This window comes from Melitaea cinxia, chromosome 12, assembly GCF_905220565.1.
Source record: "Melitaea cinxia chromosome 12, ilMelCinx1.1, whole genome shotgun sequence".
Lineage (NCBI taxonomy): Eukaryota > Metazoa > Arthropoda > Insecta > Lepidoptera > Nymphalidae > Melitaea > Melitaea cinxia.
In genome coordinates, this window is record NC_059405.1 from 195,770 (window position 1) to 256,717 (window position 60,948).

The window sequence follows — 60,948 nt, forward strand, 5'->3', positions numbered from 1 at the left end:
GGATAACGCTATTTGACGGACAGTATTTGACATTAAAAAGTATTTGATTCATTATATCTTTTACCATCGAATTCTACTATATTTAAGAACAGAGGTGGCTTGAGACATTTTTTGATGGGGGTTCACAAAAAAAATGACAAAAAACTAGAACTTACTATTGATTTATTTGCATAGAAAATCTATTCCGTCCATGCAGATTTACCACCACTGCAGGCGCCAGCTCTAAACACCAGACACGGAAAACAAAACCATTTATTGTGTTCTTCACATCCACACAACCAAAGGGTTTTGAAATATTCTTCAGATTTAAAAACATGCGTTGTTGCGCCATTTTTCGACGTCGAAGTCGACGAGTTTATATATCGATACCTTTGGGTAGAAAGGTCGTATAAACCAAAACCCGACTTTTCAGGAGAGCAGAAAAACGATTTTTTTTTTACATAAAAATTCATACTTTTTTTGTTTTTGAACTTATAAAAAAATGATATATGAGAAAGGTTCTTACAATTCTCGAATGAAAACGGTTAAATAATCAAAACCTATCTATCTTCTATAGTTTCAAAGTTAGCTTGGATTTACGTCTAAGAAAAAATCAATTCTTGGTTAATACACCCCATGAAAATGTACTTAAAAAAAACTATATAGGTCGTATATCCATTTTTGCTAAGCTTATGGTCACATTTACTGTCGTAAAAACCCATAGATGTAGTTTTTTTTTGTATTAAAAACCATTTATAATCATAGATCAATTGAATTCTGACTAATAAACAATCATGTTACTCCCAGAATTAGTAATAACTCAATTATTATTATTCTAATACCCAATAATGGTCGATTCAAATAAAATAAAACTACCTGAAATACGAAATCAACATTTATTAGGTATTATAATACCTTCTAAGCAACATTTACTATTAATTCAATAATGGTACAACATATCTAACAGGTTTAACATTTTTAAATTAAAAAAACAACTATAACAACACACTGAAAAGTGAAATAAAAAAATCTACTTAGCCATAAAAAAACAAAAAATATTCAAACTTCTTCTAAATTAAAGTAATCAGGCATTTTAATCATTTATAAAATTATGACTTGATAGTTTTTTTTTTTTAATTTTTGTACATAATTAACTGTAATTCAATAAATTATTGTATTAAGCCTTTGTTCTAAGGCTTACTTACTAAGTAATTTATTAAATTACAATTAATAAAAATAATTAAAAAACGATCAAGCACTAAACGTGACCAACTTATGTACTAAAATATTATGATTAGTGTGGCTTAAAACGGGACTGCCCAGGAGGGTGACGGAATTACGACTGAAAAAAAATAGTTAAAAAAAATGTATAAAAACACGCTTTTATAAGTAAACCAAACTAAAAACCTTATAAAATTAGTGTATTGTCATCGATCCTCGATAAGTTTACTAAGTTGAAATGAAATCTGAACGTTTGTAGTGGGTCAAAACGAAGTCTAAAGGAGTCGGTTACACACACAAACATAAAGGTGAAGCTGAAAAGCGTGTAACGTCTCACAAGACTGCGGTTTTCGACCCAGAGCCGAAGTTTGCACTATTAACAAAACACTTCTCAAAATAATACAAACATGGCTGTATGTTTATTTATTTTTACCACAAAAACTCGTATGTCATATGTATGTCGTATCGTTTTTAAGCTTTATTTGTTAAATTCAAATTTAGATATGACTTCATCATATGTTTTAAAAAATTGATTTACAAAAGCCTTTTTTTGCAACGAGTACCTGCGGAGTTTATTGTCGATTCATTGTTTTTTTTTTTCGATTCGTCTCTGCAGAGTCTACAATCAGAATCGACGCTTCACTACCTATGTTTTTTTTTACGTTATTTGAATGTAATGTCAATTGAAGTCGCTTTTTGTTTGCGAGTAAACACAATTGTTAATTTTTAAATACTTAATTGGTTTGAATTTTGAATATAATTGTTTGAAATTCTGATCTTAATTTATCGTTATGTTACTTTTTACCTCTTGCTTGTATTACTTGCTCGTGATTTTTGTGTTGATAGTTGCTTTTGATTCATTATTCTTTTTATATCATCGAATTCTACTATATTTATGAGATATTTGTATTCGAATATATTAATCTTAAAGGTGCAGTTATTCGATTGAGGAGAAACAGGTTCTACTGGTAACTCTTTCTACCACCTGCTCTCAAAATCTATTTGTGCCGTCATCCGTCAAATAGCGTTATCAAAATAGAATTTTCTACGAATTGTGTCGTTCGCGGATCCCATAAAACAGGTTTGACGTCAATTTATATGACGTCAACTGTTCGTTAATGGCGATTCCTATTCTCTACAGCAACCGCTCTGTCGTAGAGGTGCCTGTGACACGTACGCGCCTAAATACCGGTGCTTTGCGAGTCCGATTTTCGTACAAATATTTCTTTCCGGTTTGTATATCTTTCCTTGTGGGTCTCCCAATCGTATCTCGTAGGACACATTACTCGTCGGTTCCGGTTGTTATCATAGACACACGATAGCGATCGTTACTCATAGTTATAATCTATCCGCCAACCCGTGTTGGAGCAGCGTGGTGAATTAAGCTCCGATCTTTCACATAGATGCAGAAAGAGGCCCATGCCCAATAGTCGGATGCTACAAGCTGAATAGTACATTCTCTACGCACCTTGTTGAAGGTACGAAAGATTTATGGGATGTGATAGAATAAACTTACACATAACTATCATATTTTTTTCTCACTCCATTGACCAATTCTTTTTACTAGTGGTTGCCCAGTGGTCGAAATTCGACCAAAATAAAAAAAAATGATAGTAAAAACCAAAAATGATTAAAGTAAAGGATATCTCATTTTTAATTTCTTAATTTGACCACAGACTTTAACAATAAACAAGAGTGTATATGCGTATGTGTGTCAAATACATGGTGGTGTGTGTAATATTGCTTTTTATTGATTTAATGTATTTTTTTTTGCATAATTAAAAAAAAATTAGCATTCTGCACTCCTTCTCTATATAAACTATAAGTGTGCGAAATTCCATACTCCTCCGTCCGCGCAATTTCTGTAAAAAGGTGTACAAAGTTTTTGCTTCACGTATTAGTATATAGATATTTTACTATTATAATACTCCGTACAATTGATGTAAATTCTTTCTTCTTTATTTTTTCTCATGTATGTGTCATGTATGTGTCATGCCTGAACTTTGTCTGGAAGAAATCGCACGCTTAGAGATTTGTACATTTATTTTTGTTTAAATATCATTTGTTTCCACCAAGCATATCTGTTACTTGCGGACAAGCTTATGGGCTTTTGCAAGTAAATATAATTTGATGTATGCTTTTTTTTTATGTTACAAATAAATAAATAAAAAAAAAAAAAAAAAATATAAATCATCGTTTTTTTTTTACAGCCAAGAGAATTGTTATAAAGTTCACAATCATGCGGTTAAAATTCACATCGCTTCATCAATCTAACAAGCATTTTCTTAGCAATCTTTACACTGAGAAATTTAAAAATGGAACACAATTTTAAATTTTCTTTAGTGTTTATCCCCATTTAAAGTACATATTGGTAAAAATTTATCGTTATCGAAAAAATCTTTTCCTCAGTTTTAAAAAGCACTTCCATTACTGACACGTTAACTGGGCCTAATCTTCTGTCTCCTAAGGATCCATATTGCCATGTTTTGTCAAGGAATCTTCTGGCTCTAATAACGAGAAGCTCAAATTTGTCCAACATACGAACTCGACCCTTAAGACTTACAGAGCCACACATCCATGATCTAATCATATGGTCTCGAATGGATACAAGAAACATTAGATAACCGCTGGGAGTCTTCTAAAATAAGCTTATCATCTGATTTTATGAATCCGTTAGTTGTTTACAAAATTAAATCGTGTTTAAGTTAGACTGCCTTCTAGCACTCAATCATCAACTATTCATTGTGAATGCAATGGACAGCCCTCTTTATAGGGGATGTCTGGCTGCTGAAGAAACCACCACGTGATCCTGGAATGCGAGGGAGTGGCCGCACACCGGGCAACCATCCTTAGGGAAATAATGACGTACCGAGAAGCCTGTGAAAGCCCCAGGAGGCTTCGAGCTTCTTGAAGGAGCTGGGCTGGCTGAACTAGTCAGCCCTCTTTTCACGCATAAAGGACTAGCTTTGAGTCTAAATGCGGAAAATCGAGCCTACAACTAACTAACTAGACTGCCTTCTACGGTTTTTTAAATTATAGTATTTGACCTCAACCTCCTCAACGGGGAGTGCTGTTGCAGTACACATCGTTTACGCCATTATGTCATTTAACTCTTCAAATCCTAGGTATAAGGACAACTTCTTGACTTAGGATTACTGATTATCTTACCAACTACAGAGAAATTTTCTCGCAACTTCTTCCAGCTCCTTCGGCTCTTTACCCCCTGTGATGATAATACTGAAGTTGACAACTTGTCATGTACAGTCATCTTAATTGACAGAAAAGAATTGAAGCTACTCCTTCCTCTATCTACCAGTAAAAGTCCCGTCAGGTCCAGCCGTTTCAGAGATTAGGCGAAACAAACAGACAGACAGACAGACAAAAATGATAAAAAATGTTATTTTGGTATATTATGTTATTTTAATATTACAAACCGACAACCCAATTTTATTTATTTGTATAGATATGTATATATTTTAACGTATTTCGTCTTGTTTATGATTGATGGCTACAAACATTTAGTTCGTTCATCTCGATCGAGTCACATAAATAAATAAATAATTTGACATTAATGAAGATGTACAGACAATACGAGTACGGGTCAAGTTTATTTATGAAAACTAATAGATATTTTAGTGTTGGCTATTAAATTTAATAAAAAATTATATACTAAGACACGTTTTTCCTGTTTGGAGGCGGTTATCTAATAACCATATATATAGTAACCAGTTATACAAGTAAAACGACTTTTTATATGTATATATAATAAATATATGTACTTATGTATGTACTATGTTACATAGCTTCAGGACGATTGACTTGCATAATTATTTTTGTGTTTGTCAAGGTAAGGTTTGTAAAAAAAAGTGTGTGTTGTATTTATGTACGCAGGTAAGAAGTTATACTGCATTTGCTAGCTAACTTCCCGTTGCTAACTTCTTCGTTGACTAACTAAGTTCAGGGTGTCGGTTTTTTGTGGTGTGCGCTCATAGTAAAAATTTACTTTCATCATCTTTCCCTAAGAAGTATAATAATCGATATAAAAATCGATATTATCATGAAAGAAAGAAAAAAAACGGATATTAGTTGCCCTGGTCGCCTAGTTTATTATAAAAAGATAATTAATAATATTAATAATAACAAAAAAATATTATTATTAATAATAATACAGAACTATATAGAATTTTTAATATAAATTTTATAACGAAATATCAACATATCTTGCAAGGGTTGAAACTTAGCGCGAACGAAGTAACAAGGACATTATTGCATAAGATAAAAGGGCAGTGTAACAGCCAAGGCTTCAACCTCTTGCCTCCACAGGAACACGACACTGCTGGAGAACAGTTTTATTTAGCTTTATACCTTGGGGAGGCCTATGTCCAGCAATGGACTGCAATAGGCTGAACTGACTGACTGACTGACTTATAAACCAATAATTTTTTTTTTGCCCAGGGAATCGGCATAGCGATTCAACGGGGAAATGCTGCCATCATTCTCGGCACCATTTCACGCGGACATGATTTATACCATAACTATCTGTGACTATTTAGTTCTTGTTGTGAATATGAAATATGTTTATTATTGTAAAATTACAAAATAAAAAAAATTAACACAACAAAATAAGATAAAAAAAAAACAATTTAATTTAGTTACTTCAATTTAATTACTAATACTATTACACTTTAATTTTATTACTTGCAAGATTGCAATCTTAATATATGTATATATACTACGCGTCACGTTGTTTGTCCGCTATGGACTCCTAAACTACTTAACCGAATTTAACTTTGCACAGATATGTACGTTTGTCCAACTTAAAATACAGACTATATTTTATTTCGATATCTATATATATACTAGCTGTGCCCGCGGCTTCGCCCGCGTTGAAATCAGTGTGTCACAAAGTTTCCCGGCAAACTTCTAGTGAAACTCTCATCATACAAACTTCTTTCATACAAACTTCCAACCCCCGTTTTAGCCCCTTAGGGGTCGAATTTCGTAAAATCCGTTCTTAACGGATGTCTACGCCTTATGAGGAACCTACCTGACAAATTTCAAGTTTGTAGCTGTTATAGTTTCGGAGATTTCGTGATGAGTGAGTCAATCTACCATCCCCCGTTTTAACTCCAAAGAGAGTTGATTTCTAAAGATACATTATTTGGACACCTTCTCACCATCTATAGCGCATACATTTTAAATTTCAAGTCTCTTACTTCAAAAACATAGGACATTCATACAAACTCCCAACCCCCGTTTTTAAAAAATAAGGCGCTACGGAGTTCGCGGTCGGCTAGTTATCATATATGTACACGTAATACCTAAGCATATAACTCTTTGTAATTTTTTTAACATGTAATTTTGTTGATGGTTTTATCTAAGATTATCCATACAAATAAATAAAATTGGAGTGTCTGTATGTAATATTAAAATAACCGCTTTTTACTAAATGCATATGGATATATACACGGTACATATACCAAAATAACATTTTTTACAATTTTTGTCTGTTTGTCTGTCTGTCTGTTTGTTCCGACTAATCTCTGAAACGGCGGGACCGATTTTGACGGGACTTTCATTGGCAGATAGCTGATGTAAACAGGACTAATTTAGGCTACTTTTATTTTAGAAATTTATTTATTTTGTAATTCTGCGAATTGAAAAAAAAATGTTTTTGTTAAATTCCACGCGGACGAAGTCGCGGGCACAGCTACATAGTATCTAATAAATTTTATCGTAACTAAGACCCTAAACTTGACACTAAGAATTTAATTAAACAATTTGTTTTTTACTTTTTTCATAAAAATAAATCCGTCACTAGTCATTACTCGCAACTGGCTAATTCTGGCATCTTGACATTTAATGCTAATAATTAATTAAGATCGAAATCTTCCTAATTATGTTTCGCGTAGCTCGTTCCCTTGAAATATTTTCCTGTTCGCTAGTCAAGAGGCATCCAATTAATGAAGTTTATTTTACTTACCTGTGCTAAAAAAACTGTTAATTTTTTTTTTTCGTATTACCGCAGAAGTAACGTTTCCCGTCTTGAATATAATATAATTAGATCAATCCACAAATCCAATTATGTCTAAATAATTTAAAAATTCATCATTGTTCATTCGTTAAATATTCATTAGGACATCCATATTGGTTGCCGTTTATTGTAGTGGCGCGAAACTTACATCTGTACATACTACTATAAAACAGAATTTGCTTGTTTGTTAGAACGTGTCAGTTTCAGGAATAGCTGGTTCGAATTGATAAATTCTTCTTGTGTTAGATAGTCCATTTTCCGAGGGAAGTTATGGGTTATATAATATTTAAGTATGTTTTTTCCTCAATTTATCGTGGGTATGTGTATACCGCGAGGTACAGCTCGCTAATGGTAACTGTCCACCGATTTAATGAAGAGCATGTAAAGCCATCTGGATGTTAATCTGGATTACCATAGTACTTGAAAACGATTGTTTCCCTACTAGGATCAGTAGGAAAAAATCAGATTACTTCCAGTAGTCTAACGTAGCCAATTACGCTCCAGCCCGTCTCCTATACTGGAAAATCCGTTGCGTTTAGCCAATCGTCAGCAATATGGCATTTACGGTTCTAGTTCAAAGATATTCGCATTCGGTACTCGACCTAAAGCTAGCAATTATTTTCTATTAGAGACAGCATTTTTTTCACTTCCTGCCTATTTAATTTGTACATTACTTACATACAAATTATTCGACCAAAATAATGGATAATTACCTAGCGTTAGAAGAACCACCATGGAACGGTCAGCCTTGAGTCTGTGTCGTTGGTTTAATATAATCTATTGCTTTTTTAGTATTTCCTTAACGACATAATATGGAATACCAAAAACCAATATCACAAAAAATTCGGACAGGAAAATATAGCACGAGTATGTGATTATAAAAAAATTGGAAATATCCCATACTTGACCGATTATTAATTATTAATTTATGTAAAATAACTATATATATAATAAAAATTTCGTGTCACGATGTATGTCCCAGATAAAATTCGAAACTACCGAACCAATTTTTATCAAATTTTATCAAATTTGGAAGCATATGTAATTTGGTCCAACTTGGGAGATCGGGTAGTTTTTATCTCAATTGGACCCAATAGGTGGCGCTGCTATCAGTATGTAATTCCGAAACTACTGAACCAATTTTTATCAAATTTTGTAAGCATGTGTAATTTGGTCCAACTTGGGAGATAAGGTATTTTTTTAATTTAATTTACTCTTTATTATACACATAAAAAGAAGTTTACAATTTATAAAACAATTCACAAAAAGAAATGTACAACAGGCGGTCTTATCGCTAAACAGCGATTTCTTCGAGACAACCAGCTTGGAGGAGATAATTTGAAAAAAGCGGAAAGGGTGTACAGAATTAAAATGAAAGAAAACAGTAATAAAACCAAATATACATACATGCATACAAACATATAATTTTTTTACAAATACAACAATATATATTTATACAAACATACATTTTTTTTGTTATTTCTTGACGTCTCACGCTAAATGTACTGAATAAACTTGAATTAAACTAGGCACTAGAGTGCACACTACGAGCTACGAACCTGTATAACTCACATTAGACACTGGATTTTCCCGATATTCCATATACCTTGAAAGTACGGTTTCTTGGGGGCCAAAATTTCATTCCTGCCCCCGTTCGACTTGGTGATTATAATTATGTACAATAATTATTTGCAAAATAAATTTGTGCTGTGTGGCTACGGCACTAAAGAATTTAGCCACCCCCTCTCTTCCAGTGGGTGTCGTAAGAGGCGACTAAGGGATAAAAAGGTTCCACAACCACCTTGGAACTTAAGAAGCCGACCGATGGCGGGATAACCATCCAACTGCTGGCTTTGAAATACACAGGCCGAAGACGGGCAGCAGCGTCGTCGGTGCGACAAAGCCAGTACTGCGGTCACCAACCCGCCTGCCCAGCGTGGTGACTATGGGCAAAACACATGAGTTCACGTTATTTTTGGCGTAAACTTGTGGAGGCCTATGTCCAGCAGTGGACTGTATAGGCTGTAATGATGAAAATAAATTTATTAATTCCAAATTAAACATTTTTTTGAATTATAAAATCCGTCATAGTACCGTCGTAAATTGACGTTCGTTTTGTCTGATGGTAAGTTATAACCAAGGCCTATGTTCGCCAGCAACTACAGGAGCATCTCAAACGTGTTTCCGATGCTTCCTCAGCTGTCAGCATAACGCATCCACAACAGCTATTTGACAGCAGAATCTACTCGACACTGACAGCAGTAATCTGTAATTGGCTGTGGCCTTCCCCTTATTTAAGTTTTGTGTAGTAAAATTGTTTAAAACCCTCACATTTATCCTGGGGGAATTGGTTTTGGTAGGGTCGGCAAAACGCTTGTAATGCTTCTGGTGTTGCAAGCGTCTATAAGCTACGGTAATCGCTTACCATCAGGTGAGCCGTACGCTTGTTTGCCGACCTAGTTGTGGAAAAAAAATTGAAATAGAGCAATTTTTTTCTTGTCTTTTATATATTAGGGATTAAAATTTAAAATATTTGGTCGTCAAGTGAGTAAATTATTTTTAGAAGATCGCAAATTAGCAAAAAATTTCACGGTCGCTCCACACGCGGCACGTGTAGCCATGTCACGTGAATACAATTTGAAATAACGACCCACGCAATTATTGTATTATATCAAATCTGTTAAATTACATTGTTTAGGTAATATTCTGAGCAAAAAACTTATTAATCATGAAACAATCGGAAATGTAATATAATTGATAATTACATATTTTAGATCGAATAACTTGTGACACTAGCTTCCATCACTGGCTTCGCTTGCACGAAACCGATAAAAACATTGTTTATATTTCTGTTATGCTGCCGACCAGCTTCGGTTTTCCAAAAATGTTCAACAATACTCCACGTATTTCGATCATAGGGTGATGCTATATAGCCTATAGATTAACTCGATGAAAGGGGTATTAAACACAAACAAAAATCCAATTTGACTCAGCTGCTCCCCAGATTAGCGCCTGAGAAACTTTTGAAAAGTAGGTGTTTGAATAAAATGTTCCTGTCTCGCTGTATGACGCCGCCGCGCCCCGAGACAAGAAAGGGACAACTGCAGCTCAGACCGCTTTATGTATAAATTATTGACAAAAACTGCATTTCGTAGTCGACTATTTTCTCCCCAAAACATGCCAATTTCTTTTTAATTTTTGTCTTATGTAACTAAAAAACCCTTTAGCTATGTTCATATGTTTATGTATGTTTTTTATGTTTTTTAATAAGTGTCTAAAAAGGTATGAAAAATTAGGCAATATTTCTAGTTTCCTACCCCCTATGATAATAAGAATATGAAAAAAAAACCAAGACTTACGGGCAAGGTCATAGCAGTTCAAGGTTTAATGTTACAAAAATATTTGATCTTATTTCATTACCCAGAGAGAAAAACACTCGACTACGTTTGTATGGAGAGAGAGCCGGTAGCCTTTCCTCTTACTCGTAAGTCCTATAATGTTAGTACAGATGAAGATAAGCCGTGCGATATTTCAAACAAAAAATAATATAAATTTCAACATTTTTAACTTGTGTCTGAGTTATTCTTTGTTAATAGTTATTAACTAAATTACTACTAGTCCTTTTTTCTACCAAATTTACGAAGTTTTTTATTTTATATAGGTATATGTCGGTTAACAAGCGTATGGCTCACCTGATGGTAAGCGATTACCGTAGCTTATTGACGTCTGCAACACCAGAAGCATCGAAAGCGCGTTGCCGACCCTACGCCCCAATTTCCCCCCAGGAGCTCTGGTCACCTTACTCACTAGCAGGAGCACAACACTGCTTGAAAGCAGTATTATTTAGCTGTGGTCTTCTGTAAGGTCGAGGTACTACCCCAGTCGGGCTGCTCCATTTTTTAACAGGATATTTTTTGCTGTGCCCTGCCCCAGTTAAAGTTTGTAATCTATACTGCACCGATTAATCTTATCCACGTATTCTCCATCCTATATGAGATTGGCGAAATCATTTGCGCTGTCTGGTAAAAGCCATAGAGTAAAATTAAAGAAAATAGGAATTTTCATGTCAGATTGACAAAGTTACTCTTTTCTTATTCAATGTAAAGTAAGAATTTCACAAAACTCCTTATCATTAGGAACTTAATTGCCAATTAATATTATTTTATCTGTATCAGACAATTTATTTTAAAATAGAATACTGAAAAATATTAACTGTCACGTGACCGCTGGCAGATGTGAAACATTTAATAAGCATTTATTTTCCTTATATACAAACATATTGAATTTAAAATTTTCTTTAAAATCGCGACAACTTAATTATTATATAGTATAGTATAGTCCATATATTCCATCATACCTATAGCGTGGCGATGCGTCGCCAACGGCCTTTATCGCCGCGCTAGCAATCAGGTTTACCCTCGGCTATAGATGTTTCACATAAAAAAATTCCTTAAAACGAATTATGTTGAACATTTTGATCTCACGACGCTAAAACACGATAAGACGCGAAGCAATGCGATCAAACACGGAAATCAACGTCAGAGTCACCGTGACAGCATTCGACGTGACAGGCCAGAGCTTTGAATTGCGTACGTGACAACTGTCACACACACATAATTCGTACAACGACTTTTTTCTACAAAGTGGACCGCCTAATGGTAAGCGGTTACCGTAGCTTGTGTACGCCTCACCTGCGCTTTGCAACGTTTCCCATCAGGAGCTCGGGCTAATGTACTCGCCATAGGAACACAACACTACTTGACAGAATTATCTGCCAGAGATCTTCTGTATGGGTGAGATTATTCCTCAATCGGGCTGTTTCATATTTCGTGTTTCTACGTCTTGCTGTCAAAATCTATTCGTAAGTTATGTGCAGGATAAACTCTATCCACGACAGGTGAAACCGGCCCTGTATCTCACAATATAGTCAAGTAGACTTAGTTCCGATAGGTACAGTTTTATGGTTCAACGTGACGCGCCAGAGGCAATGACACAAGAATTTAGAAAAATATTTAAATAAATTACCATATATCTTACTATTTACATATAAGTTTGACATGTACCTGTCAGATTATTTTGAGAAATGAGTGTTTTTGTCCGAACAATGCAATTTTTTCATTCATATTGTTTATTTTAAATTTCTATTCACATTATTCAATGCATGCTTGGTTGATAAACAATTTATGGAAAATTAAATAACTTTATGAATTAATCTCATATAGGAAGATTATATATGTCGTGGAAAGCGATATCATTCAAATAGTACGATGCTAATACCGCACACCGCTGTTACTGTGATGTGTCGGCGCGTTGAGAATTAGGTATATTTCAAGATTATTATTGTAGGTAAGGCCTGTGATATTGTTAGGGCCTGGTTCACCAGTTATGGGTAACGCTATTTGACGGATGACGATACAAATGGACTTTGACAGCGGGAGGTAGAATAGGCCAGTAGGAACTGTTTCTCCTCAATCGATAAACTGCAACTTGATATAATATAGCCGAATAGAAATATTGCATAAATATATATATAGTAGAAATCATTGGTAACAAAGAATAATGAATGAAAAACTTTTAACTGTCGGATATTGTTATCCGTCAAATAGCATTATTCACAACTGGTGAAACAAGGCCCTTAGTGTAATAAGTTATCGATTGGATTACTGTTATACGAAGTTAATGTTGACGTGACGTCATTAACGTCAGAGTATCCTATAAATACAAATATGTAATTTTATTCGTATTTAACTATCGTAATTAATTTAGACAGATTAAAAGTTGAGTGTCTATATTGGTCACAAAACTGAAACTACTAAGCAAATTTGAATGAAACTATGATTGATAAACTACGAGATAAGACACCAGATACCTGTGTTCCTACACGGAACACCCAATTCCCTTATTTTTAACCGACTTCCAAAAAATGAGGAGGTTCTCAATTCGACTGTATTTTTTTTTTATGTATGTTACATCAGAACTTTTGACCGTGTGGACCGATTTCGACAATTTTTTTTTTTAATCGAAAGGTGGTGTGTGCCAATTGGTCCCATTTAAATTTATTTGAGATCTAACAACTACTTTTCGAGTTACGTATATCTAATAATGCGTTTATACTTGACGCTTTTTTCGTCGACCTACGTTGTATTATACCGCATAACTTTCTACTGGATGTACCGATGTTGATAATTCTTTTTTTTGTTGGAAAGGAGATATCCCAAGTTTAGTACCATGATAAGGAAACCAGGATCTGATGATGGAATCCTAGAGAAATCGAGGGAAACTCTCGAAAATCCGTAATAACTTTTTACTGGGTGTACCGATTTTGATAATTTTTTATTTAATCGAAAGCTGATGTTTGTCATATGGTCACACATAAATTTTATCGAGATCTGATAACTACTTTTTGAGTAATCTTTGATAACGCGTAGTTACTTGACTATTTTTTCGTCGATCTACGTTGTATTACTCGTCGATGTAATTGAAGTCGGTTTTTTTTTCGTTTGCGAGCAAACACAATTATGTCCATCCTACGTGACATTGACGACATCATACGTGCTATTTTGGCACTATTGAGATGTTAACTGTCATCGAACGAATAAATTTCGCAAACACGCACGCATGCACACACACACAACCGTACGTTTCCACAAACAAGTGAATGGATGATAACCGGGAGCTCACTACAATGGGCCTACAGAGGAGTAGTACAAGAAACCGTCAGACCCTTGCTTGTAGTGTAATAGATCTATTTATGTAAAAATGAATGTTTGTCTGTATGTCCTTTATAGAAACATTTGATCATGTCATGATCTTCAGCAAAGTGTTGTGCATGAGCCCACAGGTTTCTGAGATTGTACGCCCAAAAAAATAAAATAAAAAAAGCGTAGCAACGCGCGCAGGGTACAGTTAGTATTAAATAAATAAAAAAGCATACGCGCTACGCTATGCAAAACACAAAGTATAATATTATTTATTTACCCATTTTATATTAGACTTAGTAAAACTATATTAAGTTTTTTTTACGTGATGACGTCTTCCATGAACACCAGCTGCACGCACGAAAAAGTGTTACGTTCCGCATGAGCCTGAGCGTGCAAGCGAAAGCGCGGAACAAGCTATAGAGAGGCACGATCGGCCTAAGCGTTGGCCTGTGTACATATTTTATCTATCTCTCTTCTCGCGTTACGTCAAAGCTAGACCTACCCCACCCCAGCCTGAAAAATAATGATACTTGTAATAAAAAAAATACTATAATTCAACTTGAGCAGTTTGTTAACACTTTGAGCAATTAAAAATATTGTATACATCAAAAGATATAGGAGTTTGAAATTATTGATAAATGAATATTTTTCAACGACTTTTTGATTTTTAATTAAATAATTTAAGGTGAGCAATTTAAAAGGACAACGTAGTTGAATTGAGCTATTGAAAATCTATCGATTAGTATTTTTTTTATTACATCATTACAGCCTTTACAGTCCACTACTGGACATAGGCCTCCACAAGTTTACGCCAAAAATAACGTGAACTCATATGTTTTGCCCATAGTCACAACGCTGGGCAGGCGGGTTGGTGACCGCAGGGCTGGCTTTGTCGCACCGAAGACGCTGCTGCCCGTCTTCGGCCTGTATATTTCAAAGGCAGCAGTTGGATGGTTATCCCGCCATCGGTCGGCTTTTCAAGTTCCAAGGTGGTAGCGGAACTATGTTATCCCTTAGTCGCCTCGTACGACACCCACGGGAAGAGAGGGGGTGGCTATATTCTTTAGTACTGTAGCCACACATTTTTTTTTAATTACAATTATCATTATTTTGCAGGCTGGGGTGGGGTAGGTCAAAGCTAGCAGTTCGAAATGATTCAGTGACAATAATTCAATTCAATTCATAAAAGTATGCAATTCGTCATCAATGTTTCTTTATGACGATATTTGTTTATTTATCGCGTAAAATTATCGTCCGTAAACTGATTTTACAGACAAACAATTTTTTTTTTGTACTAACATTTCAACGCGGGGTTCTCAGAAAGTCAGGTTTACTTGTTTTTCCTTATTTTGCCCAAAATTTTCCGTTTTCAAATGTGGCAGTTGACATCACGTTGCCCGAGCCTGATTGTTGAGGAAGGTAGGGACGGAACAGACATTTGAACATTTTAGTGTTATTAAGCTGCAAAGCAGGAAAAATGTTGTAATATATCATATTTAGTTCATAAAAAGTTTCCCAAGTGAGGTTCAGTTTTTATATACTATTTTAATTTTTTTATCAAACAAAAATAAATCAATCTCTTCAACGTGACTAAAATCTTCAAAAGTATATGTTAAAATAATAATTTTATTGTAATAGTGTGTTCTTACGACAAATATTTTTCATCGATAAAAAAAACAAACACCTCTTGTTAGTTTTTAAGTTTTTACTTACAAACACCACTCCCCACTCCATTATAATATCACAAAATACTTTACAATGTATTGGCGCGAAAATGAGAAAACATAATAAAATAAAAATGACAGATTCCAAATTCAAAAGTAATATTATGTTTATTTTTATTTATATAACAGTATTTATGGCCAGACTATGTATATATACATCACGCTACGACCAATCAATGGAGTATTATTGAATAATGTTACGAAAGAGAGCTAGGCCAGTACTATTACTAGATATATTATCTTATATATAAAATTCTCGTGTCACAATGTTAGTTACAATACTCCTCCGAAACGGCTGAACCGATTTTTATGAAATTTTGTGTGCATATCGGGCAGGTCTGAGAATCGGCCAACATCTATTTTTCATACCCCTAAGTTATAAGGGGGGGAGATTAAGGGGTTTATACCATATATGGCAAAACAACGTTTGTGGGGTCACCTAGAAATATATAAAACAGTTAGCAGTCACAGTGTTAGGGTCCAAACTCCTCCGAAACAGCTTGACCGATTCTTATGTAATTTTTTGTGCATATTTGATACGTTTGAGAATCGGTCGTAATATCCCTATCTATCTAATCGTCTATTTTTTAAACCCCTAACAAACTTTTGCGAACCCCAAATTTTTTTTTTTTTTTTATTATAATTTTGCATAAAAAATGCCTCTAAATTTTCATAATAGATATGGCAATGCAGATGCCAATAACTTGCGTTTTTTTTTTTAATATACAACTCCGCTTATGTTTTGGAATGAAAATCTATTTGAAAATCACATCAACTTTATATAAAGTAAATACGGCATGTTGAGCGGGTTAGGTACAGACATAAAATCGTTAAAAAGTGTATTATTTGTAAAATTTTTGGTTTTTCACAATTTTTTTTTGAATATTTTCTATATACGGAATTGAACACATTACGCATTGAGATGCAATGAGAGAATGACATTATTACTGTGTACTTTGTTATTTTTTTCTTTAGTATTAATTATTCCCTTGCGTAACATATATAAGTAGAATTTGACGGACAGGGCTTCAGTCGTTTGACGTCCACGCACAGAGAAACATTCAATTTATTGTATATTATTTTTAAGATTTATATCAAAATGCGTGTGTCGTTGTGCGTATTATCGGTAGCCTGTTTTATAGCTGGTGCTTGCGCAGGAAAGCTACGTGAGTATAATTATTTATGTATAACATAGTTTTTTGTATTAAATAATAAAAAAAATAATATTTATATATGAGATAAAATACTTATTTATTAAATTATAATAAATAGTGGTAGTTATATTTGAATATACAGAAAAAGACAGAATAGAGAAGAAGCAGTAATTCACGTTAATTAATTGTAAATACTTTCTCTTTTTTTTTGTTTTTGGTTTAAAACAGAATACTAAAATAAAACATTTATTGATTTTTTTTTTCTAATTCAAATAAGTGTTTTTTTAATATTAAAAAATTTTTATTATTATTTTTTTTTACTTTTAAATAATAATTGTTATAATAATTATTGTTTTTTTATTTTTTTATTACTCACATATTATAAAGTAAGCTGAAGTTAAGAGGTTAGGAAAAGTACTTCACTTGTCCTTAGTTAACTTATATTGGACTGACATTTATAATTACTTTACAATATGGCTACAACTTAATAACTTTTTCATTTTAATATATTCAATGATATTAAGGAACTGAAATATGAAATCTTTTTCAACAGTTAACCCCTTTATAAATAACTAGCCAAGCCCCGCGCGTAATATACACGCGTTAATTTGAGGTAAAAACTAGCCTATGGCCTTCCTCGGTGAATGGGCTACCCAGCACAAAAGTAATTTTAGGCTGTCCAGCACAAAAGCTATTTTTTTTTAATTCGAACCGGTATTTCTTGAGATTAGCGCGTTTAAGCAAACAAACAAAATTAGGTAAAGGAATATTAGGCTAATTGACATTTAGTAGAAATATTAAATCTAAAGTGTGATTAAATTTATTACAATTATTTTTTTTCTTCTGATACCAAAGATATCTAAACCCTAAATACCTTTATGAAAAAATTGAATGTTTCGTAACTTCTCGTAATGGTCATATATACACACTAGTTGTCGCCTAGTGGTCGAAATTCGACCATAATTAAAAAATGTAATTGAAAAAAAAATAATAAAAATAAAGAACCTTTTTTAAAAAAATTCAATTTGACATCAGACTTTAACAATAAACAATTATGGAGAATTAAGGAGTATGTACATGCGTGTGTGTGTCAAATACGTGGTAATGTGTGTAATGTTTTTTTTTTAATTAATTTAATGTATAATTTATAAATAAATATTATTATTCTGCAATCCTCTATATAAACTATAAGTGTGCGAAATTTCATACTCCTCCGTCCGCACAATTTCCATAAAAAGGGGTACAAAGTTTTTGCTTCACATATTAATATATAGATATATATTAGAAGAAATACTTGCATTATACGCTGCTATCCATACGCATTCCTTAACTTTGTTTTAAAACAAGTAATTTAAATGTTTCATGAATACCTAAACTTTATTCATTATTTTATTTGAAAGTGAAAGTACGAAGTTTCTTACTGATTCTTCATCGCAGAATCTACATTTCTGAATCGAAGTTAGCTTCACATCAAACACAATTAAATTAACAAACACTAATCATTACATAGTATAAGACAAAGTCACTTCCCGCTGTCTGTATGTATATTTAAAACTACGCAACGGATTTTGATGCGGTATTCTTTAATAAATATGCTGAGATATTTAAAACTACGCAACGGGTTTTGATGCGGATTTCTTTAGTAAATAGAGTGATTCCAGAGGAAGGTTTATATGTGTAATATATGCATAATGTAGTTTAGGAACACTGATAGTTTTAGAGGTTTCTAATGTGATGTCGTAAATAAACACATTGTTTTACGTTTACTTTACTAATATTTATTTTATATTTTATAATTATAATTTGTAAAATGACAATTCAAAAGTGCTTGTCTACGTGGATATAAAGGTTACTGATTTTATATGATATTGACTCCGAAGCTTACACAAATATATATAAGTAGGAGGTTCAATGTCAGCCCTTGGTACTCACGAAGGTTTACACCGCTACATCCGTGTTTAATTTAATTCTGACAAAGATCACGGCTTCTGAGATTTTCAACAGTTGCGCTACTTTTGGACGTGGAAATATATTAAACCGACTCCAAGGAATATTAGGCTAATTGACTTTTAGTTATTTTCTGTTATTGCGTTACTTCTACTATTCTTACTACTACTATTATATATTTTTCTGGATTTTTTTTCAAAATTACTGTATTAATTTGAATTTCTTATTCTAATTGCCGGCGAGGAAATCGTTAATTATAATTTTTAAATATCATCTGTACATTTTTTACTGACATAATTTTCATCATCGTCGGTAAATTAATATTTAAAAAATATAAAATATATGTGAAATGTATTATAAATACTCACGTATATTTATATCATCTCGAAGGGATTCACAAGCTCCAAACTTATACGTAAAAACTATCAAACTAAGGTAATTAAACAGTAATAGGATAGGTACTCAAAATATATATGAAGTTTTCATGAAAAGAATCCAAAGACAACTTTTCCTGTTTTTTATTAACATTAACGATAAGATACAATCGTGTTTAAAACATATATTTATACTAGCTGTGCCCGCGGCTTCGCCCGCGTTGAAATCAGTATGACACAAAGTTTTTCCGGCAAACTTCCAGTGAAACTCTCATCATAATCGGCTTAGCCGTTCCATAAGCCTTCCTCTTGAAGCCCTCTCTCCATTGATGAAACCGCATGAAAATCCGTTCCGTAGATTTTGAGGGAATCGATCACATACACTTTTGGGGACTTTGTTTTATAATACACTAACTGTTGCCCGCGACTACGTGCGCGTGAAGCGCGCGTCGCGTTTAACAAAATGGTTCGTTGAATTCGTCAGAATTGTGGTATGAAATAATGTAGTAATAATGTAGTATTGTAGTGTAAATATGTTTAACTATACTGCATGCAATTCAGTTTTTAATATGGTTCTACGTAACTATATGTCACAGAGTAGCGTAACGCACGCTCCTCCGTGACTCCGTGAAGACAGGGTTAAATAAAAAGTATTCTAGTAACGTAAAGGTTGGATATTGTAAAAATATATATATTTTTTTTTGTACTACTTATAAGTGATCAATATAAATGTTTCTTGAACACATAGGGTTGCAACGCGGTTATTTTGCTTTAAACCGACCCTGCTGTATAAGTTTCATACAAACTATCAACCCCAATTAAACCCCCATAGCGGTGGAATATCGCAAAATCCGTTCTTAGCGGACGTCTATTAATTATAATCTACCTCCCTGCCAAATTTCATCTTTGTCCATCCTGGATGAATGGACCATCCAGCAGTTTTTGAGTTCTCGTGATGAGTGAGTCAGTGATCTTTCTCTTTTATATATATAGATTACAATGCATTATTTGAACACCTTCTCACCATGTATAGAGCATACATTTTAAATTTCAAGTCTCTTACTTCAAAAACATAGGACTTTTATATAAACTTCCAAGCCCCGTTTTACCCTTTTAAGGGTTGAGTTTCGTAAAATTGGTTCTTAGCAGATGTCTACGCTTTATAAGAAACCTACCTGACAAATTTTAAGTTTATAACTGTTATAGTTTCGGAGATTTCGTGATGAGTGAGTCAACCTACCATCCCCCGTTTTAACCCCAAAAAGGAGTTGATTTCTAAAGATACATTATTTGGATACCTTTTTACTATCTATACATACATTTTAAATTTCAAATCTCTTACTTCAAAAACATAGGACTTTCATACAAAGTTCCAACCCCCGTTTTACCCTTTTAAGGGTCGAATTACGTTAAATCAGTTCTTAGAATATGACTACGCTTTATATGGAACCTACCTGCCGAATGTCAAATTTGTAGCTGTTATAGTTTCGGAGATTTCGTGATAAGTGGGTCAACGTAACATCCCCCGTTTTAACCCCAAAAGGGAGTTGATTTCTAAGAAACATTATTTGGGCACCTTGTTACCATCTATAGAGCATACATTTTAAATTTCAAGTCTCTTACTTCAAAAACATGGGACTTTCATACAAACTTCCAACCCCCGTTTTACCCTCTTAGGGGTCGAGTTTCGTCAAATCCATTCTTAACAATAGATTACGCCCTATAAGGAGCCTACCTGCTAAATTTCAAGTTTGTAAGCATTATAGTTTCGGAGATTTCGTGATTAGTGAATCAACGTAACATCCCCCGTTTTAACCCCAAAATGGAGTTGATTTCTAAAGATACATTATTTGAACACCTTGTTACCATCTATAGAGCATACATTTTAAATTTCAAATCTCTTACTTCAAAAACATAGGACTTTCATACAAAGTTCCAACCCCCATTTTACCCCTTTAAGGGTCGAATTACGTTAAATCAGTTCTTAGAATATGACTACGCTTTATATGGAACCTACCTGCCAAATGTCAAATTTGTAGCTGTTATAGTTTCGGAGATTTCGTGATGAGTGGGTCAACGTAACATCCCCCGTTTTAACCCCAAAAGGGAGTTGATTTCTAAGAAACATTATTTGGGCACCTTGTTACCATCTATAGAGCATACATTTTAAATTTCAAGTCTCTTACTTCAAAAACATGGGACTTTCATACAAACTTCCAACCCCCGTTTTACCCTCTTAGGGGTCGAGTTTCGTCAAATCCATTCTTAGCAATAGATTACGCCCTATAAGGAGCCTACCTGCTAAATTTCAAGTTTGTAAGCATTATAGTTTCGGAGATTTCGTGATTAGTGAGTCAACGTAACATCCCCCGTTTTAACCCCAAAAGGGAGTTGATTTCTAAAGATACATTATTTGAACACCTTGTTACCATCCATAGAGCATACATTTAAATTTCAAGTCTCTTACGTCAAAAACATGGGACTCTCATACAAACTTCCAACCCCCATTTTACCCCCTTAGGGGTTGAGTTTCGTAAAATCCGTTCTTAGCGGATGTCTACTTCCTATAAGGAGCCTACCTGCCAAATTTCAAGTTTGTCGGTGTTATAGTTTCGGAGATTTCGTGATGAATGACCTTTCGCGTTTATATATATTATAGATTTAGCTCCAAAAGCATAACCTCGTGAAAACAAAATATCAGAATCAGCTAAAAATCAACAGCAATGAACAGCATTACCTCAATCATCCTAGATGATAAGACCTATTTTCAGCAGTTGAATGTTTGTACCTCTTACATTATTAAAACATAAAAAAAATCACTTTCTACTCAACTAAAAATAAACCGAGCTAAAATTTCGTGTTCTAATAATTAAAATTACAAAAAAAAAAAAACGAAACAAAAACTTGCTTCTCTTTCGCTTTCTACGCATCTTACGATTACTAGCAGGAGAGGTAATAAAACAGTTATTACGTTAAGAAAATATAAAGAATTCAATTTAAACATCCGGTTCGGTGCTAATAAAAAGAACTAAAACGTTTATTACGACAGCAGCAATCACAGTCATCATCATCTCATCTTTATTACGTATAATTAGATAGTGTAAATGACCTCTTAGATACTAGAACACATGCAAAAGTTTGGACTAATGTTTGTCACTTAATCTTGATAGAACGGGTGATTTGATGTTGATGTAAGGCACAGAGATAGGTGAAAGAAAGAAAGAGGAAAGAAAAAAAATATTTTTATTTAGGACATCACAAATATTGCAGACTTAATGACTAAAATATTAATACAAAAGAAATTATAAAATAAAAAGATGAATACAGATCATAAAAAAATTATATAAATCTAAATTACAAAGAGATCAAAACGTAAAAAACTAAAAAGAAGAAAAAAAGATAATCCAATTCAAAATTAAATAATTAAAAAAATGTTTAAAATGTCTGCAACTGTGTGTTGTGCCCCAAAAAGGTGTATCGTTTAGGTGGTAGGTATTTAGTCTGGAATAGAACCAAACATAGTTAATCGTGTTTGCTCGTGGATGAAAAAAAAAGTATGTGTGTGTAACTCCCACACATGGACACAGTGACACTTCTGAAAAGTAGCCTACGGGTGAATTTTTTAACCGAGAATATAAAATACGGTGTAATGTATTCTATCTCAATTTACATTAACAAGTAATACGACGTTGGTAGTCGAAAAATAGTCAATTAAATTCGCATTATCAGGGATAACTCAAAAAGTACTCGTCAGATCTTGATTAGGTTTAAATGGTTACTACACGACACACACCAGCTATTGGTTAAAAGTACAGATGAATTGATAACCTTTTTTTTGGAAGTCAGTGAAAATATACTACTTCCGTGGGGTAGTTCGTTTTTATTCCAAAGTAAGGTAACAACAACATTTTCTGTGGTATAATGATAATAATTTATTTTAAGGTTCGGGCGGTTTATAATAAATTATAAGTGATTATTTCGCGCCCCCTGTTTAATATTATAATTTTTAATTTATTCATTTAAGTTTACCAGCACTTTTACAAATAGTTAATACTACGACAAATATAACAGGTAATGTTGGAAAATTGTAAATCTATAAACAGACTGCTGTGTGGTTACGGCAGTAAAGAATATAACCACCCCCTCTTTTCCCGTGGATGTCGTAACGATGGTGACTAAGGGACTACCACCTTGGAATTTAAAAAGCCAACTGATGGTGGGATAACCATCCAACTACTGGCTTTGAAATACACAGGCAGAAGACGGGCAGCAGAGTCTTCGGTGCGACAAAGCCAGCCCTGCGGTCACCAACCCGTCAGCCCAGCGTGGTGACTATGGGCAAAACACCCGAGTTCACGCCATTTTTGCACGAAATTGGAGAGGCCTATGTCCAGCAGTGGACTGCGATAGGCTGAAGTGTGATACATCTTTTAACTTCATTTTAATTCACTTGAAACTTAATATAGTTATTGAAATATCTACGTTAATAATTAGTCTAATTATTTTCTTGTTAGACAAGTCTAAGCGGGAGGGGTGGCTAAGCAATGAAATTGTTTTATAATTCATACAAGTGAAAACGCGTGAGGTCCATTACTTATAAAAATGTTGAATTTATTTATTTAAAAGAAGGCTCCTAACAGAGCATAGAATAAAAACAATGATCAATAATATACAGTTGTGTCATTAATAATTGCTGCTCTAATTAGGTACTTGCAAAGTTGCATTCATACTTTTAATTCTTTTTTAGTTTAGTTACAGGTATTTTGTTCAAATTGATGATGTCAACCCGTTATTCTTTACACATATCTACTTGAATCTAATCTTGAGGCTAATTTCGTTTTGAAAAAATTCGCAATAGTACAAGAAAGGCTTAAAATATGTGTGCGGGGTAAGAAAATATGAAGAAATTGCAGGGAAAGTAGTCAAAGTATCAATTTTATATACCCATACAAACTGTTCGTACATGTCAAATGTCAACGCAGAGTGCATTGACATTTGCGTGCAAAAAATTGTAAATTGGCATGTACGGTTCCGATAAAGGACCTTTTAAACAACGCCATCTATCGGAACACAATAGGGTTCCCATAGGCTTTATTTTATCCGTTTATTTACCATTTGATATGGTATTGATCTTTTTTAGACTAGTAAGCCTTATTTGAACCTATTAAGATAGTCGATCTGAAGGAGTGAACTACAGTCGTGCTTCGGAGCTGTTTAATTAAATACGAAGTTCGCCGAGTCAGCTAGCCAATAATAAAACTTTATGTATCGTAAATCAAAACGAACAATAACAGTATATATGCATTTGATGTGTTATACGTAGGTTTATGTTTACTATTGTTACGTTAGTGACCATTATTTCTGCTAACAAGTAATTCTTTGCTCAAACTCAACATAGTTTTAACAACTATGTATTCATCTATTAAAACCTTCATAATATAGACATTCCGAGTCGTGCTTGTATGGCGATGAGTTAATATTTACAATTTATACGTTAGAACAAACAAAATATAATAGTAAAATCTTGTACATTTTTGCGTATAACTAAGTCACTGGAAATAGCGAACAAACGATCTTCAAGTCCTTTTAGGATTTGTTGTAATGTAGGTTAGTTTCTCTTTCTATTCAACTTTCTATCTCTACCCTCCTCTCTGATGTTCCTCAGGGCGCGTTTCATCTCTACTACTCCTCGCGTTATTGATCAATTCTGACTCATATAATCTTATTTCGTCCTACCTCATCAGTAGATTATGCAAATGATTTACAAATTTATTTTCAAGCTGTTGTCCCTGAGGTGACTGAAGCTATAGCTGTAATTATTGCTGATCTTGCTCGTATGATTGATTGGAGCCGTATAATCGGACTGGCAGTTAATCACGATAAAACTCAATTCTCAATAATAGGCAGCATTAGGAGGATAGCGGGGCTTGATGGGTCTACACTTCTCAGTATATATTTTGATGGTACATTTATTCTTTTTAGTAAAACTGTTAAGAACTTAAGAATATATATAGAGAGCGACGTTTTTTTGGACCAGTAAGAAGTCGCAAACTCTTTGCATCTGCTGCGTGCTTATAAAGACTACGATACCTTTCGTTTGTTTCTAAAAAGTTATAAATATCTAATCGAACGCCTGCGTAACTTTTGCGTCCGATTTTTTTTTTTGGCCTCCGTAAATTTTATGATATCTCAGAATTTCCTAATAACCTCAGATGGCTGGTTAATCTTCGCAGGAATACTCACATCCTTTCACATCTTTGTAAAGTTTTATTTAACCCCTCAACGCCATTCTATCTTCAAAACCATTTCTTGATTCTAGGTGAGCCACGAGGGATCCCTCAGATCAGATCATCAGAGAATTTAACGCTTAAAATTCGACAACGCCTTGGCACAGCGGTCATAGAACTGGGTCAAGTTGCGCTTGCGGTCGCGTGTTCGATCCCCGTTCATGACGTACATTTTGTATTGGCCACGTTTGTTTGTATGACCATGTGTAAGCAAGTGTTTGTCGTGGTCGGGACGTTTGTGATTGTGTCTTGTGTATGTTTCCGGACCTCAGACACAGGAGAAAACCCTACAGGGAACCGTTGGATTTGAAGCGTTATTTATTTATTATAATTATAGTTCGTAGTTGAGCTTGTTTACATGTGCGGTTGATATTGTATAATGCGGTTTCTAAAAGTCTTAAGTGACGCTTTATAGTCCATAAAATATTAAAAAATGCTTGTTTGCCGTAATAGTAAAGGAATTACTACAAACAGTTGTGGCACGCCACTGGAACACTGACGGCAATTCGAATTTTAATATACAATTCTTTTATGTATAATTTTATATTCTGTTTTGTTTCATTCAGTAACCTACTAAATTCATATTTTTCAATTTCCTTCCAAATGTTGCCTGTAAGCAAAGCGATAGGGCGGCCTTTTGTACTTTTTCTTGTTTTGTAAAAGCTATGGCTAAATACATTTAATAAAACTAAACGAAAACGTCAATAATAGCAAATAATAGCATTTTTTTTAAAAATAAGTGTAATTGCCTGCATATTTATTCCGACGGCATACGAAACCCGTAGTATGAAATTGTATCCGTTCATCACATTTGTGATTCTGTAGATCTTACTTAAAAATCTCATAAGATACCTACGTTTTAAACTGACACACCGACCACCGTCCAGAACTAGAGTTATTACTATATAAGCAATTATAGAGACATCGTAACGAAGTCGTTTTGTCTAAACAGTGAAGTCTGACTTGTAGTCAAAAGTTAATATGTAATTACTTATGATAAACACACAAGCATCTGACACGTAAAGTAACTTATCGTTGATATTAGCAATTTTTTTACTTATGCTTGCGATGTTTCCTTTATTGCGAAGTTAGCACGCCGGTATTATGTACTTCAATCGACATACTCGTATAGTGTACTTATTAAAAACGCGAAATTATTTACTGGTCTATAAACATTGCTATGTAGTAAATTTTAATAAAAGAATACAAAATTTTAATTATCTGGTAGGTACCTAGTTTTGGTATTGGAATAACTATTCATCAAACAAAAATTTCGCAAGGTCGTGTTATTAACGCATCATATGTACCTACTTACGTAGAAGGTAAACTTTTTGATTAAATTATTGGGATTGAACAATAAACATAGCTTAAAATAATCGCATATCCGACATTATACAAGTTCATCTTATATATAAAATTCTCTTGTCACAATATTAGTTACAATACTCCTCCGAAACGGCTGAATAGATTTTTATGAAATTTTGTGTGCATATCGGGTAGATCTGAGAACGGACAACATCTATTTTTCATACCCCTAAATTATAATGGGGTTAATGACATATATGGCAAAACAACTTTTGTGGGATCAGCTAGTCTTATATATAAAATTCTCATGTCACAATGTTAATTACCATACTTCTCCGAAACAGCTGTACCGATTTTTATGAAATATTGTGTGCATATCGGGTAGGTCTGAGGTCACCTAGTAATCTATATTTGTTTCATTCCTGGTTATAATTTGTGAATCCAACAGATGCAGTTTACTTGTAGAGGTATAAGCCTTTTACTGAATGTTATACGCCTGCTGCTAAAATCTATCGATAACTTATGTGCCGATTAAACCTGTGTTTTAATATGTTCTGACATATTTTTGACGCTTTTAAGAACACCTTATATAATAGAATGCTTAACTAATTTACAACTCATTCTACCCTACAGCGTCTTTCATCAAAGCCTGTTCAGCATCAGATCCCAACCTCAACCAATGCGTATCGTCGGTGATCACAGCCGCCGGTCCTATATTCGCCCAGGGCATCCCAGAATTGGGCGTGAAGCCCCTCGACCCTGCGGAATTGGGCAAAGTGGTGGTCAAAAATCCAGCCCTAAATGTAGTCTTCGAAGACACCGTGGTCACAGGATTGTCTGGGTTCAGGCTCAACGCCTTCAAGTAAGTAAAATAATTACTGAAAATCTAGGTAAGCAGATAGTAGACTACATCCAAACAAATTTACATAAAAGTGAAACATCATTAATTTTAAATTTTCAAATTAAATATTGTAATTATCAATACCATAATTTCCAATTTATTAGCAAATTCTCCGGTATCTTTAAAAATGAGACTTAAAATTGAATTCTTGGCTCCGCCATGTTAGATTGCAACTGATAGTATAATTTAAAAAAAAAATGTCAAATCCTTGAAACACTAATAGATGATAATTTTGGTAACTAAAAAAATTTCCGTACTCCAGAGTTTAATTAAATATTTAAACCGCTGAGCAATATAATGCCATTAGCCTTTGGGTACCTATTTATTTAGTCTAGATTTTTAATTGACTTACAAATGAGGGGGTTTTCAATTCGACTGAATTTTTTTATGTGTTATTATCTCATAAGTTTATATTGAGTGTAACAATTTTAATGATTTTTAATTAAAACCCGATTCTTGTCATGTGGTTTCATTTTTTTTTCTTTAATTTTTGAGATCTGACTAGTATCTTTTGAGTTATCCTTAACAATTGACTGTTTTATCAATTTTCTACGTCGTATTTACTTGTCGATGTAATTGAAGTCGTTTTTTTTTTATATGCGAGCAAACACAATTATAATCTTATAACCAAAGTTTTTTCTTGTAAGGATGAATGTGGAAAAGGGCAAAGCGTTGCTGGACTTCACAGCTAACATAACATTAAAGGCACATTACGAGATGGACGGAAAAGTGCTCATTCTACCCATCAAGGGTAACGGCCAGGCAAAGATCAAGATCGGTAAGTTGTCATACAATAGTGTCAATTAATTTAATTATAAAATAAATTTAACACTTCTGCAATGGCTGTTCCCGAGGAGTTGTTGTCTGTGGTATGTTTAATATCTTTTAAAGAATGTATTGATATTTTTTGAAGTAACTGTTTCCTCGGATGGATCTACATAGCTTCTAATTAACTAAATATAATAAAATTTACAAAAATTTGTAATATTTTTTTTTTAAATGACGATAATCCAAGTTTCTGAAGCCTAATCGATGAAAGTATTTTTTAGTTTTTTTTTTTTTCGTGGTATCTAAAACATTTACACTTAAATCAATATCAACCATCAACCTATCTGTCATGTGGTTAACTGAGATATCGTTTAAATAAAGAATTTAATAAGAAATATTTTTTTCTTAGGATGGTAATCATTCGAGATAAATAGGTCCTCCATTAATCACGTGAAGTTTTTAGCAACTTTTCGACCCGCGTCCAAGTTATATGTGGTGGTTAAATGTGTTTTTAGGCTATCCCTACCCCTATAACGTACCTATCCGTTACTTACCGTTAGTTTAATAGCAGGTGTAACTTGATTAAATTTTAGAAAATTAAACATTGTGATACAAATTTCCTGACAGAACAAGGTTACAGAATGTTTTTTTATTTTTATCACGTTTTCAACGAAAAATAAATGCACGTGATATCTCTTTACTTCTCATTGATTAATGTTATAATGAACGACTCCTAATGTATATGTATACAACATCCTCACTCTTAATAGAATTAAAGCCACTAACACATACAAATAAAATTAAATATAAGTATCTAATATATTGGAAATCAATAAAAGAAAAGTAAGTGTGACAGTATTCATATAATTATATTGTTCACAGCAAATCTAAACATCGTTATTAGATACACTTACAAAACAGTGGACGGTCACTGGATCATCACCGACCACAAGGACAGCTACAAGATGGATCACGCGCAGTTCAAGTTCACAAACCTCTTTGGCGGAAATAAGGAGCTCGGTAATTTTATACTAATTTACTACTTAGACAAATAACATTATTATATCAATTCATAATGTTTCCTATGTTTTGATGACGTTTTAAATTGATGGGCTTATAATGGTTTTGAAATCTTCTAAAAAGTATATCATTGAAATTTTGGTTTTCGGTTTCAGCTGATAGATGATAATCTAATAGAACAGAATTTTTTTTATTCCTGTGCGTGTGCATTGCCACGTTCTGACTTTTATAACGGTCGTGGGTTCGAACACCTTTCATTACTAATCGAGAAATGTTTTACTGCCTAAACTGACGATTGTTGTAATGTATGTGTTTGAGTATATAACATATTCCTTATTAAAAAAAATACAATTCATAATTTGGCTACATGTCCAATTTTAGACAAACTTTTTCAGCTTTTTAACGCCAAACGTGGCTGCAGTAATAACGATATGCAACACGATTTTTATTATGGCAATAAATAATTTTAATAACAAGTAACAATAATAAATGTTCATGAGAATTGAACTTGAACTATTGATCTCAAACTCCTCAATTATCTTATTGATTTTAATCTTAATTTTATGAAAACACCATAAACTCATATTAGTAACCTTACGTTAAGTTGCTACCTTCGTGTAGAGGTCACTTTATTACATAAGTTGATTGAAAGACCTTGCTCCTATTTGTGTTGAGCATAGAGATATGTTTTTTTTTTTTAAGTTTTTTTTTAACAATGTAATTATTCAGCCCTGCCCAATTATTTTTCTTTATAAAAGGTTACATGTCGACATTTTAAAATCCGGAAACAATTAAAGTATTTAACCATTAAATAAAGACTAATATGATAACAAAATCTCATAAGTTCCCTTATAGCAAGTACATGACAAACATTTGTATTGGCCATTCAGATGTTTGCTGTGGTCTGGGTGCTTGTGCAGTCCTTGTGGGTCTCCCCACAGTGCCTCGGAGAGCACGTTAAGCCGTCGGTCCCTGTTGTTATCATGTACACCTGATAGCGATCGTTAATCATAATATATATATATCCGCCAACCCGCCTTCTCCTACATGGGGAAAGAGGTCTATGCCCAGCTGTAGGATATTAAAGCCTGAAGCATATTTGAACAAAATATTAAGAATGAACTGAAAAACAAGCATTTTCTTAAAAGACTAGATCGGCAAACAAGGGTACGACCCACCTGATAGTAAGCGGTTACTGTAACCTATGGACGCCTGCAGCACCAGAAACATCGCAAACGCGTTGCTTTACCTCCAATCCTTCCTAGGGGCTCTCTAGGAGCCACCAGACTCTTCACACAACACTACTTGAGTGTTATTTAGTCGTGATCTTTTCTAAGATTGAGGTACCTCCCCAGTCGGAGTACTCCAGATTTTGAACACAATATATCCTGCTGTGTCCTCAATAAAATTGTAACAATATATACTACAAAAACATTATGTTTACATCATTTTAATGCATTACAGCTGACACAACACTCAAATTCCTAAACAACAATTGGAGTATTATCATGGAAGAAATAGCACCGCCGGCCATAGACCAGATCATATCATCCTGTGTTTTAGAAGTTAGGAAACTTTTTAGTGGAGTACCTGCAGATGAGTTACTCGGCCAGTGAATGGTGAATTTTTAATTTGGTCGTGTTAATCTCATATACTATATTGTCTTCTACTTTATAAATGCATTTAATACTAATAATTTTGTGAAAACTGTATCATCTAACTATACATTTATAACACTAAATTTTTATTTCAATATAATTTAATCTCGTAATTTATCGATTGCAAGACAGGATTATCGATATTTCGACATCACTACATCTACATAACTTTCCACATTTCAATACTAATCCATATTAAATATAATTTATTTGCGTAAAAAATAGTAAATCATCATTACAATTAGCTTACCCACGATCCTTGACTAATTAATCATAGTAAATTAGAACGCCTGTTTTAAGGGCTTCAATTGGTGAATTTGAACACAACGTTCTTATTTAATACGATTTTATTGGTCAAGAGATGTAGCTAAGATGAATAATAACTATGAGCCACAATTTTTTTTTTTTACTCCAATAATCATTACAGCTGAATTTAAGACTAACATAAGTATAAAGCGCTTTAATCAAATTTATTACCTTAAAAATTAAAGTCAGTTTCTGATATTTATAAATAATATAATATATTTTCCAGCGGCCACAATCGACCGCGTGATCGATGAGCATTGGGAGCCGGTAGTGAGAGACATCGCGCCGACCGCTTTTGATGCCATCATCAACTCCTGCGTTAACGAGGGAAAAAAATTATTCACCGCTGTACCAGCTAATGAGTTACTTTTACCTTGAAACGTTTATATAATATTATATATGTAACACCCACTTTTGGCAATCATTGATTTGATTTTGATTTATAATAGATTTGATAGGTAGGTACCTAGAAAAATATTTGAGTGTCGATCTTTGCTTTAATAAAAAACAATTAAAGCAAAGATCGATAATTTAAAAGCCATTACAAATTTACACTTTAAGTACTTACCTACTAACTAGTTATTTAGGCCTGAACTAGCTGCAAAATACATTACACTAACGTAACCTATGAATGTAATTTCTAATACTTACAAAAGGTCAGCGGTTGTATATTTCTAAACAGTATTGTAATTTCCTAGCGTTAAAAAATTGAACGCAACACTTCATCCTTTTACACCATAGTTGTAAAAAAAAAAAATTAAAAGGCGGGAAACCTTTTTTTTTAGTATTTAACTATTTAAGTTATTCTCAAATGTTTAAAATAAATTATTCTTTCTTTGATTTTATGTTTATATAATTTTGTCTCAAAAAATAATGACCGTTTTGCCTGCATTTAAATATCTTCACCTCTCAGGAGCATAGAATTTATTTTTGCATTAAAAAATGTCGTTATTTCGTCATAATCATCGTTTGCGGTATCTGCATTAGTTTCAAAGTTAAATGTTATTCCTTATGGTGTTGGTATTTTTAATATAACGTAATGTATGGTGTCAATCATAAGGTATATTAACATATATTGTGAAATATGTTTTGTCCTACTACAAAAATAATGAGTGATAATGAAAATGACAAAATCTATTATAAATAGATTACAGTCGATCTGACAAAGACGGTGACAAGAAATAACTTAAAAGTATATATCGCACATATTTTTTGTTTTAATATGTTGTTTTAACTTTTAAACTGATTAAATTTTTTATCTTTGTATACAAACAGTTCAACTGTAAATGATAAGGCATTGTGATAATTATTTTAAGTTAGTGATTAAAAAATGTGCAATAAATGTTACATTTCATTCATTTTTTTGCATTATTTAAAAAATCTTTTTTACCATAAGCAGAATTAAATTATAATAATGTCAAATAGCACATATAAATGTGCATTGTAAAAACATACTCAAATTTACAGTCAAGCTATTAAAGCCACGTCATTTAAAAAAAATTAGCGATTTTTTGTTAAAAGAAAAATCTTCATGTCATATTAATGAAAATATATTTTGCTTCTGGTCATCATTTATATTTAGAGCTTATTGTTTAAAAGCTCTATGTTTTATTAAACAAATAGTTGTGATCACGAATTCATATGCATTAATTTGCCTAGAGCCTGTATCCTTCCTCAGTAAATGGGCTTTCCAGCACAAAAGAATTTTATTTAATTTGAACCAGTAGGCCCTGAAATTAGCGCATAATAATCAAACACACTTTTCAGCTTTATAATATTAGTACAGATTAAAAAAAAACATTTGTAAATATTTATTAAATACCAAGTAAAAACCAATATAAATGCATATAAAATGACAAAAATTACACTTAAACATTACAGATCCATAACAAAAATAAAAAATTACGGCACATCGTTTTAGAAGAACTTGATATTTCTTTATACAACAGTATATAAGAAATATTGTTTTTAGCGAGGGCACATAGCATGGCGACCTCCATCAACTGGTAGACTAGCACCAGTAATGTTACTAGCTAAGTCACTCGCCAAGAATGCAATAGTTGCAGCCACTTCATCTGGCTTTCCTGGTCTGCCTAAAGCATGAGTTTCTTTGGTCCTCTCTAAAAATGCTGCATATTGCTCATCAGTGAGACCTCCACGCTTCTGAAGCTCGGTCAATATTACTCCAGGGTTCACACAGTTCACTCGAACCCCTTTAGCGGCAAGCTCTAATGCCACACACCTTGTAAACTGGTCAACAGACGCCTTAGATACGTTGTAGGCCAAGACACCAGGGAAGGAACGAATACCATTCACACTGGAGACATTAACTATATTTCCTTTAGTTTTGAGCAAGTGTGGAACAGCCAACATAGTCAGATAGTAGATGGAGCGAACGTTCGTGTTCATAAGACGGTCATATTGAGCTAAGCTCGTGTTCTCGATTGTTCCAGTCTCAATAATGCCGGCATTATTGATTAATACGTCGATCTGACCATAGTGGTCGACGGTGTCTTTAACGATTTTTTCGATTTCCTTCTCTTTAGTAAGATCAGCTTGTACGATAAACGCGGATGTTAACTTTTCGCAGTCCTTGAAAGTATTTTGCAAGTTTTTCACATTTCTTCCGGTCAAGGATAGCTTAGCGCCGAGTCGCGACAGGAACACGGCTGTTGCGGCCCCGATGCCCGAACTAGCACCGGTAACGATTACTACTTTTCCGGCGAAATTCATTTTTATTTCATCAATATTTCACTTATTGGGTGGGTTGACGTTTTAAATGTGCTCTACAATTAACGCTTATCAAATATAAAAATAGATAACGAATTGTTATGTAAATTTAACAACTTGTTTACTTCGTTCCAGTTAAATGAAGAAGTCAGTTTTCCTTGACTAAAACATGAAAATATTTTCATTAATACTTAATGTTGATTGGCGAATATCAATGTCATTTTAATAATGTTGGGCAATTAACCAATCGTATAGTAAGTATTTACCAACGGTATTTACTCCCTTTTGTAGAAAATAAAAACAATCAAGAATGAAACCTGTGTCAACTGTCATATGAATATGACACAATGACCCGTGCCAATGACATTTAATTCTACTTACATAATGGCCGCACTCCACTAAGGGTCCGCAACGCCCGCGGCGCCCATTCTATCGTTCTACCTAAGTTCGTCGCGAGCAATCGCTCGACGTCATAGATGATGTCACTGTTTGCGACCATAAAATATAGGTGGGTCAAAGTTGGCTTTCATCAAAACGTGGCGGGCAATTAAAAAAAAAAACAACTGTCAATGTCAAATTGCGAATGTTATCTCTCATTCGTTTCTGCAAAAACGTAACGATAAATTCCTAGGAATCCATGTTGAATTAAGTTTTACTCCAATCTGTGCGAAATATTCACTCACAACCCCCACAGATGCATATTTTCACCATGTCGCTATATTGCGAGCACACAGCTGACACCCGACACTTAACAGCGACCAAATATTTGTTCCACTTATAAAATTCACCCACAACGCCCGCGGCGTTTTTTACGTTTATAGTGGAATGGCAATTTCAGCGGTCGTGATGGGCGGCGGCGTTGTGGGCCTGAGGTGGAGCGCGCTCAGTATATGGAAGAGGTCGGTAAAAAATATATCTCTATACCTACTACCTACTTTGTAAAATATAATGCATTTTAAAATTATGTACAAATGTTATGAATAATAACTTCATATTCGAAGTTCTTGTATTTGCAACTTTTTGCCGGCCTCACCCATATCTTTTAAATGACAATGAATACTTTGCTGCAACATTTTGTCGTCAAATTATTGACGTTTTAATATAAACAAACAAAATTACAATAAAAAATATGTAATATTTAACAAATTTTAATTAAATTATTTTTTTTTCAAAATTTTTATTGTACAGCTATGGCCGTAGTACGTTTTGAGTCTTTGTTTTATTATTGTAACAAAACTTGTGACAAAATAGTAGCTTTTTTTCCAGAAAGAAGTTATCCATATTCACGTAGGACAAGCTGGAGTTCAAGTAGGTAATGCTTGCTGGGAACTGTATTGCTTAGAACACGGCATTCGTCCTGATGGCATACTCGCACATGCTGAAGATAGAACTTCCGCTACATTTTTCAACCAAACTGGAGCTGGGAAAGTTGTTCCAAGAGTCGTTATGATTGACTTGGAGCCCACTCCGATAGGTAATATAAAAGTCATACGTGTGGATACAGACTTTTAATTTTTTAAAGTGATTTTTTAAAATGATTATACTTTTTTAAAGACGAAATAAGAACGGGGACTTATCGTAGACTATTTCACCCCACATCACTAATTACCGGTAAAGAAGATGCTGCCAGTAATTTCGCACGAGGCTACTTTGGCGTTGGAAGAGAAATTATCGATATAGCACTAAATCGAATTCGGCTAACAGCTGAAGACTGTAATTGCTTGCAAGGCTTTATAATATTTCGTTCATTTGGAGGCGGAACTGGGTCCGGTTTCACGGCACTTTTATTAGAAGGACTGGCAAGAGATTACAAAAAACTTTCAAAAATCGAATTCGCTGTCTACCCAGCGCCTAAAATATCACCGATAATAGTTGAGCCGTACAATGCGGTATTTACTACGCACGCGTGCATGGACACTGAAGACGTGTGCTTTATTTTTGATAACGAAGCTCTGTATGATATTTTAGCGCGACTTCTTGACGTACCTCGGCCTACGTACACTAATTTGAACAGGCTTATTGCTCAGGTAATAGGAGTAGTCTGCAGCTTTATGTATTTAAAACAATCAACCAACAACTTGAGATTGAACTAATAATGCATTTGAACAATACTTGCTGTCTCTTCAATATTCATTCAACAAAGTGCACTACAGAATTTTTAATTTTTTTGCACTGCTTATTATGTTTAGTTGTATGTATTTTCTTTTAATAAATAGATATATAAATAACATTATTAAGATTTAGCTGTTAAATTGTAATAAGTTTTAATATAAACCTCACATGAATATATTTATGTACATTCAGTGGCGTAGCGTGATTTTTTTTGCTATCCAGCAACCACAGAAGATTTGCCGCCCTACCAACTCATTTAATTTTTACCAAAAATAATTTAACACACTAATTGCAAGTAAAATTTTCATTTTTTCACTAACCTATTTCAAAAAAGGAGGAGGTTTTCCATTCTACAATTTTTTTATGTGTTACATTGCGGAGGCGATTTGGAATATTTTTTCTTGTCAATTTGAAAAAATCGTGATGATTTTCCGGCCCCCCTTTCGTGTTGGCACACGACTCGGGGGCCACGACCCGGGGTCGGTTGACCCCAGGCTGTGCCTACCCCTCTCGGCACCCCCCACGCTACACCACTGTGTATATTAACTTATTAACTAAAAACTTTTATCATCAGGTAGTATCTTGTATGACGGCATCCTTAAGATTCGAAGGTTCATTAAATGTAGAATTGGTGGAATTTAGAACGAACCTAATTCCGTATCCAAGGATCCACTATCCTCTGGTAACCTTCGCGCCATTTACACCACCATCTAGATCGATTCATGAAACCATAACGACACAACAGTTGATGATGTCCTGCTTCGAACCCTCGAACCAGATGATCAAGTGTGACCCAAGGAATGGGAGCTATATGTCATGCTGCCTACTCTTCAGAGGAGATGTCAATCCTAATGATATTAATTTAACTATAAATCAGATAAAGAGCTTACGATCAATAAAGTTTGTGCCCTGGTCTCCGACTGGATTTAAGGTTAAGATTCATTTATTTCAAAAATTATACATATACTCCTATCGCAAGATTCTTTGAGAAATAATTCTAATTGATGTGATGTGCAAATGTATAACAACTGAGAACTAACAAGAGATTTATTTGTTACACTTAGAACAATTATTTTAAAAGTATATTATTAATTTACGCAAGAGTAAAAATTTATAATATTCTGTCTACTCATAATTCAACTTTTCATGAAAACATTCGTAATTCACACAGCAAATATTATTATTACACGGTGATAAAACTTGCTGTGTGAATTACGAATGGATGATATCTAAAATCAAACTACAATCATTGAATAGATAAACGTCTTAAAATAATCGAAATCATAATAATTATTATGACCTTATTATTTTCATAGTTTTAATAAATATCTTTTTAATTCTAAATTCATTTTGACAAAACAAGACGTCTAAAATAAGCCTATTTTTTTTACAAAATCTTAGATCGGTGTCAATTATCAACCGCCAGCAACAGTCCCCGGAGGAGACTTAGCTGCGCTCCAGCAGGCGCTAGTGATGGTGTCCAATTCGTCCGCAGTGCGTGTAGCGTGGGAGCGGCTCTGCAAGAAGTTTTCACTGATGTACGCTAAACGTGCGTTTGTACATCACTACGTTGGCGAAGGGTTGGAAGAAGGAGAATTTAAAAACGCACTTCAGAATATAAAAGCTTTGTCGAATGATTATAGAGAATTAGAAACTTGATGATCTGTTAAAATAATAATATTAAAATAGAGGTACTTAATGTCATTCACATTTCGAAATTTAAAAGCTATTGAGTGTTAATATGATTGTAACAAAACCAGACGAGTGAGAGTACGACTCGCAGAATTAAAGTTACGTAAAAGTTTCAATACATACTTTCATTTTTTTAATTGACCTATACAATATTTTTTTTGAATATTTTTTAATGTATATATTTCTATTTTATTATATATAAATCATAAAATGCATATGATTTTTTGTGTATCCAAAAATAATAGACTTTTACAGGGACATTGATGGAATATTAATAGCGATCAATGGAATCCTAAAAAAACGAAAAGAAGGTGAAGTTACATTATGTCTGTCTTTTTGTTCAATACGCGGCTTGCATAAGATTGTTCTGACACAAAAAACGAATTTGTAAGAATGTTTTCAATTAAAAAAATGTATTAGAATTTTAGTAATGTTAAAATAGTCACGATATTTTTATAAATAAACATAAAATTATAATCTCACAAAGGGTACTGAAATCTTATATTGAGATACTGAGGGCCTATTTCACCGGCTATGGATAACGATATTTGACGGATGACAGTATACAATATAAAATATATAGGATAAAATTTACCAACATTTTTACCATCGAATTCCACTATATTTAGTACATAGTTCTATTCGCAATCTAAATCTAAGAGTTGTAGTTTCTTAACTGAGGCGTAACAGGTCTTGTTAGCATATTTTTCTTCCTGCTGTCAAAACCTATTAGTAGCTTATGAGTAGAATAAATTTTATCCGCAACCTTTGAAACAGACCCTAATTCCATTTTGTAACGACTAAGTAGCTATATACATATTTATGTTCTTAATAAAAAAAAATAAAAAAAAAACGTATTCAATAATCGACAAGTAATCAAAGGAAAACTTTATCAACGTAGCGAAGTCAATTAAATAGGTACATTAATAGAGAAAACTCAAAAATTACCCATCAGATCTCGCTCGAATTTATAAGGAACCACTAACTTTCACTTAAAAAGAATCATCAAAATCGGTACACATTATAAAAGATTTATTAGATAACACACATAGAAGAGAAAAGAAATAGGTACACTCAAATTGAGAATATTTATTTTTTAAGTCGGTTCCCAAATGCCATCATTGAATTAATTTGATCGACAAATTACTTTTCTGCACAGAGCATAGTAATAACCTACCCCACCCCAGCCTGCAAAATAATGATATTCGTAATAAAAAAAATACTGATTAATAGATTTTGAATAGCTCAATTCAACTACGTTGTACTTTTAAATTGCTCACCTCTAATTATATAATTAAAAATCAATTTTTTTTTTAAATCAAATATTTTCAAACTCCTATATCTTTTGATGTATACAATATTCTAAATTACTCAAAGTGTTAAAAAACTGCTCAAGTTAACAACAGTTTGAGTAATTTAGAATTTTGTATACATCAAAAGATATAGGAGTTTGAAAATATTGATAAATGATTTTTTTTCAACGACTTTATTGATTTTTAATTAAATAATTTAAGGTGAGCAATTTAAAAGGACAACCTAGTTGAATTGAGCTATTGAAAAACTATCAATTAGTTTTTTTTTTTTTGACAAATATCATTATTTTATTTGTTCAAACTATTTATATTTATTTAAAAATTAAGGAAAGTGGATCTGTTCGAAACTATACTTGAGCAATTATAAATGCAACTTGAGCAGTTTTTTAACACTTTGAGCAATTTAAAATATTGTATAGATCAAAAGATATAGGAGTTTGAAATTATTGATAAATGAATATTTTTCAACGACTTTTTTATTTTTAATTAAATAATTTAAGGTGAGCAATTTAAAAGGACAACGTAGTTAAATTGAGCTATTGAAAATCTATCGATTAGTATTTTTTTTATTACAAGTATCATTATTTTGCAGGCTGGGGTGGGGTAGGTGTCGATTTTGACATTTTGATTTTGACATGATGTCGTCTGAGACTAATCCAATGTTTTGATCTTATTTGATTTCGATTTTTATGTTTAAGAAATCAAATATCTTTTATTTCTAAAATAACTATAAGCTGTGAAAATTATTTTAGTTGCAACGGTAGTAAATTTGTTATAACTATTACCGACATTTAACTAAGGTACGCTTTTAAAGATTAACTAACTCGATAAAACTTACTATTTTAATGATTATAAGCGATAAACCTTATCTTATTTTGTAAAAATATCTTAATTATAATAACCTATTTACTACACCGTTATTTATGTTAATTTTTTAATAATTTCAGTGAAAATGTGGATTGCACAAGGTTGTAGATGTGTTAAGTCACTGAAAGTGGCGCCTATAAAGTTCCTGCTATCAAACACGAGTATACACAGCCGCCTGGCCTCGAGACAGCTGTTAACTTCAGTCCGCTCCGGTAGCAAATATGGTTTTGAAAAGGGTTATAAGGTTAGTCTGATGAAATTATCATGGCAATCGAGCATATCGAGATTATTCTCGATACAAACAAATTGTTCAGCCTAGTATTAGGATGTGTTTTAATTTTAAAATACTTGAAAATTCCATAGTAGTAATTATTTACTTGTTTGTATCAATACTATATTCTTACTGTCAGAGAAAGTCTTGATGTTCAGAAAGATTATGTTTTAATAGTAAATAAATGAATATATTAACATAAAAATACCACCATCTATTCTTAAAGTATGCAATCTTGTGCCTGTGTTATTGGTAAGAGCTAAAGTATTATGCAACACTTTTATAGTAATATAAATGTTACACACAGACTTGAAATAAGAATCTAACCAATGACCCTAGAAGCTAAAAGCAGGGTCCCTGATAGCTGCACTAATGAGCCAGTCAAACTATAAGCGTCAAATGTTTTAATGTAAAATTAATATAGCTCAAACTGCAAAATTTTTTAAAAAAAATAGCAAATATAACAAAGCATATTAAAAAATAATAATGATAATCTATAATTCTCAAAGTTATTTATTTAATCCTTTTTGGCTCATTTGAAATTACAAATGGGAAACAAGTCACTAATAGTCATACATCTTATACAAATAAATAAATATATAATCAAAATCAAAAATAACTTTATTCAAAGAGGCTTCAAAGGTACCTTCGAATTGTTATTTTACAAATTCAAATTTTTAAGTGATTATAATTTTTAAAAGCGAAGCTACCACTGATTCTTAATATAGATTCTGCAGAAACGAATCGGCAAAAACTTCTGAGTTACTCTTTTGAAAATAAAATAATATTAATCTTATTAAAATAATACATCTTAAAAAATACATAAATATTCTTTCCAGCTGCGTGACATTATTAAATCAAATGGCATAGTTGCAAGATTTTGTTCATCGTCACCGAAGCCAAAGCAATCTAAGGCGGTTGGCTACTGGCTGCTCGGGTGCAGTGGCATGGTTTTCACAGCGGTAGTACTAGGTATGGTCGCGGGCTACTTGACATTATTATTTTCCATTTATTACATAATTAATGTAATTGTCACGGGCACTAATGGCAGTAAATAGCTATGCTTAATCTTTTTCTTCATATTTGCGTTGCTTCTGGACTATTTCATGGCTATATTACAAGTTTTCAATGTTTTTAATTTGTAATTTGTACGTCATAAATTGTGTGACATAAAACGTTACCCCATTGATTGCTAATCTTAAACGAAATATTATTTTTACCACACTCCAAGAGTGACAACAAACAAGATTGACACTGTAAAAACCTAAACACTGCACAGCCTCCTCTTAACTCAACAGTATAATAAAAATACTAATTTATATAAAAATAAAAAATATAAATTACCTCACAAGAATTTCACAATTTTTTGAACCCTCTCCAGTTCTTGTCACAGTTTGTCACATTTTTTTTGACCTTTTACCTACTTTGACGTTTATCTTTGTCATTTTTAGATTTTAAATACCTAAAGAATTCTATTTTGTAGTAAAAACTTGCATACAATTTATTACAATGAGGATAGTATATAGTTATGATTAACAAAAATATATAGAGATATTTTATATTCATAGGGCTTGTTTCATCGGTTGTGGATATAGTTTATCCCTCACATAAGTTACGAATAGACTAACGGCAGGCGGTAGACTGGGACATTAAGACCTGTCCTCCTCAATTGATAAACTACAAGTTTTAGATTCATAATTGCAAATAGAAATATGCCATAAATACAGTGGAATTCAGTGGAGGAGAAGAATAATATATAGCAAGCCTTTATCAGTTAGATATCCGTTATATAACGTTAACGGCGACTGGTAAAACAGGCCCATGGAATAGATCTCATCTAAGTAATAGATATTTTGGTGTGTAGGATGTTAGATGTTCATATCACATAGTACTTACATATAAACAATGAGTATAATAATTAGTATATCACGATGTCACAATCAGCCTGTAACATCCCACTGCTGGGCACAGGCCTCTTTAACCATGCAGGAGAATGGTCGGAGCTTAATCCACCACGCTGCTCCGCTGCGGATAGGTGGATATATTCGTTACTATGAGTAAAAATCCTTATCAGGTATTTATAATAACAACCAGACTGTTTGTTTGTTTGTTTGTTGTACACGGGCTATTTTCCGCAACTCGACGTCTTGATGCGCCTTTTTTGCGTGATCGGCTGGTGGGCACTATTCGTGCCAGCCAAGCTCCTTGAGGAAGCCTAGCAGACCCTTCACGTTGCCGACGACTTCCTGGAGCAACCTCGGTGTCCCAAGGTGTAGTGCCCTGTAGTTCGCCACACCACCGCATTCCAGCAGGATATGTGAGGCCGTTTCCTCTGCCTCCAGGCACGCTCTGCACAGGGGGCTGTCTGTAACACCTAGATTGTGTAAGTGCTTGTTAAGCAAGGCATGTCCCGTAAGCGCCCCGACCAGTAGTCGGAGCTGGGCTCTTCCGTAACCGCGAAGTTTGCGGGACAATCCTGGGTTGATCGTCGGAAGAGCTTCCTTGGTCTGCCTGCAGGTAGTTAGGTTTGTCCAATATTCTTGGTGCATTACCTTGGTGTTGTGTCGCAGCTGGCTGCGCAGCCATCCGAATGGCAGAGGCAGAATGGGTTCGGGTCCGTGGACCCTCATCTCCGATCCATTCCTCGCCAGTCGGTCGGCCGCGTCATTGCCTCGCGATCCACTGTGTCCCTTTATCCATTGAAGGGTAATGGTGTTTGTTTCACTTACCTTCGTCAGAGCTCGATGGCACTCGTATATTAGCCCTGATGTCATAATGTCGCTCTGTAGGGCTTGCAGGACCGATCTGCTGTCGGAAAGTATACGGATTGGAAAACCCTGTACCTCTCTAGACTTGATCGCTGTTGCTGCCATTATGATTCCCATACATTCCGCCTGGAAGACGGTGTTGTGGATTCCTAATGGCGATGAGATGTGGATATTCAGGTCTTCTGAGTAGACCCCAGAACCTGTACCTGTTGATGTTTTCGACCCGTCTGTGAAGATTCTTAACTCCCTAGGGTTGAGGCCTTCACCTGGGTCTTCGTGTAATTGTATTCTGTATCTTTTGTCGAATACGTACTGTTTGGGTATCCTGTCGGTAACCGCTTCGACGAGCGGTTCCCTGTTTGCCAGTTCGCCAAGTATTCCTGTATGTGCTACCTTTACGTTCCTCCAAAGGTTTAGCTTCCTGAGTCTTACCGCAGCCGCTCCCGCCTCCTGTTGGATAAACAGGTGCAGCGGCGGCAGGTTCAGTAGGGCTTCCAGGGCGGCTGTCGGAGTAGTCCTCATGCAGCCCGTAGTCGCCATGCAAGCTAGCCTTTGAAGTCGTTGTAGTTTTGCTTCACCGGTGATTAGTCTGGTTCTCGGCCACCAAACCACAGCACCGTAGCTGATAATTGGCCTGATGACGGACTGGTACAGCCACAGAGTGACTTTTGGGGATAGACCCCATTTCTTACCTATCATTCTGCGGCACTGCCAGAAGGCTATTGTAGCCTTGTCAATTTTGCTGTTGAGATGCTTGCTCCAGTTCAGTTTGCTATCTAGAATAATTCCTAGATACTTTACCTCCGAGCTGAACTGTAGCTCCGTACCGAACAGTCTAGGGGGTTTGTAGCTCCCCAATTGCCGTTTGTTAGTGAACATTACCTGTTCCGTCTTTCCTGGATTGACGGTGAGTTCGTTATCTATGCACCATCTCTCCACAATTCGTAGCGCCTGCTGTGTGACACTGCACACGGTACTGCTGACTCTGCCGCTGATTAGAATGGCGATATCATCAGCGTACCCGATCGTGAAGTAGTTGTGCTGATTCAGTCTGGTTATAAGGTTGTTTACCACTAGGTTCCACAGTAGTGGGGAAAGCACCCCTCCTTGTGGACATCCTCTGGCTACCAGTGCATGTTGTGCCTCAGTTGATGTAAATTTAATGACTCTTTTTCTGAGCATGTTACCTATCCAGTCAATCATCATCGGGTGTACCCCGTGCTTAACTAGGGCCGACGAGATGCTGTTGAAGTTAGTCTTGTCAAAGGCTCCTTCTATGTCGATGAAGGTGCCAAGACACATAGCCTTGTTGTCAATGGCCTCTTCTATTTTACTGACCACTGCATGTAGAGCTGACTCTGTTGATTTACCTTGGCTGTACGCGTGTTGGTTTGGATGTAGGCGTACTGTAGCTAGGGCGTTTTCTCTCAGATCCCGTTCGCACAGCCTTTCCAGAGTCTTCAGTAGAAAAGATGTAAGACTTATAGGTCTGTGGGATTTGGGTTCAGAGTAGTCACTTTTTCCCGGTTTGGGGATGAAGATTACCTTTACCTCCCTCCACTGCCTCGGCACGTAGCTGTGAGCTAAACAGGCCGCCAAAACAGTGGTAAGCCTCTGGATCAGTCGGTTACTTCCCCACTTTAGAAGTGCCGGGAAGACCCCGTCCAACCCTGGGGATTTGAAGGAGTCAAAGCTGTTGATAGCCCATCTGACTTTTGATGGGCTTACTACCTTGAGTGCATATTCCCAATGCTCCTCTGTTGGGGCTACGTCCTCCTCGGGCCAGTCCACCGACTGCATGATGTGGCACCCTGGGAAATGTGTCTCAACCAGGATGCACTCTGCTTCTTCCGGCGTGCTCGTGAAGGTGTTGTCAGGCTTTCTTAGGGAGCCCTTCAGCTGGCTGGATTGGTTTGCTAAGACCTTCCTTACCCTTTTGGCCTGTTCGCAGGTTTCCACGCTGCTGCAGAATTTGCGCCACGAGTCGGTGCTTCTGTACCTTAGTCGTTTTTTGTATCTGGACTTGGCTTTCTTATACCTGTCCCAGTCCAGATCGGCGCATGTATTCATTGCTCTGTTTAAAAGTCGCCTCACCTTTTTCCTGAGTCTTTCCAGTTCAGGCCCCCACCAGATTACTTTGTTCTCCGGTGGCAATGATAAGGGACATGCAGTTTGGTAGGAGTCTATAATGTTGCTAGTCAACGTATCTACCTGCTGTTCTATATGTTCTGTTCCCACAAGCCGGTCTGGGCATGCCTGCTCACTGAGCAGCTGCTCCAGTCTCTCAGCGTAGTGCACGCGGTCAGTTTTGCGTGGGTTACGCCTAGGGGTTGCTGGAACTGTATTTACCTGCACATCGAAGCGTATCCATCTGTGATCTGAGCACGATGCCTCATCGGATACGTGCCAGTTGGAGATGGTCTCGGAGGCCGCTTCTGTGGCAAGAGTTAGGTCGATGATTGTCCTGCTACGTCTGTTCACGAAAGTGGGCTCAGAGCCCACATTCATGATCTGTAGGTTTGTCGTCATCAGATATTCAACTAAGAGCTTACCTCTTTCGTTTGTTGTTTTCATTCCCCATAGGGTGTGATGTGCGTTGGAGTCAGTGCCTATAATTAGTTGCAGCCTGGCCTCTTCGCAGTATGTTATCAGCCGTGCCATGTCGTGCGGCGGTGGCGCATCAGCCTCCGGCATGTAGGCCGACGCGATCACCATCTCCGGCAGGCTGTGGTCTTGCATACTATGCAGCTGTATGGCGCACACATCTCTAGAACAGAATCTCGTTAATGTTTGCGCCTGTATATTGTTGGTGATGTAAATACAGGCCCTGCTGTTTTCCGAGCCTGTATGTGTAATTAGCTTACCTCCAGAGTTCCGGAGTCCGCATACAGTGCCATTCCTGACCCACGGCTCCTGGATCAGTGCAATGGCTGTTGTGTTAACCTCCAACCAACACAACAACCAGACTGATGGCTTAACGTACTCTCCAAGGCACGGTTGGGAGACTCACAATGATAGAAAACCAGACGGGCAGGAAATATTTGTACAAATACAAATGTATTGGTGCGAGTAGTCGCCTGAAATACTGATGGTTTGCGGGTTTGATACCCGCTCGGGATGGCTCGGATGGTATACTTGATAGCGATCGTTATTCACAGTACGATACCTCATATTAGATATACTCACATATCCACCAGACCGCTGTGGAGCAGCGTGGTGGGTTAAACACCGATATTATTCCTACATGAGGAAAGGGGCCTGTTACAAGCTGAATGCGTATGCGAATGAGTTAATTATTAAACATAATTTCTAAAATGTATCGATAGTCATAGAGGTGTTAATATTTAAAAACTTAAATTTCTAGCAATAATTTATTTGTCAAGTCAAATAGGCTTTCGTAACTACGTTACTCCTCACCTAGTCATTATAATGTAGAATTTTGTATTATATTTGAGAATGTAACAAGTGATTAATCTTAGTGTTTCATGGTATGTTACTAAAGTTTAAACTTATTTATGATACAAGTTAGGTGTTAAAATATAACTATTATTGTGTTAGGCGTGTCTCGTCATGAAATGCATTCACGTTTTTTCAATTCATACGATTGTTTCTTAAATTTATGAATATTTTGGTCAAGCTTGACGCGATATGGAAAATAGATATTCTAAGAAATGTTTAAGGTCTTGTTTTACTTGTGTGTGATAATATTTATAACAGTACGTTAAATTTTCTTAATATAATTAAAGATGATTACATATTTATTAATATTGGTTAATGATTAAACGTAATTTTTAATTATGAAGTAAACTTAACATTTCTTGTAATTTGTCATTTTCATAAAATAAATTGTATTTGTATGGAAATTGGGTTTTATTTGAAATCCAGTCCTTTTGCAGTAGAAGGAAATAAAAAAAAAATCAGTGTACTGTAGACCACACGACCAAAGTAAAACTTATGGGACGTAACTCTCTCTCTATTTTCACTAACTTATATCTCCCTCTGAACTTCCGCTCGCCTCGCCCGATCGCATTTTTCGTAACGCTTTCTTCACGCATTCACCAGCTTACTCTCCAAGTCAAGCGTGCATAGAGAAGTTTTGCTTCAGTCATTGATTACGTAAGGATGATTTTGACACTTTTTGATTCCCCTACCCCCCATGTAATTTTTCAACCCCTATTGTTACGTAAGATTCCATTTCGTTGTTCAATATGATAAAATGTTGTTCAAAAAGGATCAGTTGCACTAAGCATAAATAATCTCAATACAGTACGCAGTATATTAACATGAATGATATATTAACTATTTACATAAAAACTCTTGGATCACTCAATTTTGTACATCATTTTTCTTTTTTTTTTACGAGGCAGACCATATAGTTCTTGAAGTATATCTAGCATCTTTAAATATAAAATTTATTTTTGTCTAAGATAGCCTTATATAGATAGCCAATTAGCCTTACAAGTATTGTTTGCAAAACAATGGAAAAAATAATAGCAGGAGAATTAAGAAAGTTTATTACAATCGAAAATATAATTATTGATGAACAACATGGGTTTGTTCCTGGGCGATCCGTTGTCACCAACCTTCTTGCTTGCCTCGATAAATGGACATCAAACTGGAACAAACACCATCCAACAGATACCATATACTTAGACTATGAGAAAGCTTTTGATCGGGTTCCTATTAAAATGTTGATAGCAAAACTGGAGCACTTTGGAATCCGAGGACAACTCCTCCGGTGGATATCAGACTTCTTGACAGATAGAAAATTCAGGGTTAGAGTTGGAGATACTCTGTCAGAAACTCATAATGTTCACAGTGGCGTACCACAGGGATCTGTGCTCGGACCAATCTTATTTGGAATTTTTATTACTGACCTAAAAAGTGTTGTCAAATCATGTCTGTCCATTTTTGCTGATGATACTAAAATAATCGGTAACCCTCTCATCAGTCACAATGTTATACAGCAAGACCTAGATCGCATTGTACAATGGACACAAGACTGGCTAATGTCACTAAATGCAGCAAAGTGTACAGTTTTACACATAGGTAGCAACAATCCTAAAATGTGTTACAAAATAGGAAATGTACACCTAAAACCCGTAAACTACCAAAAAGATCTTGGAGTGAACATTACACATAACCTAAAGTGGTCACATCACAAGTATAACAAAAAGGACTAATTCTATGCTCTATATAATAAGAAAAGCTTTTAACATTATTACAAAAGACTTGTTTATCAAAATTTATAAAACTTACATCCGTCCACTACTAGAATACGCTTTCCAAATCTGGAGTCCATACTTTAGGAAAGACATAGAAATGCTGGAAAAAGTACAACGTAGAGCTACAAAAATGGTGACCTCACTAAGACATAGGACATATGAAGAACGACTTTCAGAACTTAAATTAAGTACATTGGAACAACGTAGACAGAGGGGAGATCTCATTGAAACATACAAAATTCTAACTGGACATTATAATATCAAGAATTTTAAAGACATGTATATTATGAATCCAAATCCAAAATTAAGAGGACATTCTCAAAAACTAACAAGATCTCCTTGCTATAGCAACCCCAGATGTCACTTTTTGCCAAATCGCGTGGTTACCCAATGGAACAAGCTGCCAGAATCAGTGATTGGTGCACCATCAGTAAACACTTTTAAAAACAGACTGGATGACCATTTAAAAACTAAAGTAGAGAGAACATAAGTGCAGTGATATGCACGCATCAGCTCCAAGAGCTGCTAGTGCATTATAAAATAATAATAATAATAATAGGCCCTTATGTCGTTTACGATATTTAAGAGTTAGGCCTCTATAAAAATCTTACTATTTGATAAAATTGCATGTATCATCTAGTCCTATAGTAATTCAGCAAATTTATTGTTTATTTAATGTTTTTTTTTTGGCACCAATATAGCCACCCCCTCTCTTCCTGTGGGTACGCAAGAGGCGACTAAGGGATAACGCAGTTCCACTACCACCTTGGAACTTATAAAGCCGATCGATGGCGGGATAACCATCCAACTGCTGGCTTTGAAATACACAGGCCGAAGATGGGCAGCAGCGTCTTCGGTGCGACGAAGCCAGCCCTGCGGTCACCAACCCGCCTGCCCAGCGTGGTGACTATGGGCAACACACATAAGTTCACGCCATTTTTGGGGTGAACTTGTGGAGGCCTATGTCCAGCAGTGGAATGAAATAGGCCGAAATGATTATGATAGTTACAATAACCTAATTAAATTGCCCGTTTGCCAATTTATCAAAAAAAAAAAAAATCTAAGTATAACAGTCGCCTGTTACCTATAACACAAGCATTAAGTTGCTGACCGTAGGAACAGATGACCGTGTGTGTATGTTATATATATTTATTTATTTAATAACACACCAACATACGTGTTTCAAGGTGGAGTCACGCGTTTGACTGAGTCCGGTCTGTCGATGGTCACGTGGAAGTTACTCGGAGAGAAATTACCGCGGAGTGAAGACGAGTGGCAGACGGAGTTCGAGAAATACAAACAGTTCCCTGAATATAAATAGTAAGTGTTATTTTTTATTTGTTTTTTGTTGTGATAGCTCATTTAGGGTCATATTGGGGCGGTACATAGCCTTTTTACAATGAAAAAGACTTTTTAAAATCGGATCAGAAAAGATTGTCGTAATGAGCGATTTTATTGTGATAAGAGCAGGAAACAGCTTGCTCAAAATTTGGAGCTGAATGACTAGGGAAGTACCTCGACCTTACAGAAGATCACAGCTAAATCATACTGCTATCAAGCCGTGTTGTGTTCCTGTTGTGAGCAAGATGGCCAGAGTTTCTGGTGTCGCCTGTCTGTATGCTACGGTAACCGCTTACCACCTTTTTTTTTTTTTTTTTTTTTTTTTTTTTACGTGGGGAAAATCCATCATGGATACCCTCCAGCGCGGGGGCGCCAGAGGGTTATGTCAGACTCCTACTGACTAAAAACCACCACGTGTTAGCAGTCATCCGCCTGGGTGGGGCGAGAGGGGTCGCGCTAGCATTCGCCACCTCGCCTCAGCGGTAGGCCCGGACAAAGCTTCCGGGCCCCGGCATGATGGTGGGGTGGCCTCGCTCACAACAAGGCCACCCCCAGACGTATGGGGTCGTGTCGTCCGGCCGGCCGAAGTCCCCCGACTATCGGCCGCCGACCCCACTATTACGAGGGGGGGAGGAGGTGGGCAAACCGCCTTCTCCTTGCCCCCGTACGTCTGCGCCGGAGTGGGCCAGCAGAGGCGTCTTCCTCTCTGGCCCGCTCCGCGGTCTCCTTCTGCGTCATTACCTCTTCGCAGAAGGAGACCACCGCCTGCCACGATCTCTCGCTGTCAAGCATGGCCTTTACGACACTCGGCAGCGAGAGATCCCGTCCGATAACCGCTGAAAGCGTGCGCCGCTGCGGTTCCCAAGTGGCGCACGCCTCCAGCGCGTGGAGCGCCGTATCTTCTGGCGCTCCACACTCGTGGCAGGCTGGAGTCGCCTCCCGTCTCGCGATTTGGTGCAGGTACTTACCGAAGCACCCATGTCCGGAAAGCACCTGCACCAGACGGAAGGTCAGCGGCCCGAACCGCCGCCTCACCCACTTCCGGAGGACCGGCTTCACTGCGTCCACCGTCCACTGCCCGGGGACTGGCGAAGCCAAGTCCTCCGTCCACCGCCGCAACAGGGTGTCCTGCGCCAGCCTCTGCATGCGTGCGAGCTCCTCCCACGTAGGAGACTCCCCCCGGGATCTCCTCGCCGCCACAAAATGATATGTTTCGGTGAGGATCTCCGCCTGCAGTTCCCAGGGGGGATCGCCGGCCAGCACGCACGCCGCCGTCCAGGACACCGTCCGGTAACCGCGTATCGCCCTCGTCGCGATGACCCGCTGCGGCCGTCGCAGCTGGATTTTGTTGGCGCGACCGAGGGCGTCCGCCCAGATGGGTGCCCCGTACATGGCCATACTCCGGATGACCCCGGAGTACAGCCGACGGCAATGGGCACTGGGACCACCCACGTTCGGCAGCAGCCTTCCCAGTGAGGCGGCGGCTTTCACGACTCTTGGGGCTAGCTCTGCAAAATGAGCCCCAAAAGCCCACCTCCCGTCCAGGGTGAGACCCAGGTACCTCATCTGGGTCCCCACCCGGACCGAAACCCCATCAACAGTCACCCGCGTACCTGGACGGGGTCCCCCTCGAGGCCCATGGAACAGTAGGGCCTCGGTCTTCGTCAGGGCGACTTCCAGCCCCAGGGCTCGTATACGGCCGACCACAAGTGTTGCGCCAGCCGTGGCCAACCGCATTACTTCCGCGAGGTCCCTTCCTTTTGCCACGACTAGGGTGTCGTCGGCGTAGCACGAGACCCGCACACTTGCGGGCAACGTGCCCCGAAGCACCCAGTCGTAGCCGATGTTCCACAGGAGCGGTCCCAGCACTGACCCCTGTGGAACTCCGCACGAGACACGACGTCGCCGCAGACCGTCGCGCCCTGGCAATAGGACCTCGCGACCCTGGAGGTAGTCGCCCAGCAGCGTCCGCAGATACAGAGGCACCCGGTGGTAGCGGAGTGCCTCCAGTATCGTCGCGTGTGGTAGGCTGTTAAAGGCGTTAGCGATGTCAAGCGAGACAGCCAACGCCTTCTCCCCGTCGCGGACCGCCGCCTGCGTCCATCTTTTAAGCCAGAGCAGGGCGTCTAATGTGGACCGCCCCGCTCTGAACCCGTACTGGGCCTCGGATAACCCGGGCTCAGTTACCTCCAGGTGCCGGACAACACGGGAAGCCACAACTCTCTCCAGGAGTTTGCCCGCGTCATCCAGCAGGACGATGGGCCTGTATGCGGAGGGCGAGTCGACGGGTCGCCCCTCCTTCCGCAACAGGCACAGCCGTCCCTTCTTCCACGGCTTCGGGAATCGCCCAGAGGCGAGGCAAGCGCTGAACAACTCCCGAAGCCGATCACCCATCTCCTGGAGGGCGATTCCCAGCACCCGGCCCGGGATGCCGTCTGGGCCGGGCGCAGTCCTCTTTCCATGCAGGCGGCGGACTGCAACCTCCATTTCCGCCTCCGACACAGGCGGGATGGAGCCCTCGTCTAGTTCCTCGACGAGAGGGGAAACGTCCATGAGCGGGGGGGTGTAGTTGGGGTCTCTTGCGGGGAAAAGCCCGCCCAACACCCTGTTCAGGACCACGGGGTCCAACGACTCGGCGACCGGGGGCGTCTGATGCCGGAAGTTTTTCCGGGCAGCCTTGTACGGACGCCCCCATGGATCCCTGTCGAGGCTCGCCAGGGCTTCGTTGAAGGCTTGTGACTTGGCCTTGACGATGGCCAGCTGTAGTTTGCGCTTGGCGTCGCGGTACGCCTCGTATAGCTGGCGCTCGACCTCCAACTCCACGGCTGGCATCTGCTCGTCTGTCCGGCCGTGGCGTCGCCTCCTACAGTGTCCGTAGGGTCGCCTTGCCGCTGTGCAGGCGGCTCGGAGTTCCGCGATCTCCGAGCTCCACCAATAGACCCCGCGGCGTTCGGGACGGTGCCGGCACCTCGGCATGGCCGCGTCGCACACGGCCGTCACCGCATCGCGGAAGTGATCCGCCGCAATGTCTACCTCCGGGTGCATAGGAGTAGCGGACCACAATTGGACGATCGCCGCTTCCTTCGCCAACTCCACGTCGAGGCGGGTGACGGCCCAGCGCGGAAATTGCAACGCCGAGTGCCGAGGCGCACCTCGGCTGTGGGAGGTGGAAACCTCGAACCTCACGTACTTGTGATCCGAGAGAGTCTCCACCTCCGACAGCACTCTCCAAGTTTGCACACGTGCGGCGATGGACGGGGAAGCGAACGATACGTCCACCACGGACCCCCCGTTGTGTCGCACGCACGTGTGGGCCGACCCCGTGTTTAACAGGGTCAAGCCCGCAGTGACTGCCCACTCCCTGACTACTTCCCCGCGAGAGTCAGTGAAGGGGTTGCCCCAGTCCCGGGCCTTGGCGTTCAGGTCGCCGAGGAGGACGACCTGACGTGGTGCCTGTCTTCCAACCGCAGCGACTAGGAGGTCTAAGAAGGCCTCCAGCTCCGCTACGGTTTTGTTGGGGGAGAAGTATGCGCCCACCACAGCATACTCTCCCCACTTGGCCACCACGTACCCGGGTCCCCTCTCTTCGACTGAGAAGGGGAGGCTGCCGTCATTGGATCGACTCACAATGGCAACGGTGCCGTTCAGGTCCGCAGCCCAACAAGGGTGTGAGCTAGGAACGAAGTACGGTTCCGCCGCCACTGCCACGTCTATGCGCCACTGCGCCAAGGCCTGCATGAGCAGATCTTGGGCCCGGGCGCAGTGGTTCAGGTTCGCCTGGAGGAAGTTGTGATGTCTGATCTGGTCCATACTATTCAGACATCACAACCTCCTCACCGTCCGCCACCGAAGGGACGACCCCCTCCTTGCCGATCTGGCTCGCAGCCGCTGGGGTGGCCCGGGCCCCTGCGGATCTACACTTTATCTTCGCAGGCTTGCACCTACGACCGCCCATCCTGTGGTCGGAGGGCTTGCCGGACTCCACGCAAATAGCGCAGCGCGGGGTGACCTCTTCACACGCAGCTGCCTTGTGGCCTGCACGTCCGCATCGGAAGCACAGGTCACCCCTGTCCACCGACGCTGGACACTGAGGGCGCGTGTGGCCCAGTCCCATGCACTTGAAGCAGCGCATGGGCAGTGCCTCCAGAGCCGTCACGCGTGCTGAACTCCATCCGATCAGTAGCCTGCCCTTTTCGGTCAGCGTTTTCGCTGCCGAAATCGGGCAGGAGACCACGATGGAGCTCGTGCCATAGAAGCCGGAGCGTAATGCTCCGGCCTTTACGAGCCCGACGTCAATTCCCGTTGCTTTGGCGACCACCGCTGCCACTCCCTCCTTAGTGGCCGTTTCGTCCAGGCCCGAAATCCGCACCTCCGCAGATTTGACGGGCCTGACGATATTCGCCACCCCAGACAGGGCTCCACGAAGCGATTCCGCGAGCCTGTCCGCCTTCGCATTCCTTTCAGAGCCAGAGATCTCCAGCATTCTCGCCCCCGTGGCCGTCTGCCGGGAACGGATTTGGTCGATACCCAGCTCTTGGAGGTCGACTTTTTCCTGGGCCGTCCGAAGGACGGAGCTGTACGTCAGCCCCCTTTCCACGGCCTCCGGCTGCAGCTGAAGAACGACTGCCGCGGTCTTCGGCGTCTTTAACTTCGGCTTGACAGTCGCTTTCGCAGCCGGCTTTCCGGACGGCATGGCGGTTGACTTCGCGGACGTCTTCGCGGTCGACTTGGCGGCCTGCTTTGCAGACGATGCAGTGGTCGGCTTGGCGGCTGACTTCATCGCAGGTGCAGGGGCGGGGGTGGAGGACTTTCCCTTCCCCTTGCCCTTTCCTTTCCTAACTACTGTTGCCCAGGTTTCCTCCTGGGCGGCAATGGACGGGGCCACCGAGGGAGTGGCTGTCGTCTCGGGACCACGAGGTGCAGGTGACGTCTTAGGTGGTGTGGATGCCACTACCTTTGCCCTTGGTGTAAGACACAAGGTCTGGGCCGGCAGCAGACGGGCCTCGATCCCCGCTAGCCGAGTATTAAGCCTGTCACCGAGTGAGCAGGTCAAGGATCTTATTTCCTCGACCAGCTCTAAACCCAGCGAGGGCGTAGACGGCGTTCGCGCTCCGGCATCAGTAGCGGTGGCAGCGGCGGTAGTAGCCGCAACCGCATCAGTCCTGGCCTCGGTGACGTCGCGCCGCCACGCTTTGACCTCTACCTTCAAGGCCTCCACTTCCAGTTTGAGGCGGCGATTTTCGGTTCTCAACCGCCTCGACTCCTCGGCTTCGCTTCGGCTCGAGAGCGCGTCAACCACCTCGGTAAGGGTCTTGGCGGACCTCTTCAGTCGGGCCACAAACTCCCCCTTGAGGTTGCCGGACTTTTTGGCAACCTCTATAATGCAGGCAAGGCCCTCACCTGCGCGCGCACGCAGCTCCTGCGCATTTAATGCGCTGGTATCCAACGCCGCTAGGTAATCAGACTCGTTTCCAGAGGAAATCGGAGTCGTCCCTTCCGTAGCGCTACCTGGCCTGTACTGCCTGCCACGCAGTACAGCCTCCAGATCATCGAAAACAGTCGCCGGAGCAGATTTTAAAAATTTTGCCCTTGAACTCGAGCCTGCTTTCGAGCCCAACGGCCTCCCACGCCTGGCAGTGATAGTTTTCGAGACTTCCGTCTCCTCCGTCTCCGTGTCCGAACCCACGAAGAAAACGGAGGAGGACGATCGCTTCTTCGCCTCGGTACGGCCCTGAGAAGAGCCCTTAATAGATACGTCCATTTCGAGGTCAGACTCGACGTTAGACTCGTCCAAACGACGGTCGGCCTCAGCTTGGCCCTGAGAAGGGCCTTGGGGTTGGCCCTGAGAAGGGCCTTGGGGTTGGCCCTGAGAAGGGCCTTGGGGTTGGCCCTGAGAAGGGCCTTGGGTTTGGCCCTGAGAAGGGCCGTTGGGTTGGCCCTGAGAAGGGCCGTTGGGTTGGCCCTGAGAAGGGCCGTTGGGTTGGCCCTGAGAAGGGCCGTCGGCTTGGCCCTGAGAAGGGCCTTTGGTACGGGATCGCAACAGCATCGCGTCAAAATATTCGTGAAGCGCACACAACAATCGATCACCAAGTATAGTTTGCAAGGTTCAGTCACCCGCCTGCCACCTGCGTTACCGGGGTCAGGACGGGGTCCAGGGGAGACGACGAGGACGTACTTATCAAACACTTGGGGACTCCCCCAACCGCTTACCACCATGCGGACCATAGTGTACGTTACATACAAGATGACCTGGCGAACGTTGTTCTGCCATATGGATTGGGATATCATTATCACTTAGGTTTTTTTATATATATTACTAGGTCAGCAAACAAGCGTACGGCTCCCCTGATGGTAAGGATTACCGTAGCTTATAGACGCCTGCAACACCAGAAGCATCGCAAGCGCGTTGCCGATCCAATCCCCACACCCCAGGAGCTGTATTAAAAGTAGCCTACGATTCTCGAACCTACAAAATATACACAAAAAAAAAAAATTAGTCAAGCTGTTTCGGAGGAGGTCGATAACAAACACACTTGACACGAGATTTTTATATATTGGATTAGTAAAAGTAGGAATAAAAGCCGGTTTCAACAGTTGTGGGTAACACCTTAAACCGCACAGCTAGTTTGTAATATACCACGTTGTATTTGTTAAGATCTTCGGTGTTTTATATTGAAAAAAATAATATCATTACAGCCTATACAGTCGAGTGCTGGACATAGGCCTCCACAAGTTTACGCCAAAAATAGCGTGAACTCATGTGTTTTGCCCATAGTCACCACGCTGGGCAGGCGGGTTGGTGACCGCAGGGCTGGCTTTGTCGCACCGAAGACGCTGCTGCCCGTCTTCGGCCCGTGTATTTCAAAGCCAGCAGTTGGATGGTTATCCCGCCACCGGTCGGCTTTTTAAGTTCCAAGGTGGTAGTGGACCTTTGTTATCCCTTAGTCGCCTCTTATGACGCCCACGGGAAGAGAGGGGGTGGCTATATTCTTTAGTACCGTAGCCACACAGTACCAAAAAAAAGGTATAAATAATTTTCTGGTCTTCTAGTAAAAACATGAACATGACGCTATCTGAATTCAAGTGGATCTGGTACATGGAGTACGCCCATCGAACATGGGGCCGTGCTATAGGGGCGGCGGTGTTCTTGCCTGCCGCCTTTTTCTGGGCCCGGGGGTATCTGGACCGGGGGATGAAGGTCAGGGTGGGAGCCTACTGCGTGCTGGTGGCTGCCCAGGTGAGAAGACTATATTAGATTATTTTACTTCAACCAATACCAAGAAATTTGTACCAATTAAAACTGTACACTCGTTACACTTGCATACTAATAAAGAATATTAACAACAATTCAACACATTTCAACATCCAATGTATGTACTAAAACAACTTATTAACATTTATAAAATAATAATTTTTACTACTTTCATTAAAGGTTGCCTGGAAGAGATCGCTATAAGCGATAAAACCGCCTTTGTATACTTTTTTGTTTTGTATCTAATGTTTCTAAATTGTATCTTTCATTTTGTGTGCAATAGTTTTAATAAATAAAATAAATAAACAAAAAAATAAATAAATGAATGTATAAGAGTATTACAAAGCTACTCCAGGTCCCTAAGCCGCCCAATTTTTTATTTAACTCTTAGGAAAGAAATGCCTAAAATGATCCAACAAAGCACATCCATAAACACTTTCACGAAAAGCTTAAGAAATGAACTAGTTCCTTAAGTTAGTCCTAATGTATATAATACGTTTTTTTTTTTGTTCTTTCGCATTTCTGTACCCCGCAATAGCACCATCATTCACTCCCATCGGTACTCTGATAGAGAATTCTTTTAAAGATAAGTTCGCCTTTGCCAAGTGCCATTGTACTGATATTTTTGTATGTGCTTTTAAGTGCAAGAATATATCACACTTTAGCCTATCGCAGTCCACTGCTGGACATAGGCCTCCACAAGTTCGCGCCAAAAATGGCGTGAACTCATGTGTGTTGCCCATAGTCACGGCGGCAGAGGCGGGTTGGTGACCGCAGGGCTGGCTTTGTCGCACCGAAGACACTGCTGCCCGTCTTCGGTATGTGTATTTCAAAGCCAGCAGTTGGATGGTTATTCCGCCCTCTGTCGGCTTTTTGAGTTTCAAAGTGGAAGTGGAACTGTGTTATTAGTCACCTCTTACGGCACCCACGTGGGGGGGGGGGGGCAATAATATATTGAAAATAGTCTAGTTTAAATTTTTCACAAAAACCTATAGCTCTATAGCTCTAGTGGGTCGAGTCCTCATTGTATCCTCTTTATTCTACCTTCATAAATTTCTCCAAAACTATTTAACATATTCTTTTAAAAACTAAAATCTAAATATTTTTACTGTCCAGGGTCTAATGGGTTGGTATATGGTGAAGTCCGGTCTCGAGGACCGGTTCCAGGGACCGTCAGACGTGCCAAGAGTATCCCAATATCGTTTAGCAGCACATCTCAGTTTAGCCTTCATTTTGTACACGGGGCTGATATCTGGAGCCCTAAGGGTGCTTCGCCCCTTCCCCTCTTCAGCTACGTTAGCTAAAGTCAAGGGGTTGGCTAGCCTTACCGCACTTGCGCATACAGTAAAGGCTATGGTGTTCCTTACCGCTGTTTCGGGTGAGTATACTTTGGTAATGTACATCTAGAATTTAGCCATTTTAATGTCATAACAATCTTTTAAAGTTACATTTCTTTTGTTTTTAATTCATACGGTACATTACATTACATTCATCGGTTACGGTCATAGATTGTGCCTGTTGCGCTGGCGGTTGCGGGTTCGATCCCCGCACATGACAAACATTTGTATTGGCCATACAGGTGTTTGGCGTGGTCTGGGTGTTTGTGCAGTCCTTGTGGGTCTCCACACCGTGCCTCGGAGAGCACGTTAAGCCGTCGGTCCCGGTTGTTATCGTGTACACCTGATAGCGATCGTTACTCATAGTAGGGAATATATCCGCCAACCCGCATTGGAGCAGCGTGGTGGATTAAGCTCTGATCCTTCTCCTACATGGGGAAAGAGGCCTATGCCCAGTAGTGGGATATTACAGGCTGAAGCGAATTCAGAATCAATTCTTATAATTTTACAATTAACATTAAGAAATAAATATTTAAATACTAATAAACACTTATACAATTCTAAACTCAACTTTTAGGAAAATTTAACAAAACAAAAAAGTACAAGGACTTGCTTTTTTTTACATTACAGGAGCGTTCGTAGCTGGTCTCGACGCGGGTTTGGTTTACAACTCATTTCCAAAAATGGGAGACAACTGGATACCGGATGACATCCTGTCATTCACGCCCAAGTTACGTAACATCACGGAGAATCCCACGACGGTTCAGTTTGACCATCGGGTCCTCGGGACCAGTACATTGGTGGTGGCCAGTATGGTCGCACTGCTGGCCAGGAGGAGGCCGCTGTCTCCAGCTGCCAGGAGGGTGGCCACGGCGGTGGGGGCCGTGGCCTGGCTGCAGGTCAGTGGTGGTGGGGGGGGGGGGGTTTGGGAAATGTGTGTTTCTATTTGTGGAATCATTTCAGAGTAATGTTTATCTACCATGAAATGATGGAATCGAATGTAATGTGGGCCTTTTAAATTTCAAGTCTCGACATTCCTTTATTTTATAATTTTGGTTAAATGAGGCATATTACGTGTAACGTTTTGAGGTTATGTGTGATGTGTGTGTTTCCGGAACCCCGACTGGAGGGTAGGGGGTGTGAAGCGATTATTTATTTATTTAATTATTGTCTACAATAAACATATGGACCAGTGCTAATACTTCGTAATCTGTTTGGCAATGAAGTTATGAATAGTCTCTAGTTTTTGTCTCGATAAGACGGCTAAGTTGACGTCTGTCGAAATACAATTTGAACAATAAAAAAATTTTTTTTTTTTTTTCACAAAGAAACGGGAACAATTCATATGATTACAATGTTTATCTGAGCTAGAAAGAAAAACTGTGTCTCAGAATCATAGTGTTCACCCCTCTTAGAATCTCATTTGATTACAAATTAGATAGGAAAATATAGAAAACAATTGATAACAATATATCTGCTTTGGCTTGTAATATCCCATTGCTGGGCATAGGCCTCTCTCCACCATATAGTATAAAGGGTCGGAGCTTAATTCACCACGCTGCTCCACTGCGGGTTAGCGTACAAATTCATATGCCCAGCAGTGGGACGTTACAGGCTGAATTAATCAATCGGTATGTATTATAATAGGGTTGTATTCCAGGTGTGCCTGGGTATCTCCACCCTACTGACGTACGTGCCCACCCAGCTGGCCGCCAGCCACCAGGCGGGCTCCCTACTATTGCTGACTCTGGCGGTGTGGCTCACGCACGAGATCAAGATACTCAAGTACATACCCAAGTAGACGTGGGGGTGGAAGAGATTGGGGGGGGGGGCTACTACATGGCGATGTAGCTCACACACGAGACCGAGATAGTACTTACCCAAGTAAATATGTATGTGAGGGGGGGGGGGTGTCGACCATATTAATGGGGCGCTACTGCTGTTTTTAAAAACGACTTCAGAAAGGTTTTTTTTTATATGTGTCACCTCATAACTTTTTACTGAGTTTACCGGTTTTGATGATTAATATTTTAGTTGAAAGCCGGTGTTTGAAATGTGGTCGTGTTTAAATTTACATCTTTGTATGAGAACAAACAATTATTTTCATAAAATACCAATGGTGGGGCAATGTGAGGCATTTGCCCTACCCTGACTCAAATCTAATAATTGATTAGATTAGATTATATAAGTAAGCTTTAGGTAGATTTAGTCAAATACCTCTGCTAGTTATTATTGAAGTAGTGTAGTGAAAGTATATAAAATCAATTTTGATTTTCTACATTTAGTCTTTGCCCCACCTAAACATAATTCTGGGTACAACCATGTTTACATGCACACACGGCCGTCTGTTCCTAATATAAACCCTTCATGTTTGTGATATAGGTAACATCCGACTGTTGTAGAACGTAATTCCCTCCCCTCTATGGAAACCCCCCACTCAACAGTAATATGGAAATTAATGCACAACTTAGAACCGCAAAGAACTGAAAATATTAAGCTTAATAAACTAAACAGTATTGCATTTTATGTATGGGTAAACAATAAATTTACTTGTTTTGTTATGTGTTTGTTTTATTTGCATGTCTTTTTGTAATCTTTATAAATTTATTTATTTATGTAACAAGAACTACCAACAGAACTACATTTTATGCTTAGGTATTA

At 38.0% G+C, this 60,948-nt stretch overlaps 4 protein-coding genes across 4 annotated transcripts; 3 read left to right on the forward strand and 1 right to left on the reverse strand.

Moving 5' to 3' along the window:
- Positions 1 to 25,623: 25,623 nt before the first annotated feature.
- LOC123658605 (circadian clock-controlled protein daywake-like) lies at positions 25,624 to 31,656 on the forward strand. Its single transcript, XM_045593975.1, has 6 exons — positions 25,624 to 25,627; positions 27,360 to 27,588; positions 28,275 to 28,405; positions 29,278 to 29,415; positions 30,880 to 31,034; positions 31,606 to 31,656. Exons 1-5 carry the CDS (start codon positions 25,624 to 25,626, stop codon positions 31,029 to 31,031), a joined length of 654 nt encoding a protein of 217 aa, XP_045449931.1. The 3' UTR covers positions 31,032 to 31,034; positions 31,606 to 31,656.
- Positions 31,657 to 31,885: 229 nt separating this feature from the next.
- Positions 31,886 to 37,880, forward strand: LOC123658455 (tubulin alpha chain-like). The gene is made up of 5 exons (XM_045593876.1): positions 31,886 to 32,698; positions 35,376 to 35,583; positions 35,664 to 36,136; positions 36,796 to 37,152; positions 37,623 to 37,880. Exons 1-5 carry the CDS (start codon positions 32,666 to 32,668, stop codon positions 37,878 to 37,880), a joined length of 1,329 nt encoding a protein of 442 aa, XP_045449832.1. The 5' UTR covers positions 31,886 to 32,665.
- On the reverse strand, positions 33,176 to 34,271 carry LOC123658456 (3-oxoacyl-[acyl-carrier-protein] reductase FabG-like). The gene has a single exon (XM_045593877.1). It carries the CDS (start codon positions 34,110 to 34,112, stop codon positions 33,348 to 33,350), a length of 765 nt encoding a protein of 254 aa, XP_045449833.1. The 5' UTR covers positions 34,113 to 34,271; the 3' UTR covers positions 33,176 to 33,347.
- A 2,298-nt stretch (positions 37,881 to 40,178) lies between the features above and the next one.
- Positions 40,179 to 60,227, forward strand: LOC123658606 (cytochrome c oxidase assembly protein COX15 homolog). Its single transcript, XM_045593976.1, has 7 exons — positions 40,179 to 40,337; positions 41,204 to 41,336; positions 49,545 to 49,677; positions 56,749 to 56,935; positions 58,067 to 58,328; positions 58,918 to 59,186; positions 59,948 to 60,227. Exons 1-7 carry the CDS (start codon positions 40,179 to 40,181, stop codon positions 60,086 to 60,088), a joined length of 1,284 nt encoding a protein of 427 aa, XP_045449932.1. The 3' UTR covers positions 60,089 to 60,227.
- Positions 60,228 to 60,948: the final 721 nt, after the last annotated feature.

Coding starts and splice junctions, on each gene's coding strand:
- LOC123658455 (XM_045593876.1), top strand. CDS start 32,666: ATGATAAGGCATTGTGATAATTATTTTAAGTTA. Junction 32,699..35,375: donor GTGATAATTATTTTAAGTTA/GTGATTAAAAAA, acceptor CTTTTTTTCCAG/AAAGAAGTTATCCATATTCA. Junction 35,584..35,663: donor CTTGGAGCCCACTCCGATAG/GTAATATAAAAG, acceptor ACTTTTTTAAAG/ACGAAATAAGAACGGGGACT.
- LOC123658456 (XM_045593877.1), bottom strand. CDS start 34,112: ATGAATTTCGCCGGAAAAGTAGTAATCGTTACCGGTGCTAGTTCGGGC.
- LOC123658606 (XM_045593976.1), top strand. CDS start 40,179: ATGTGGATTGCACAAGGTTGTAGATGTGTTAAGTCACTGAAAGTGGCG. Junction 49,678..56,748: donor CAGTTCCCTGAATATAAATA/GTAAGTGTTATT, acceptor CTGGTCTTCTAG/TAAAAACATGAACATGACGC. Junction 56,936..58,066: donor GCGTGCTGGTGGCTGCCCAG/GTGAGAAGACTA, acceptor TTTACTGTCCAG/GGTCTAATGGGTTGGTATAT.
- LOC123658605 (XM_045593975.1), top strand. Junction 27,589..28,274: donor TTCAGGCTCAACGCCTTCAA/GTAAGTAAAATA, acceptor TTTTCTTGTAAG/GATGAATGTGGAAAAGGGCA. Junction 29,416..30,879: donor TGGCGGAAATAAGGAGCTCG/GTAATTTTATAC, acceptor AATGCATTACAG/CTGACACAACACTCAAATTC.